At 32.1% G+C, this 59627-nt stretch overlaps 2 protein-coding genes and 1 pseudogene across 2 annotated transcripts; 1 reads left to right on the top strand and 2 right to left on the bottom strand.

Moving 5' to 3' along the window:
• Positions 1–13624: 13624 nt before the first annotated feature.
• Positions 13625–15295, bottom strand: LOC134279921 (uncharacterized). Its single transcript, XM_062762333.1, has one exon. The coding sequence runs from the start codon at positions 15293–15295 to the stop codon at positions 13625–13627; it is 1671 nt and encodes a 556-aa protein (XP_062618317.1).
• Positions 15296–15590: 295 nt separating this feature from the next.
• Positions 15591–17932, bottom strand: LOC134279920 (histone-lysine N-methyltransferase SETD1B-like). Its single transcript, XM_062762332.1, has 2 exons — positions 17143–17932; positions 15591–16202 (listed from the first exon to the last, which is right to left on the bottom strand). The coding sequence occupies exons 1-2, from the start codon at positions 17143–17145 to the stop codon at positions 15591–15593; spliced, it is 615 nt and encodes a 204-aa protein (XP_062618316.1). The 5' UTR covers positions 17146–17932.
• Positions 17933–19969: 2037 nt separating this feature from the next.
• LOC134279919 (ficolin-1-like) lies at positions 19970–24218 on the top strand (annotated as a pseudogene).
• The last annotated feature ends 35409 nt before the right edge of the window (positions 24219–59627 follow it).

Genomic DNA, 59627 nt, shown 5'->3' with positions numbered 1-59627 from the left:
GATGTAGAAGTTGATGACACTTTTCTATTCACCATCTTGTTCACATTTTCATATCGTAGCTATAATCTTTAAAAGATTGGCTACATTTATTTTTACCTGTTTTATTACAAAAACCCTTTTAAATTTTGACTAAAATAGCAATGTTTAATACAATAAAAAGCTTTCCAGAAGAGACGCATAAACAAGGTAGCCTAATCTGAATCGATTTAATAAATCCTTAATTTATTCATACCATCTAATTGGTTTTATACCTTTAGGTTTGGTTTCGTTTTTGGTTTATATATTTTTATATACATCCAGAATTCTTATCAATAGTTTATTGTATTTTCATAGTTTTCAAAAGGATATCATTCGAATATTTGTATATGGAAAATAATCATTCGATTTTACTTTGCAAAATTAATTAGATACAGTTGTGCGAGAAAGAATTTACACAACCTTGCCGATGCCCTGAAAATCTCGGAGGAGAAAGATGTGAATACAAATATGGTACGATTTTAATTTTTAGTCTAGTTTTCAAATATAAAACATTATAAACACACCCACTAAAAAAACACTTTATTTTAAAAAATAATATTATGTCTATTAAAGATTGCAGTGGAAACCTTGTACAACTGACGACATCTTCATATTCATTTTTTAAAACGTTTTCAAATACTATTTTGTGACATGGTAACGGAAGGTGGCAGTTGGATAGTAAGTACATCTTTCTCCTTTTTTTCTGGTGATAAAGTGACGTGAATACTCAGTTGTTATTTTATACGTATATTACTCTTTTCACTACTTATCTAAAATCTATTTTAATTCATATATCTATTCGGATGTATACCATTTGCCAATTTAGCAAATGGTATACATCCAAACAAATATAACATGAATTGAAATGAATTGGAAAAAAGAACCTCATTTAGCATAATATCTATATAATTAACGAAAGGTTTAATTTGCAAACAAGGCCATTGTATTGATCCAAGAATTTTTGAATTATCGACTTCAGTTGACATTTCTGATACTTTTGTAAAATCTATTTCTTTGTCAGTAGACCGTTATGTATCAAGATTAACTGTGTGCAGAACAATCTCTTGTTTATCGCATCAGTTGAGAGATGTTAACACCATGTATGGGTGATGATGTTATATTGTTAAATACATAAAAGAAAATGCAGACTTACCATAAATGTCTAAGCCATCACGTTTATAAAAAAAAAGTTTAGTTGGTACTTTTTATCAATGTCTTGAGTGTATACTATCATGAAAGTACGAGGGTTGTCCCGAAAAGTCGTAGACAGGGAACATAGTTTATTTTCTCTTTACTAAATGATATTTCTTTTCTTGACATAGCAAAAAGTAGCATTTTATGATCATGCGTTTCAAGTTTCATGACAATACCACGTTTAATAAGAAAACTATGAAAAAACAAGCTAATTCAGAGTATTGGTGTCCACCGCTTAGGGAAAAGTAAACTATGCGCAGTTCGGGGGTCGGGGGGGGGGGGGGGGTCGGATCCCTTTAAATGAATTTGTAGAATAATTAAATTTATACGTGTACTGAAACAAATAAAATATGCTAATGGATATAAAGGTTTTATTGATTATTCTTTATTATGTGTGTAGAAGATTTTTTTATATGGAATATTTATCACACTGTAATGATGATTTTATGAGTTTGTACAAGCCAGACCTCATACATTTTTCATTTCACATGCTGAATACTATCATTTAGTTAAAAAAAAAAGTATTTCGAAAAAAAAAATTGGATCATCTGGGATGCGAACCCTGGCCCTCTCACATGTGAAGCGAGAGATATACCACTAGACCACGGATCCGCTTAATCATGGTGAAAATTATATATACAAACATTAAGTCTGATACATGCATATATTCACATTTGATATATTGTCAAAATTTTACACAATGCATGTGTCTACTTTAACCTTTATTAAACAGTTCTAATAGATGTATAAGAATATAAAGTCCGCCGAGAACCTGTTTTATACGTAATAACTCTCCTTCATGCCCCTGTGCTAAAAATAGCGACATATAATACAATAAATAATAACAAAACAAACGGGGCGGAACACTTTGAGAGGGGTGAGAGAGGTCCTAGGGACTTTTGGTATAAAATTACATTGCAAAAGGTCAAAATCCTCTTGAAATATCGCCCGAAAACGATAGTGTTACACACAAACAGAATGTAAACATTTATGACCTTGAACTTTGACCTTTTGACCTCAAAATCAATAAGGATCTTTCTTAAGCCACAAGGAGTTGTTAGGTAAAATTTCATTGGAAAAGTTCAAAGGCTTCTGGAGATATCGCGCGGAAACGAAAGTTTTATAACAGACACTACTGAATTAAATATCCCCTTAGATTCCAAAAAATCCCCTGTTGTCCCCCTGTCAGTCCCTGACATTTTCCTGTCTCTCCCTGACTTTCTCCTATAATCACCTGTCGTTGTCCCTGCTCTCCCTGTCCAGTCCCTGTCGTCCCCTGTCGTTGTCCCTGCCTTCCCTGTCTACTCCCTGTCGTCCCCTGACATTCTCTGATCTCCCTGTCCAGTCCCTGTCGTCCCCTGTCGTTGTCCCTGTCTTCCCTGTCTACTCCTGTCGTCCCCTGACATTTATTTTGGCCAAGAAAAGGAGTTTAAAATATATTTTTGTTGCATTTAAGAGTGAAAAATGATAAAGTCTTGAAAACTTTAAGTATTTTTTTTTAAAATACAGACTTAATTAAAAGTTAACACATTTTTAAATGCCTTAACTAAATACCTATTATTTAGTTTCCACAACTTGTATCAATGTGATTTTTTTAGTTTGGTAGCATTTCGGGGGGAGAATTGCATCGATTCTAAAGAAGAAATAGATTACAAAATTATTGCATCTTGTGATGCTAGACGGCATATACATTGTACTTTATGAACCTTTTATATATATTTATAAACTTTTTTCATTTTTATTTGACCTACTTTGAAACATCTTTGGGCGTAATAACTGTCTTTGTAAAAGAACTAGATTTAAACATTTAGGAATACATTATCAAATCTATGTATGGGATTTTTTTCCAAAAGAATTTAAATGAATAAAAAATAATTGAAAGGAATGATATGTAAATGCATTAATAAAATAAATGTCTAAGAAATAAATAAAAATCATTAAATAAACTATTTATCTTTTTTATTCATTTATTTTCTTGTGTGAATAAATCTACAAATAGACTGAATTAAGATTGAATGGATAAAAAAAATAGATAAATAAATAAATAATGAGAATTATATAAATTTATTCATTTATTTGTTTATTTCTTAATTTATCACTTATTTATATACCCAAAATTTGATTTATTAACTTTATTTTATTTATTTGCTGAAATATGCTACAAAGTATTTTATTAACATATTAAAACGACTTTTTATTTTTTTAAGTCCATGATAGATATCAAAATAATCGTCTCAATATGTACAATATTAATCTGTCAATTAGATTTTTGATACATTGATTTGATTAAAAAAATCGGTTTTCAGAACCCTAACACGGTTCTGAAAGAACATCAAAGCCATTGATGTTTACCAGTAATTAACTCGGGGTACACAGTCATGACACCTATTGTCTTTTTCACTGACCGCTATACCTTGTTTATGTTGTGTTCAGAGCGACCGTGTACAGTTAGCAGCTGTTTGAAATAACATTTTCTCTTTGTATGAGAACTTATTTTTTTTTTCAATCAAAACAAAATAAAAGTATCAAAGAAACTATTGACGGGTAAAGATTGTGCATAATGAGACGATTATTTTGATATCCATCATGGAAGTAAAATAATAAAAAGCAGTTTTAATATGCTTCAAAAATACTTTGACACATATTTTATAGTAAATAGTTTTACATAAAATAAGCCAAACAAATCGCATTTTCGGGTATTTGATTATTTTATTTATTTGTATCGTCAATTTAAAAAAAAAAAAATTATAATAAGTAAATAAATGCAGTCAGTAAGTTTTTTTAAGGTCTTCCGTTTCCAACGGAAGACCTTCTACTGATTCTGATGGTAAAGATTATTATTCTTTTTTTTTTCTTCTACTTCCTAGACCGCAACTTTGAGGCCTCATATCTCACTCATTTCTCAACAGATTTCGCTCAAATTTTCAGAGATTATAGACGCTAAAAAACTCTACCAGAATGCTAACTAAAATTTGAAAAAGTCACTTCCGGTTTTGAGTTATTTCCCTTTAAACGAAAATTTATAGGCTTTCGTTTCCGGATAAAGGCTCAGAGACCACAAAAGCTGAAGCAGAATTTTTACTGATTTTAGGTAACAGAAGGATTGGAGTTGTGCACATCGGTTTTTGTTTTTCGATTTCTGTATTCACAATGGCGCTATATAGGGGTCAAAAATTAGAACGCCTACAAGAGCGAAAATTTGCACATATTTTCTGTTTTATCTTGAAAATTAAAAATATTTTGTTAAGACATAATGAACAAAAGTTGTGCATAATTGCAAGGGCTTTCATATAATAATATTCAAAAGGGGCTGGCCCCTATAATTAGGGATCAAGGGACCTTGAAAGTTTTTGCTTTATAACTCAAAAACGGTAAATATTTCGAAATGACTATCGATTATAAAGTTGTGCTTTAACATCTTACTGATCTCATGAAATTGTAATTGTGTTCGAGTCTTGTTTTAAATGAGCTGGTGCATGACCTATATATGCACAGGTAATTATTTTCACTCAGCACGTAAACGAGAGCTCCTCATGCGGGTAACCAAAGCAAGCTTACTATGAATAATAAACATGGCTACATTGGAAGCTAATATTCTTCAGAATAAAGTTCTCGAAGTGTTTGTGCTTTTTTCTTACAAATTATCATGTTTATTCACTGACAACTTTCCCTTTTATTTCATATTTTTAAAAAACGTATAAACCAAGTCTACTAAAAAGGGAAGAAAATATCATCTTTTCTTCTTATCACATAAAAGCAAACAATATAGTGAGAAAATAAAACATAACTAAAAAGCACATATACTATTCACAGCCATTAAGTGCACGACTTTAACATTCACCATGTTTGTTTACAATTATATAACGCGCCTCCCTCGATAGCGGCGGGGCAAAGTCGGTCACCGGGAATCAATCGGCGTATGATCCAGCGACCACCAGTCATACACAAAAAAAACCACCACAGAATGGTTAAATTAATTCTTGATAAAATTGTTCCTTCTTATACTATCTCTGTCCCATGCATGAAAATATTATTTTGTTCGAGTCGTACGTATGGTAGGAAAGAAAGCTAGATCCGTATTCACCGTAAACAAGGCTCCGTTCTCATTTTGATATTGAAGAACTCTTTATGCGTATAATTGAAATAAACTTGCCGTAAGTAATAAATATTTTACCACGCTGTATCATATCTCTTTTTAAAATTAGGTTTTAAACGTGTTCTTTGTTCCCGTTCAGAGTATTCGATGGTATCTTTTTCCTTTTATTAATTAAGATCTTTCCAAGAGAAAGAGTTATAGAAAAAAAGTACGAGTATCTTTTATTCGTTTAAATATGAACATAAACAATATGAACGGAAACAATATACGCCCGGATTTCATAAAAAAAACTTTTAAGAGTCAAATAATACACAATTATTTACTGCGCGATTCTCATATTCACCTGAAACCAAGATTTCTTTTTAAAGTCTGTTTACCATTACGTAATCTATCTTTCGAGTACACGCTGCCGAGAAATTCTAAAGCGAAACACCGCGGTGAACCATTGACCCCGCAGTCATAGGCAAATAATTGGTATATACAAACCATTCTACAACATTAAGAAAATATTATTTTCTCGAAGTAAATTAAATCTTTCAAAAATATCTTAAAATGTTTTAGGTTTGACTTTAGTACAAAACGCTGGGGCATTTATTTTACATGTACATTAATCAGTCTTCAGTTCTTAAATATTCGATAGATTCATGTGTAATTTGACGATTCATAGCGCAAGGACTGGCGATCTGCAGTTACTTTACTTCAACCAATATTTATTAAAATGCACAAGCTTTGCTCTTTTCACACACAAATAAATCCGTTTTCAACACAAGTTTTCCGAAACACAATTTTTTATCACAGATATGAACCATGGCCATGCCAATTTTAAACTTTTAAAGAGAATCTTCCGAATCGTAAGGAGAGAATTATACTCTATGAAATGGACTAAACATCGATAAGTAACACCGGCACGTGTAAACTTCATAAGTGACTTCTGTGCTGCACACTGTCTATTAATTTATATTACAGGTTTTATAGTAAAGTTCAAGAAATAATGATTTTAAAACAATGAACTTAATTTGATTTATAATTGATTCAAAACCCGTATAAAAGTATAGTGTGCTAACATTGTAATTTTGTTCCCTGATTAAATATCAGTAGCAGGTTATACAATGTACATTCAAGTAGTAATAAAAACGCATATGTCCAGAATCGAAAATTTAAGCACTTAATTACCGGGGTAACAATGTTATCTGAATATTACAGACTTATCATGTAATTAAACGCTTTTACAACCTAAATTAAACTGTTAAAATCATAAGCGGCACCAAAGTCAAACCATTTGTATCGTTTACCGTATATAACTCGGTATTTTCTTTAAAATGATGAACTTATATCTAGCGCAAATTACTTTCCTTGGTTTAAAAAATACGCGTACGAAAGAAAACGAGTGAGAGGCAATTTTATTCAAGTACATTCAAGTTTTTACCAGCGAGTCCCTGTATCAAGTATTGTCTAATTTTTATTCTATTAAACATAATCTCCCTTTCCTATTTAAATTTAATTTATTTGATGATTTTATTCAAGCACAATATCATTATGTAGTACTAGAATGAAGTCCATGCACGGATGCTATTGTACATCGGGAATTTTCTTTAATCCTTTATCCATGCATTCCTCCTTCAAGGAAAATAATTATGAATGAATTGATTGAATAACGTGTATAAAACCATGTGGTTTCGGTTTGTCAACGTGTTTTAGACCATGATCAGCAAATCACAACTCCTCGGGTCTTCCTGTCTAACAGAACAATAACCTCGAATGTATTACGTATACATCATGACATCCCCATGCTCCTCACCCCCTTTACCCAAACTTTGAATAAATGAGGAAAGATATCTTATTTGTGGACTTTTGAGTTTAATTTTATTGAAAATAAAGCTATTACCCTAAAATACGTATTATGGAAAGGACTTTCAACCCCGTCTATCTTTCATAAATAGAAACTCCATGTTGTTTGAATATTAATATCCGGTGATGTTTTAAAATACCTCAATGTTGTTTTTCTGACCTGTGACAAAATGGTGCGAGATAATGCAAATTTCAAACATCTTCATCGGCCAATGACAGAAAAGTTGTAAAACTCCTGTCAGGGTTATGAACTTCTAATCACTAAAAGGTGTTTGTCTTGACACAGAGCCAAGGTTATTCTGTTAAGATCAAGGTCACTGACAGAAGAAATAATTTCTTTACTATGCTATGCATTAGTAAATGAAAATCATTGGAGGTTCTTACTTGAAACATACATTACTTATGATTGGAGGTTTTGTCATGACCCTGATCAAATGTCTTTCTGGCAAATCAAGATCACTGACAAAGAAAAAAATGTGTAAGCGCATAACTTTATAATTAAAATTTACTGGAGGCTCATGCTGGGAAGAAAGGTTGTTAACATAAGAAAGTGCAGTGACCTTGACCCAAGGTCTGTACTTCCTGTCCACGGCTCAACGGAAGACCTACTCGTTGCTTTGCAACGAGCTCGGCTCTATTTTATTATTATTATTATTTACTAACTTTTTAAAATCACTTATTGTATTGATTTTAAAAACTTAATTATTCCGAAATGCACCAGTACCCCCTGCCGTCTCTCTCTCTCTTTTTCTTTCTTTTCTTTTCTTTTGTTTTTTTTTTTACAAATGGTAAAAAGTCAAACAATTATTTGATGAATAAAACAGATTACAGCGACATAAATGAAAAAAAAAATAAATGAATTATATAATAATCATTAATAAAATATCAATCTATTTATTTACTTTTGAAATTGAAAATACAAAAAATTAATCAATCATTTATATCTGCTAGAAATTGTGTTTCTTTAGTTTTATTTTACATAAACAATGTCATCCTTAGATATGCTACAAAGTATTTTATTAGCATATTAAAACGACTTTTTATTATTGTATGTCCGTGATAGATATCAAAATAATCGTCTCATTATGCACAATCTTTACTCGTCAATAACTTCCTGGATACTTTTATTTTGTTTTGATTGAAGAAAAATCAGTTCTCATACAAAGGAAAAATGTTATTTCAAACAGCTGTAAACTACACACGGTCGCTCTGAACACAACATAAACAAGGTATAGCGGTCAGTGAAAAAGACAATAGGTGTCATGACTGTGTACCCTTAGTTAATTACAGGAAAACATCAATGGCTCTGATGTTCTTTCAAATCCGTGATAGGGTTTTGAAAACCGATTGTTTCAATCAAAACAAAGTATCACAATTGTATTGAAGGATTAATATTGTGCAAAATGAGACGATTATTTTGATATCCATCATGGACTTTAAATAATAAAAAGTCGCTTTAATTTGCTAATAAAATACTTTGTAGCACATCTAAGGATGCAACGGTTTATGTAATATATAAGAAAAAAAAAACAACAAAAAACAAAAAACAAAACAAAAACAAAAAAAGAAAACAAACAAAATAAAAACCAATAAAAAATCCAATTTTTCTTGCGCAAATCATAAATGATTGACCAATTTGTTGTATTTTCAGTAAACAAATAAGAAAAGAGATTTATACTTTTATAAAAATTATTTATTGTTTTATTTTATTTTATTTATTTACTATGTAATTATGTCGATGTAATCTGTTTTATTCATTGAATAATCGAGTGACTTTGTACCCTTTGTAAAGAAAAAAAAGAAGAAAAGACAGCAGGGGTACTGGCACATTTTGGAATATTTTAGTTTTTAAAATCAATACAATAATTGATTTTAAATAGTTAGTAAATAAAAAATAATCTAGTTTACTGCATGTATTAAATCAAAATAAAAAAAAAATCTTTTTAATTTTAAATTGACGATACCAACAAATTATATAATCATATACCCGAAAATGGGGATTTGTTTGGATTCTTTTATGCAAACTGATTTACGATAAATATGTATCAAAGTATTTTTGAAGCATATTTTAACTACTTTTAATTATTTTACTTCCATGATGAGTATCAAAATAATCGTCTCATTATGCACAATCTTTACCCATCAATAGTTTCTTTGATACTTTTAGTTTGTTTTAATTGAAGAAATCAGTTCTCATACAAAGAGAAATTGTTATTTCAAACAGCTGCAATCTACACACGGTCGTCCTGCCACAACAAAAACAGGGAATAGCGGTCAGTGAAAAAGATAATAGGTGTCATGACCGTATACCCCGAGTTAATTACTGATAAACATCAATGGCTTTGATGTTCTTTCAGAACCATGCTAGGGTTTTGAAAACCGATTTTTAAAATCAAATCAAGGTATCTAAAATCAAATTGACAGATTAATATTGTGCATAATGAGACGGTTATTTTGATATCCATCATGGACTTAAAGTAATAAAAAGTCGTTTTAATATGCTAATAAAATACTTTGTAGCAAATTTCAGCAAATAAATAAAATAAAACTAATAAATCAAATTTTTGGGATATAAATGAGTGATAAATTAAAAAATAATTTGAAAAAATATATTATTCTCATTATTTATTTATTTATTTTTCTATCTATTTATTCATTCATTTTTAATTCAGTCTATTTGTAGACTTATTCACACAAGAAAATTAATGTATAAAATGAATTTATTGTTAATTTAATAATTTTTATTTATTACTAAGACGTTTATTTTATTACTGCATTTATATATCATTCCTTTTAATTGATTTCTTATTCATTGAATTCTTTGGGAAAGAAATATCCCATGAATAGATTTGATAATGTATTCCCAAATGTTTAAATCTAGTTCTTTTACAAAGACAGTTATTACGCTCAAAGATGTTTCAAAGTTTATCAAGTTAAAAATGAAAAAGTTTATAAATATATATAAAAGGCTCATAAAGTACAATGTATATGCCGTCTAGCATCACAAGATGCAATAATTTTGTAATCTATTTCTTCTTTAGAATCGATGCAATTCTCCCCCCGAATTCGAAATGCTACCAAACTAAAAAAATCATATTGATACAAGTAATAGAAACTAAATTACAGAGGATTTAGTTAAGGCATTTAAAAATGTGTTAACTTTTTACTAAGTCGATATTTAAAATAAATAAATAAATAAATGAATAAATAAAATAAATAAAGAAAGTTTTAAAGACTCTACCATTTTCCACTCTGAAATGCAACAAGAATATATTTTAAACTCCTTTTTTGGCCAAAATAAATGTCAGGGGACGACAGGGAGTAGACAAGGAAGGCAGGGACAACGACAGGGGACGACAGGGACTGGACAGGGAGATCAGAAAATGTCAGGGGACGACAGGGAATAGACAGGGAAGGCAGGGACAACGACAGGGGACGACAGGGACTGGGCAGGGAGAGCAGGGACAACGACAGGGGATCATAGGAGAAAGTCAAGGAGAGACAGGAAAATGTCAGGACTAATAGGAGGACAACAGGGGATTTTTTGGAATCTAAGGGGATATTTAATTCAGTAGTGAGAGAGAATTTGTTAATTTATACCATCGTTCTTGTTTTTCTGACTGTAAACCAAAATCTCAATACATGAGTCTACTCTGCTCTGTTTTTGCCAAATATAACATAAACCTTTCAGTTGTTGTTAAAGAGTATTTATTTGTATGCCAAACAAAAATTGCCAAATAAGGACAAAAATTAGAAATGACCATATTTAAACATATTCTTAATTAAGATTAAACAAATATAATAACAACCTAAAAATAGGACTAGAAAAAATTTTGGCAAAAAAGATGGGACAATCCTTTAAAAAACGCAAACAACACTTTAACAACACACAAGACTAGAATAAACACACCTTGGGAACATGATATAACACATTATGCTGAGTATTCCAAACATGCTAAGAATAAATTTTCCACTTATTATGTCTAGCTACAGTTAAATAAAAAACTGAGTCATATGACAAAAAATTTATGCGCCTCGGTGTACATCATAATCCATTCACAAATGTAGAGGTAGCAGGGGAGGGGGTGGGTGAAACATCTTCATGACAGTGCACATGCAGACTTGAGACAATGATTACGTGACAAGATCGAATTATAATTACTGGTACAGGTTGCGTGTGGCACTACAATATCCGGAAAAATCTTAACAATATGTAATTTATTGATAGATAGTATAAATTACTTTATGTTGCACATAAATACAATTATACCATCGTTCTTGTTTTTCTGACTGTAAACCAAAATCTCAATACATGAGTCTACTCTGCTCTGTTTTTTGCCAAATATAACATGAACCTTTCAGTTGTTGTAAAAGAGTATTCATTTGTATGCCAAACAAAAATTGCCAAATACGGACAAAAATTAGAAATGACCATATTTAAACATATTCTTAATTAAGATTAAACAAATATAATAACAACCTAAATATAGGACTAGAAAAAATTTTGGCAAAAAAGATGGGACAATCCTTTAAAAAACGCCACAAACTTGTCAGTAACTAATAAGTTATAGACAAGTGCCCCATCCAGAGGAGACGAATGTAAAGCAGATACACAGCGGAAATGTCAACAACGTAATACTTATCAGGTTGACATTTATAAGAAAATTGTCATACATAATCTATAGTAAAGGGAGGAAACTACTGCACAATTTGTTCTACTGTACAAAGTATCCTATAAAAAACATTTTCTACATTTCCAACAAACTTGAAACTGTTCACAATTAAACCTAGCTACCACAGGAGTCATATGAATTGTAAAAAAATACCGGTATGTCACAAAGTCCTGAGTTGAAACATAAGTAGCAAACTATATGTACAAGCAAATCGTTTCAATAACACAATTTTTAAGACAAACCTGTGTAAAATTTTTATATACTATACAATATTGAGAAACTTTGCATAATGAACAAGCAAAATGTCCCCAAATATTAATTACAAACAAAATTACATGCATCATCAAACTGCCTTATACGGGCATTGTGATCTAACTAAAAGTTACATTTACCAACAAAAGTAATGCTGCCTCAGACAGTCATTTAAGTTACAGATAAAATTCAATGTCCACAACAACGCTGCCTCAGACAGTCATTGTATTGATAAGAAAAAGTTTTACATGTACATGTACCAAAATGCTGCCTCAGACAGTCATTTTAACTACCAGTCACTAATTCCCAGCAACGCCGCCTCAGACAGTCATTGCAGTTATTCAGAACTTCAGAAGAGTTACATATTTTTATAAATGTCACATTATGCCTTCTACTTCACTCACAGGTTCAACAATCCTATTACAGTTCCACCGTTTGTGAACATTATAATAAAGCAATGTTAAAAATCCAACAACACTATGGGTACTGAGCTTGAACCCCCCTAAAATACAGCTGCATCAGACAGTCTGACCTGATTGGGAAACATCAATACAATCAAATACTGGGATTCGAAAGTAACGTTTTACTGCATTTGAATTCCAACGCCCCATTAGACGGATTTTATCCTCAGGTATTTTACACTGAAAAGCATGTGATGCTGCACCTATCCGAAAGCTATGCGATTTATAGTGCTTTGAGCTAAGCCCAATAAAAGCCAAACTGTTTTTCAATGCTGATGTATAAAATGACTGTGTTATTGGAGCAGATCCATCAAAAGAGAATAAAGGCCCTTGTTTTGTCCCTCTTACTTTCAGATACTTTGCCATTGATTGTACTGGACAAATAGATTTGGATTTTTGAGCTGCTATTTGCAGACATACTGGTCTGTCTGTGTGATTGTGCTTGAAATGTTGAAGTGTCAAAGTCATAAATTCCTTTTGTTTTTTATCTTTAGACAAATTGCTTAATTGAATTAAATTCTTGTGCCCACACCTTGTTGACTTTGCTGTTATTTCTCCCACTCGCAAAAAAGCAAAAAAGCTAAGTGTAAACATTGCAGCCAGAAGACGCTTGTTATACTTTCCACAAACCGTAAACTTTAATGCTCGAATTAACTGAAATAAGATTTTTGGTGTTATCGGTAATCGAATATCAGGTGTACTTGACAAGTGTTGAGCACCCTTAAGGAGCTTTTTCACAACAAAAAATTGTGTTGGATCTGCTAGCCCTTGAATTCTATGATAGTAAGAGATCCCAGCTAAATATGTATTGATTGTGTTATAAGATCTGCCCTTGCGGTGTAACCATGCTATAAAATATACTACATCTATAACTTGGGATGGGAATTTAGCGCTTGTTGAGAACGTTTGCCTATGGTATTTGTCATATACAGCAAGTGCGGTCTTGTAAGATGAATGAGTATTTTGAGAAACTGCTGCTTGCAATAATTCAGATGCAGTTTCTTCTAAACCTGAAGGTACTTGACTGGTATGCTTTCTGGGTATTGATCCATATGTGGTGCCAAAGCCCTGAATTTTTCGACCTATAAACGCGAAAGTAAATCTGGTAAGATATTCAGTTTCCCAGGTATATGTTCTGCTTTGAAAAGAATATTAAAGCGTAAGCAAGCTAAAACCAAACGTCTTACTAAATGCATAACTGGAACATCTTTTGATGATATTTTGTTAATAATATTAACAACTGCCATGTTATCTGAATAAAAAAGGATAGAGCTGTTAGCTAAACTCTCCCCCCAGGTTTCAACCGCTACGACAATAGGAAGTAATTCCTTAAATGTAATATCATATTCCTGCAAATGTATCTCTTCCCAGCCACCATAAAACCATTTCTTGCCTAAAACTGCCCCATATCCTAAACTTCCAGCTGCATCAGTGTACATGTTAAATTTATCTGAGTTTTGCAATACCTCATCTATGAATATAGATTTCCCATTAAAATTGTTTATGAATTCACTCCATGCTTCTAAATCTAGCCTAGCCTGCTTATTGAGACGAATTCTGAAATGGGGTTTACTTACTCCTTTTGTTAGATTTATAAGACGTCGCAGGAAAGCTCTTCCTGGCACGACTACACAACATGCAAAATTTAATAAACCAATTAAAGATTGAAGCTTCCGCAGTGTGATCTTTTTGCATTTTTTGGCTGAATCAAGTGCAAGTTTAATTTTTTGTATTTTTTCTTGTGGAAGTCTAGCCTCCATTTTTATAGTATCTAATTCTATCCCTAAGAATACCATAGTTGTTGAAGGTCCCTCTGTTTTTTCGGACTTGATTGGGATTCCAAGAACATCACACATAGATAAGAATTGTTTTAATGATGAATGACAAATGGCAGAATTAGGAGGACCTATAAAAAGAAAATCATCCAATATGTGCAACATATTGGGAACCCCAAATTTGCTGCAAGCAATCCATTGTAATGCTGTGCTAAATGTCTCAAAAATAGAGCACGATATAGAACATCCCATGGGAAGGCACTTGTCATAATAAAAAGAACCCTTAAACTGAATTCCTAATAGCTCATGATCGTTTGGATGAACCGGTAAAATTCGAAATGCTGATGCGATGTCTGTTTTCGCTAGCAAACAATTTTTTCCAATTTTTTTGATAAGTTTAATTGCATCATCAATTGTTGTATAAGATACTGAGCATAGATCATCAGGGATAAAATCATTCACAGAACCCCCTTCAGGATAAGATAAGTGGTGAATAAGGCGAAATTCATTTATTTCTTTCTTTGGGACAAGACCAATAGGGGAACATTGAAGATTTTCAAAAGGGGGTACCTCAAATGGACCTTCAATCCTACCAAGAGAAATTTCTTTCTGCAGTTTTAGTGTTACAATATCTTCATGTTCTTTTACCGAAAGTAAATTAGATGAACGCCTTGACTGTCTCGGCCCATTATATTGAAGATGAAAACCTTCCCCAAAACCCTTACATAAAAATGTTTTTAAATCTTCATCATACCCATTAAGAAAGTGTTCAAGGGTTAATACTCTTACGGGAGTGACAATTAATCTATTTGCTTGTACTAGTGGGTTCTTTTTGTCTGGTTTGGGACCCTGGGACAGTGGTTTGCGATTGATCTCCCCATGTGCAGAAAAGCACTGAGTGTGGCTTCCTGCACTGAGGGCAAAGGTGCTTGTATTGACAGTTCTGGGATGCGCAACGTCCCGTTTTGTGGAAAGCATAACAATATCCCTGGGGTATTCTCTTGCCTTTATAGCCCCCCCCCCCACACCTTTGTTTTGGAATTGGTATCGGCCACGAAAATTATGTGTCTGATTGCCATAATTAGATTGTCGCGATGTGGTGGCCATAACCCAGTACTCATAGTGCAGTTGCCCCCATGGAATTGACATTGATTCTATGTCCTTGCGGACTTGCCTATCATATGATAACCATGCCAAACCTGTGCGTCTGCTAGCTAGCTGGCGCACTATTTCGCCATGTTTGATGACCGCTGGTACCAAGTTGGGGAATTTCTCAGAGTAAATGGCCAAAAATTTTAATAGATTTAATGGCTGTTTTTGATTTTGAGGTCACAAACTTAAATTCTGATTTACCCATACTTTGCAAGTGTACTGACTTATCCCTACTAAAATCATCTTTTGGTATTAATTTTGCAAAGTCAATGTACTTGTTTTGCCATATTTTGTTTTTGAGTTTAGTATCGACTTGAGAAGAAATTGGAGTTGATAAGAGCTGTTGCTCATCATCTGAATCACTCTCCTCACTGGATGAGCTGTCCTCTGAGTCATTATCTGACTTATCTCGATCTGAACTAGAGTCTAACATGCTACCTGAAGAGGACCGTCTTCTACATTTCCTTCCTCTCGAGCTTCTTTGGCGTTCACGTCCTCTTTCCTCCCCAGATTGACCACCAGCCGACTGTTCGCGGATTGCCTTTAGGACTTGCTCCGTTACAGCAGCTACTAGCTGCGGCTGTAAGGTATCTGAAGCGTCCTGCTGAGCCGCCTGTTCAGCTTCTAAAGCGTCCTGCTGAGCTGCCTGATCGGCTGAACCTGCCGCGGCTGGTACTTGTCGTCTTAGCCTTCTGGCTCTGGCTGGTCGCCTCGCTCCAGCTGGTTCATTCATCTACAATATTTCTTAAGAAGATATGAACCTCATCAATAAAAATATTTCAGAGCTCATAACCTGACCATTTAAAGCAACAATTTAAACTTTGATTCTTTAGTTAAAAATACACTCTTGAAAATATAAATAATTGGATAAACCTAATGAGGAATCTTTAGAAACATCAACAATATAAGAATGTATGTATCTTATTCATTTTGTGCAATACATTCAGAAAGTAGACCTCAACCATATTTGGTGAAAATTCTAACAAAACAAATAACCCCAACCATATAGGGGTGCAGCAACTTACCAACCATAAACCCCCCACCATAGGGGTGTAAAATATGTTAATTCAACCCCGACCATATAGGGATGCAAAATCCTGCTTAAATAATACCCCGAGCATATAGGGGTACAGGATATTGCTTAAGTAACTTCAATCATATCAATCATATATAGATGCAAAATCCTGCTAAGATCAAACCCCGACCATATAAGGGAGCAGGATATTGCTTAATAAATCCCGACCATATAGGGGTACAGGATCCTGCATGAATACAACCCCGACCATATAGGGGTGCAGGATATTGCATGAATAAACCCCGACCATATAGGGGTGCAAAAAACCTGCTGTATTCCAAGTAACCCCGACCATATAGGGGTGCAAGATCCTGCTAAAAGTCAACCCCGACCATATAGGGGTGTAAAATCCTGGAAATTAAATCATGTTTAGTTTATGTAAGTTGCTTATCAATAATACACCATATTGGCAAATTCGAATAAAACAACCCCAATCCACAGGGTTGCCATATATTAAGATTGAAATGAGTTTATTTTTATATAGCATAATAATATACTAAAGACTGCATCAATCGCCAATGAGCAATTAAATCAAATGAACGTAGTAGAATGTATTATAATTAGACTAAATATAAATGTTGTACAGATAAATACCCACCATTATTGATAGACTTTATCATTGAAACAATTACAGCCCTCACATTATTATAATATTTCTTATTTCCTTGATAATTCAAATGGATCCCATCAGCCAAAAATACTGCCCGTTGATTATTAGGACACCAGAAACCAGACAGGCGAAAGAATGTTGCTGAGTCTACATTCTTCAAGTAACTGGACACTCGTCTATTTAGTTCATCCACCCTCGTGTTAAACCATGCTGTGTCCACGTGAAACCGGATACGCCTTGTCGGGGGAATTCTATGCAATGTCTGTAGCACCACCACTTTCTTCACATTTTCCTCATAACGGAGATAAATTATAAAGTCTACAAGCTCACGGTAAATATCATTCACTGATGTGTTTCTCCTACACAAGTCGTTTGATACCGCTTGTAGCAAAACCACATCTGGACGCAAGTCTCTAACGTAATATGTACCTTGCGCGCGAATCTGAGCCAGTGACGCTCCTCCGTATCCTGAATAAAAAATCTGTACCTCCTCCGAATTAAGATTTAAATTCGGTGTCACCCGATGGTCAGAATTATCTGATACAAAGTTCTCAAGTCTGCGAATAAAGGAATGCCCCAAAATAAGGACTTTTATTGTCATTTTATCCACACCATGTCCATCACAGTGTGGGATAGACACCGATTCCAGGACCACGTGCAACGATCAGCCTAAATTTAGGCCTTTATAAACAGTAGCGTAAAGTAATTCTTCACATCAAATACTTACAATGTAGTATAAACGGTAGATCCTTATATAATATAGCGAATAATGCAATCAAGGTGGATATTGACTTCAATGAATGAAAACATCTTCATGACAGTGCACATGCAGACTTGAGACAATGATTACGTGACAAGATCAAATTATAATTACTGGTACAGGTTGCGTGTGGCACTACAATATCCGGAAAAATCTTAACAATATGTAATTTATTGATAGATGGTATAAATTACTTTATGTTGCACATAAATACAATTATGACTTTTACCTTTGACCTTTTGACCTCAAAATCAATAGGGGTCTTCTGTAGTACATAGGGAGTTGCTATGCAAAATTTCATTGCAAAAGTTCAAAGGGTTCTCGAGATATCGTGTGGAAACGAAAGCGTTACAGACAGACTGAAAGACGGACGGACGGACAGACCCAAATTAATATCCCCCACTTTTCAAGCGGGGGACAATAAAGAAACCATGTAAGTGTACATCGGCGCACGAAAGCAAGCGTAATTTACGTTTCTTATGACGTCATGATTTCTTTTTCTGCTTCACATGTGGATATTAACATCCAAATGAATATTTTTTATAGTGAAAACACCATTTTTGACTAAAGGACTCATTTAAATTTCATTACTGTCCGTTTTCTTAAGCAGATTCAAATTTTAATCAATATTTAGTTGAAAGATCACCTTACATTTTAGGTAGCAGATAATACACCTTGTTTGACGACGTTCATGGCCCAGAACGTTCCTAAATGTCTGCGTTTAACAAACAGTACTCTACTTCTTACGTGCAATAACTATTGTTTTCGATATAAAGGTAAAACTATCTTTGAATCTTATGCTATTTAAAAAACAACTTCTCCCTTGAAATCTAGTGTGTAATGTACTCTTTTCCCCCGTCTCTGATGTATATAAAACATACCAAAAACAATCTATTACATTACATCAAATCAGCATCAAGTTAGAATTAAAACTTGCTACTTTTCAATACTGTATGCATGTATTCCAACCACGAATGACAGATAAGGCTTTTTAACATTATAAATGACTGCTAAATTAACACTGTTCATCTGCAAATTTCTTAAAACAATTTGATTATTAACACAAGTACATGTATATCAAGTTGATATCAAAAAGATTTTGCTTGAGTTCCTAATTATTAGCTAGTATGTACTTTCTGAGGACCGTGTTGGTAATGCTTTGCGTCCAATTGTGTCCTTTTAGTAGTAGGACTTTTTCATATTCTTTTGAAGTAGAAAGAATTAATATTCACAAACTTCGACAAGAAATAAAGACGTGTCATGCTGTGGTCTTCAATCTGACATTAAGTTTTATCAGGGACCTTCATATCACAACTATTTTTCATCAAATACCTTGATATTATGAATCCCATTGAAATCGAAATATAAGACCAAAACGAGTCTGGCATATCTACTTCATACTTGGATATTTTACTATAAAATGACATAAAGACTATAAAAAGACAAAAGAAGGTTTCTGTTTGATTATTCGATTGTTTAACATCCCTCTCCAAAATATCTCACTCATACGGAGTCGCCTCCACTTGCCGGTGAAGGACTGAAAAATTATAGCTATACTCGGCACTCATGGCTATTGAGCAGTGAGGGATCATTTTCATGCTAACACGTACTACGACACTGGACCTCGGTTTATACGGTCTCATCTGAAAGACTGGTATTCATGTCCCGCAGTTACGATGGCCGAAATGAGCCGTCAAATTACAAGAAAGAGTAGCTCTATTATGTACGCAGACTTATTTGACTTTAATAGTATTACCAGTATCATTTTGTACATGTATAGCTTTGTCAAAGGCAAAACGCATTAAGTTGTAATATGAATTTGTACATGTACAAATCTTGAGACAAAATACACTTGATACTACTTAACATTCCTTAGATTTATTGGGAAGATTATCTGTAAACTTAAGAGGGACAAAATCAGGAACATGTGTATCTGATTTTTCTTCTATTTTCTCCCTCCTGTTCCCCTCATTTTCGGTTGTTAAATAATTGCTGTGTACCTTACTTCAAATGATCACTAAATGCACCAAGACGCATTGGTTTCATAACTTAAAAATGAGGGTAATAGGAGAAAATAGAAGACAAAATCAGATACATATGTTTTTATTTTTGTCCCTTCTAAGTTTATCACGTGCATTTTGAAAATTGGCAAAGTTGTACATGTACAAAATGATGATGGCAATACTATTAAAGTCAAATAATTCTGCGTAGCCTAAATAATAGAGCTACTCTTTCTTGTAATTTGACGGCTTATAATGGCCATCGTACGCAGTAGATTCGGACAAACGACGTCAGGAAAATCTCCTTACTTCGTGACTCTAGAGTAAAGGCTCTAATTACTGCGTCACGTGAGTGATGTTAAATTTCATCTTACCTTAATGATATTTGTAATGATTTCAACTTTTCCATTTCCCTTATTTATGCAGCAATTTATAATAGTCACCTACCTATGAAGTTTAATCTATCTACAAAGAAAAGTAAACGACTACTAGTATTAACAATTAATTTGATGATAAAAATTATTACAATCATATATGTCTTTAATTTAACCTTTCTTTAGTAAAGACCATAGAAAATGAATTTGATTATGCAATGATATCACTTAAATATTGCTTAAATTCCACCTTTCATAAGTTCTTTGTGTGATATCATAACCAGTATGCAAATACAATATGTCTTGAATGACAAAGGTTACTGACATGTCATTAATACAAATGGTAAGGTCATTATTTCACTCTGATTCTATTTGGCTTTTTCCGCTAACCCATTCGTGACAAAGAGTACACGACGGTAGTGACCAGTGAGCAGGGGATGGTAAATCCACCGTGACACCTGATCCCATGTTGATTTTAGATGTTCGAGTTGGTTCTGCTCACATTAATTTTGTTTTAGTAGATTTAAGAGCATTATCATCGTTCTTTTACTTCACATTTCATGAACAATGATAGATAAGAAATCGAATATTCCTTTTATCGATAATATATATATATACAGCTATATGTATATAAATTACAGGTAAGACGTTGTATTTCTTGATAAATTGTATGAAATATTTAGGTACCGTATATTGAACAAATAAGATTTCATGCTCAAACATTATTTTCATTGATTTCTTTAAGGTCTTTCAAAAACGAATGGACGGAAGTGTTGATTTCTACAGGAATTGGAAGGACTATACCGATGGGTTTGGGAACTTGAATGAATATTATAAAGGTATATTTAAGAGGACCGACTGCGGTTTTATTGCATGAAAACTACAATAGCGAAAGTCTTTGCTTTTATACTATATATAACTTACATTGACTAAAGTGTACGTGCTAAGTTTGGGGAAAATCTACTATCCAGGTATTTACTATAGGATTCTATATTTTTGGCACTTTTCATCAAATTATACAAATACCACAATAGATTTTTTGCTCAAACTATAATATATGTAAGAAACACAAACTTCTAGGTACCGTCTTGTTTCAAGAGGTGAAATCTTGAAATACCAAAAATTAACGAAATTGCCCGTTTAAAGTGTACTACAAAATGTGAAGGATACAGAGCATTTAAACAAAAAAATAGTAAAAATGTAGGGAAGATTTAAATTTCAGGAGCATGTATTTATTACTATTTTATAATATTTTATTACCTCTTCTTTAAGAGCTTCACCTTGTCATAACGTCGAAAAACAAAATTTAACGATGCCAATCTACCAATCAGTTGGAAAATTGTTTTAAAATTCAGATGTATGAAATTGTATTTAATTTTTTCAACCTTTAATTTCTTAATTTCATCTTTTTTTTAATTAAGTGAAAAAATTCCTTGTAAACAGTAAATAAGCTTTATTTTACGATGATGCACGAAATATTGCGCAATGGAAACTACAGTCGGCCCCTTCAGAAATAAACTAAAGGTACTATGAGCAATGAGCTCACTAAATGATAACCCACCCCACCCCGCCTCCCATATGGTTATATTGGAAAAGTCCATGATTTTCTGTGGCCGGGAAACCCAAAATATGTGTCGTATCAAAAAAGAAAAATAGGAGGTGCACAGTGACAATTTGTAATAAAGATTCTAAGAAAGTTTCATTAAATTTCACTCAGTGGTATAAGAGGAGTTGTGGATAAGAGATGGTTATCCCAAAGCATAACAGACATACGGACATACCGATTACAGTATACCCTCCCACTTTTCAAGCGGGGGGTATAGCAACAATGTTAAAAAGTTTTCTGGGAAATGAACTTATAGTTGGTCAAGTGATCAAATCTTGTAAAGCCCAAAAATATTCACTTTATATATTTATTTTACAATATTCATATTGACGCACAATTTCAGGAAATCAGGCATTGTATGAAATTGTAAAAGATGGAAATTTTGAGCTCAGAATCGACATGGAAGACAAAACAGGAGAATGGCGATATGCAAAGTATTTTCATTTCTCCATAGGTGGTCCTGATACAAACTACACGTTGAGTGTCTCTGGATATACGGGGAATGCTGGTGAGTTTACAAGTATAAAGTACACCAGAATAGTATAATTCGTTTAAAATGGTGTTATTATAATATAATATTTATGTTTATTTCTGCTTGATAACCTAATTTAAATTCTAAAACTAGAGGTACTGTGAGCAATTAGCTCACTTAAAAGGATACCCCCCTCCCATATGAATATAATGGCGGAGTCCATGTTTTGCTATGGTAAACCCAAAATACGGATCAAAAAGTAACTTAGAAGGTGCCCAATAGCAATACGTAATAAAGATTTTGTGAAAGTTTCATCAAATTTCATTCAGTGGTATGAGAGGAGTTAAGGATAAAAGATGGGTACCCCAAAGCATAACAGACGGACGGACATACAAATGGACGGACATACCGATTACTATATACCCTCCCGCTTTTCAAGCTGGGAGATGTTGAATGCACCCTTGGAAGTGTATAGTTAGGAATATGTACAGAGAACCTTCCTTTTAAATAGCATCTCACAATATCTTTCTATTATAAGCTTATTTGTCAAAGCTTGTCATGCCATGGAAATTGTTCGTAGGTAGAGCATGCGTTTGTGTTAAGTATCTTTTTAGTTGAGAAAAATGAACTATTAAGGTCAGACGAGACGTTCCTCAAAATCTGTTTTGTATATCTTTGTAATGTATGAAAAATATTCAAAATTTTAATAACATTCTGTATTCTAAGCCAGTTTCTAAATGTTTTTTAAAAATTCAAACACTTAAACATTTGAAACTGGAAAATTTTTTTTCTTCCCCAAAGGATTATATAAGAAAAATTACCCCTGGTATCTTGCAGAAGTGCCTGGTAAGGTACCTCCATTTTTTTGTGAGTAAAAATGATTAAGTAGCAATACTTCAATGACAAACTCTTAGAAAAATTTATCTATTATTAAGGAACGTCTCGTCTGTCCTTACCTCCATATCCTTTTGATAATGTTATATTTCTACCAAAATTAGAAAAGCTGAGCGTAGAAACGGCTTTGTTGCCATTTATGCTTTTTTTCTGTAAAAAAATTTGTAGCAAATTTGTGAGATTTTTGGTGGGTGTCTTTCATCGCCAGTTCAATAGTATATATTATATCCTAATGTTTGATATTTTACTAACTATAGACGACATTAGGGGGTCAATTAACAACCATTCTTTATGACAAAAAAGTGACTAAATTCCATCGGCATTGTGAATTTTTCTTATCCAAGCTGAAACATTCCAAAATCACCTGCATATGGTGTTTATGTCTTCCAGCATTTCCTTAATACTATGGCTGTTACAATGACCTTTTTACGTAATTTATCGGTTCGTATTTTGACTTATACAAAATTGTCTGGTTAATACTTAATAATAAATATGACAATGTATTCCATCTTTATGATCAATACATGAGGTTCACGGCGAGTGTAAACATTCGACAAGAGATGTTTGCTCTTTCTAGGGATATTCACTCTTCTATGGCACCTGATCCCACCTCTGATGTTTCGGGGGTCTGTGTTTGCTCTGCTCTTATTTTTTATTGTTTTATGGACTTTGAGATTGAATACTGTTCTTTATCTTCATATCCTTCTTGTAACTTTTATGACATCATGAATCATAGTTATCTTTACCTTTGAACTTCTGCCATGAATTGCAGGCGACAGCTTAATTCTTCACAGTGGCAGACAGTTCACTACATACGACAGGGATAACGACCTACATACCATGGTTAATTGTGCCGAATTGTCATGGTGCTTGGTGGTATACAGCATGCTCTCACAGTAATCTAAATGGCGACTACGGAAATGATGTGTATGCAAAAGGTTTAAACTGGTATGGTTAACATGATCTCGACTATTCACTTAAATCATTACAGATGATGGTAAGGATAAAAAGATGACTATAATGCAGTGTTAAAAAAGGAAACAGATATTACATGTGGAACATTGGTACATGTAGACAAATTACTGATTTACCTATATGAATACGCTATATATTTCATTTGTATTGTTTTTAAAAGTATTACCATGTATTAATGTATTTTAAAAACAATTTTGTTTCAAGGTGAATTAAAATTTGTATACGTAAGGGATAAACATTTTACTCGGACATCTTCTCGAATCGTCAGTTGCTTTAGCCGAACGATCGATAGTCAGGTACCCTTATTAAATAATTTATTTTTGTGTGTAAATATCTGGTTTTGTCATTTAATGACTGATACAACATTTAGTCCAAAATACCTTCACACTCTTAGCAATTTGATTCGACATTTAAGTTAAAAATTGTATGTTGTTTTAGAGAATTCGAGAACAATTCACGCACATAGAGACGTTACATATACCATATAAAAGGGAAGGCTTCAAACGTAGATCTTAACTCGGCTTTCAAGTCCTTTGAGCAGTTAGTGATCTTCATCGCGAAACCCCCTGAAGGGACAGGGCCTCGTTCTGTAAGGTCTCATCCGAAGGACTAACAACTTTAACTTCAAGGACAGATGATAGAAACGATTTTTTTTCTTTGGAGGAGACTTACTACCATGTAAAAAGTTAAGAAAAGTAAACAATTGGTAGAATATTTTCTCCTAAGAACTGGAAAAATGAAATAGACTTTGAAAATATTAGTAATATTTCAATAAAATAACAAATATGGACAAAATCACACTCAATAAAGGTATACAGATGAAAACAAATTAATTTCAGAATATATTAGCTTAGTGCGTAAAGTGTAAAATAAATAAACAAATCCAGGTTAAAAACAAAATGACAAAAAATCAGCAATATCACAGGCTAAATTTTACCATTTTGCTTTTCCTAACAAAATTCACCTGCCTTGGTATATTTCTCTAAAGTTTACATTATACGATTAGCACCAATCTAACATATTCGGATTTTTTTTCATCTGTAAACCTTTACTGATTGAGTTTTGTCAATATTTGTGATTTTATTGAAATATAAGTAATATTTTCCAAGTATATTTCATTTTTCAGTTCTTAGGAGAAAAAAATTCTAAGAATTATCGACTTTTCTGAACCTGTGACATAATATTAAGTCTCCTCCAAAGAAAAAAATGTTTATTTCATCAGACCTTAATGTGCCTAGCACACATCGAACAAACATTTTTTATCTATTTTAGTCACGGTCGTGAATCGAACCATGGACTTCTCGATCACGGAGTGATACCAGTTTAAGAACACCATTTTTGAGTCATTTAATGAGGGAAAAATTCTCGAATGGAACGTAAAACACTGAAAAATTTAATCAACAAGTATTGTATTAATATTGGAGTTCATGTGTCTGATGCCTAGTTTAAAAGTTTTTTTTAGAAACAAGAGCACTAAAGTGTCAATTCTATCTACGTGTACAAAATAACAAGAACTACAACACCTTTGACATCTCTTTGAAAATCAATAAAATTATTTGCAATATCAAAATTAATTCAATTAACTCTCATTCTGCAAAACACAATTTTTAACATGTAGATAACTATATATTCAAAATTACTGCAGTAATTAGGTTAACTGTCATTCTACAAAACACAATTATTTAAACACTTATATATGTGTACGATGTAGATAAACAGAACTAGGATCAGTAACAGATACACATACATGTACTGTTAAACATATCACAGATGTTCCGGGAAGGGGGGGGGGTAATTTTCTTTGTTTTTGAAGTATGGAGAGACCCACGAATTTATGAAAATTTATGACAATCACAAAATGTAAAATTTCTTACTCTTTACTACTGCCCATCTTCCAACCACAAAATCAAATCCCAACAAACCAAAGTTTTTCCTCAAACCTCGAAAATTTTACCTCACAAAAATATTTGATTTTTCAGTATTTAGGGACGGTGTTGAAGGATCAAAAGCTCATTTTCACAAAAAGCAAATCTGAGTATGGAGATAAAGTTGGTAGCCGACCTCAATGGAGAAAAGGTAAAGAAAGTGATCAGTTAGGGGAAGACTCCGAAAAACAATGAAAACCGGTTTGCTGCATACTCAACACCAGTAGATTCCTACATTATGGACTTTTACAAGATGTGTTGACTTTTACAGTTGACGGCTTACTTTCACACTATGAAAATGTACGGAAGCTCTTTTACGATATAAATATTTAGTTCAAAATTCAAGAAAATAACGGTTTTTTTTTCAAAGCACAAATAAATTATTTAAAAATCTATATTTTGTTTACCTTTGTAACAATAAATTCTTTTCACCGCCCATCTCTGGAGAATTCCAAAAGGGAGATCGTTCTTAATGGCTGTTTTATACACCTTGCATTTTAAAACCTTTTTCTCCGGAAATCCTGTCTTGATAATGACCTTCAATGTAGCAAGAAGAATACCAGACCAAAATCATGAACAGGCACGTGCACTGTTGGGTTTTACATAGGATTGTATTTGATTGATTTTTTCCGGAATTCGCAAGTTTACGCATTTTTTGTGATTTTTCAAAGTCGTGATTTCCGGTGTAGAACCTTCTTAACCTTATAGTCTTTTTCAAAAATTTGTGTAGCAGTGATCCAACTGTGTACTGTCTGAAAACGAAATAAATACTCATTTTAATGAATAAATACTCTTATAAATGTTACATAGTTATAATGAAATATTAGGAAAATTTAAATCCCAGCAATAAAATTACCCCCCCCCCCAAAAAAAAGCATTGTACTAAAGCAGGAACTGTAAAATGCACTGAGGATAAACAAATTTCCATCCTTCAAATCTGTATGAAATTCCTGTTCTGTTAACTCATAAACATCATCGTCCTTCTCACAACCATCCAGCCAATACTGCACCTGTTGTAATATATTTGTGTAAGTCAGTTATGTTTATAATGAGGCAAAATATTTTAAAATCTACTTCACTTAAAGACACAGACATGTAACACAAAGTCATACATTGCAAATACAAGACATACATATAGAGTTATATAGTTTACCTGAAGATAAAATGCTTTAATTTCTTATATATTTAAAGAATACTACTTTGCTCAAATTTGAACCACCTCACCCCACTGGATATTATACTTCATTGTAATGAACTGTGATGAGTTTTGAAAGGAATAGTTTGAAATAGGAAGAATTTTTTTTTTATCTGGAGTTTGAAACAATACAAGAATAAAAATGTGTTGCTTATTTTCAACTTCAAATTGTATACACAAAATGATTTTTAAATTTACTTCTCAAATAAAGTGTACCAAATGTTCCAGTACTGTTTATCACTCCATAGTCCATACATTCACCTCTGTCGTTGGCTCGCGTATATCACGTAAAATAGTGCGTTGGTTTTAATTCATTATAATTCAATTTCAATGCTTATGTCTGAGTTTTGAGTTGGATATTTTCTAAATCAATACAGAACTATTAATTTAATTTGAAATAATCCTGCATATATCACGTTTTATACGTTATGTCAAAAATGTTGACGTGAGCCCATTGCAGAGGTGTCTGAGAGAGGAACGAACGACAACTCTGCATGGGAGATTGCTCTTATATAGGTTTGGGGATGTGGAATTGTTACAGTGCAGTGTTTTCTCTAGGAAACGGCTGACGGCCAAATTGACCGCTTTGAATAATAAAGATGCCGTTGTAAATCAAATCGATCTTTAACCCTTTACTTTAAAATAAAGGGAAAACACTGTGAGTGATTTTCAAAATTTTAATTATGTGATTTACTCACATGCAAACACTATACCACTTTGAAATAAGTTAAGTGTAAACTTCATATTAAAATGCTTAATACTTAAGTAATCATAAATAACTTTGAATATTCCATCCTCCAACCAAGGATTCCTCCATTCAATTCAATGTTTTCATATCTATTGTTCGTCCAAACATGTATTATATGTTTTCCAACTAGACTAGATGGAATCACTAAGCCTTCCTGTTGGGTACTTTCCCTTTTCAGCCTTATAATACACTTCAAGTTTTGAATTAATTTTTCAAGAGTGAAAACTTTTCCTTTCTCTGAGAATTTTGTTAAACTTTTGTGTTCTTTTTTAAGTGGAAATATTGTTTTATATAAATTTAATTGCATTTTTACTTCTGTGATTTTCTCAGTCTTCTTGTTTATCTGTTCTAAGCTGCTGTCAACCTTAGTTTCAGAGTCCCACAATCCATCATCAGAAATCGAGTCCACGGCTTCATTCACTTTTTTCTCGTTTCTCTCTTTCACGGCTTTGACATTTTCTTGACGCTCTCTAATAATTTCAAGGTGATTTTGAAATTTACAAAATTTCTTTTCTAATCTATTCTTTGAAAAAACTTCCCTTCCTTCCTTTCTAACATTATATAGAAGTTCTTTCTTTTCTGACGTTGTCATTCCCTTCAACCATTCACTTGTTTTATTGTCACAGAATGAAATGTGATTCTCAATACTATATACACTAGCTGTTGGCGTGTCTATCATTTTTTTTTATCTAATCTTCCCATCAGCCTTTCTACGGAAATATTGTTTGTGGCACAATTATCACACTTATTAACAATATCCTCAGATGGAATTTTCCTGTTTCTTGTATAAAAGGACTAAACAGTGCCAATGACTTGGTTTTTAAAGATACACAAAACTTTTTTTTAAAATTGAACATGTTACATTATTGTAAAAATCATCATATAAAACATCCTCAGATTCATCAGTTGATAAAAAAAGAGCATAAAACAGAGTATAAAAGTAAAAATAAAAGTAAAAAAGGTTTCTGTTTACAAAGATCTAAAAACTCAGGAACTCTTCTACACACTACTCATAGACAAAGCAGTGGGTAACTCTTCTGCCTTGGACCAATAAGGTTCAGTAAAGGAATTGCATAAAATACCAAGTGCTCTTAAAATACATAAAATATGATTGTTTTGTAAGCCACACACGATTAAATCAGTACAAGAATTCAAAGAACAATTTGAGGATAACAAATGCTGTAAAATATGCTTTCTCATACAAAAAATTCCAACGGCATTATAAAATAAAACATTAAATCTATTCCCTTTCACATTCACCGGAGGAACTGTGTCAAAACTTTGTTCCTTTACATGAGTAGCTGTTAAAAAAGGATCACCTGTTCTATCTTTAAAAAAAGTTTTGATACACGTGAAATGAGAAAAAAGGTGTAAGATTCCTTACTTCCACAAGATACACTGTTAAAAGAAACATTTACATCTTTTTTCAAAATTCAAAATTCCTTGTCACAATTAAAATCATCCCTGCATTTGCTCTTCCGTAACACTACGGTCTGTCATAAAACTGGAAATCTTATTTAAAATATCACAAGACTGACCATCAGTTATTTTATTTAAAATATTTAAAGTAGCTTGAACGTAAGTAACTTACTTCTTTTAAACCAGCTGTATAAATATTTTCATTTGTTGCTATTCTACTACCGTAAAAATGTCTTCCTTTTTGTAGTAGCATCTCTATGCGTAGTTAAATTTTCTGTATTTACAATTTTTTCTTTTAACTGTTTTTTACCATAAAATACCCATTTCATTGCTGAAAATTGCATTTGTACTCTTAAATGGCAGTTCTTTCACTTTAAAATTCACTATAGATAAAACAGCATTCACTATTGGCTAAATATGTTCGATTCCAATGTTATGAGACCTAAAAAAAATATATAAGTTCCTCATATGGTCTGCCTCTGGTATTTTCCTTAAAATCTAAAATTTTAACTGTGTCGCCTTCTTCCTTGTCTTCTTCTCTCTCACAACGTAGAATATCAATTTTTTTTGTTAATCATTTCAAATACCACTTAACGAGTTGCACTGAACACTTTTTTCTTGCATTATCTTATCAAAACATTCTTTTTTGTCTTATTTCTATCTTTTCTTCTTTTTCTTTTTTCATTTTCCTTGATACATGTAATTTTGATAGCAGATTTTTAATAATTCTATCTTCCCTTTGTATGGCTTGTTCAAATCTCCTAGTTTTAATTTTCTTCAGTTTATCTTTCAAAAGCAACACTTTTTTGTAATTGAATAATCTGAATACTCTTGTCTATTGGTGGAGGTGGTGGTGGCAGTGAGGGTTGTTCAGCTTTAGATGTTATTTTCACTGGCACATTAAATGCACTTCTCAAAAAGTATTCGTATTCACCATTTTTCCCTCTAAGCTGTTGAATCTTTGCTTTTTCCTTTAATTTTAACATAAAGTGATTTCATATCAATTTCTTCCCAACTTTTACCAACAACACTGCATATATCAATCTGAATTGAGATGATGTTTCCTTTGCATTTTCCATATATTTCGACCACTAATTTATTAGTTAGGGACATTTTGGTTAGGTAATCAGTGAAATCTGTAAAAAAAGGCTTAATGACAATTGTTTCAAATAATCATTATTGTATGTAAGCAATGACATTTAATGCAATTCTATTATTATTATTATTATTATTATTATTATTATGTTTATTTAGGCAAAGAGTCAATTCATTACAAATCATGATACAAATATTACATTAATAAAATCAAATTTGGATCGCTTAAAAAATCTACCGAATACATGTAGCTATCCCATTAAAGTTAAACAATAACATCACTCCAGCTATTTACCTTGATTATCCAGCAAAGACTTTTTACACCTCATACTCAAAAAGCATCCCAATATAACTGGTGAAATATATCTGCAAAAAGGAAAAGATATATATATTTCTATAAAACAATTTCTTAGTATATTGAAAAAGACTATGCAGGAAGGGAGGTAACCCAATTATAAGAACAGTTGAAATTATTGGGAGGCATAAAATGGATTAACTTGACTTCTCGTAAATATATATTTTTACATCTTAACTTTACATACATCAATTGATTCTTGAAGGAAACTATATGTGTGCCCACATGTTACCATTGTAATCTCTATTATCTATGTCACATTCATGAGGATTTATTCTTTTAAAAATCAGCAAGAGAAATCCATAGCTACCAAAATTTCAGTAATTGTACACATTGAAGCTCCTCTGAATTTCATCATTTTTGATTGTCATCAACACCACAAGCATTAGATTCAAATTGAAAATGATTTGAAGTATGAATCGTTGCTTACTTTTTTCAGAAATGAATATTATGTCTAATTATGATATGAAGAAAATTTATTGTGATAAAAAGAAAGATCAATATATTTTTTTTATTTCACAATAAAATTAAAGTTATGAGGTATATTTGAAAATAATATTTACTCTCATACCTTTCAAATTTTGAATAGGAAACATAATGAAGCGTTGCTTTTTAAATCAGAATATTAAATTGTTTTCTGTACTTGAAAAATGATATGCATCCATCAACAAGAGTTATCTTTTCATTATCGCCCTTGAAAATATTTTTGTGAAACAAAATATTAATTATTATAAATGTTTATAAACAATTCTGCATCTGAAATTTGTGTAAAAATTAGAAGACTATTATTTTAATATTTCAATTTTCACAGTTTAATGGAATGGAGTACATGTATAAAATTTATGTAAACTATCATAAGCAAACCATGAAAATATTGGCAACAGAAACTAAAAATCAACATCTATACGATATATAAGATTTGATTGAGATGATTATAAAAATGGTCATCAACAATGAATTTTGTAAGGTTTGACCAGACAATTCATTTAAAAAAAATTAAGAAAAAATGAACAGGAAAGGGAATGAGTAACTATATAGGTTTCCTCCAAACTGAAACCACTTTTCTAAATTTTAACATTTTTTTCTTTAATAGGCTTAGAATAGTCTTATGATATTTCGTAAACGCTGTTTTTTGTGCAGTAAGTGTGTTTGAAATCAACTAATTCGTTGTGGTAATTGCAAATAGATTATAACGTTTATTTTATAATGACGACTTTGAGAAAACCCTTTACTACTTTTCATGGAAAATAAAATCATTAGGTTAAGAAAAATATAATAACTCAAGAATATAAAAATGGTGGCTGAAAACGATTGAAAATATTAATGTATTTTCTATGAGCATAATAATCAACTTGATAATCAACATGGATCAGAGGTTATTTACTAAACTTCTTGAATCAGAATTAGGTTTAAAAATTGAAACTGTATGGGTAAACGGTTTACATTTTAATGCTCATAGCTTATAGTAGTGATAAATTAGGTAACAAATTTTGGAAAGAAGTTTTATTTAATTGGGAAAATTTCATTGGTTCTGGTAGTTAGAATAATAGACCTAGACAAGTAATATATGTGGTTTAATCCAAGAATTAGAATTTATTTTGATTGGGGCCTTGTTTTGTTAGTCATCTGTTTGATTTTGAAAGGAAATTTGCAAGCTTTGAATACCTCACAAATCTTAAATTTGAGTATCTCAGAAATCTAAATGTAGATCAAATTGTGTAGAAATTGCAGGTTTAAAAGTAGCGGTTTAAAAAATATTGAAAAGTATTTATATCAAAAAAGAGAAGGAAGTGGACCATTTATTCTCAATTCACTTTATATTTTTCTTTTATTTAAAAAAAGAACACAATAGCTATAGACTGAAAAGATATGTACAATATATTTCTTACATTTAAGAAGAAAAATGAAGCAATCAACATGATTAACGCGCTAGAAAAATGGGAAAATAATCATTTTTATTATTAAGGTATGCATTCATAACTTTTATTTGCACTTTCACAAATTAATTTTATTCTTAATCCTTAGGAAAAGTGGCAATCTCGTTGTGTATAAATGAAAAATATTAATACTATAATCCAGAAAATTCAGAGTAGACATGTTCGAAAGCAAAACAAACACACGATATATTGTCAGTCCGTGCAGTTGTGGTAAGCAGACTGTGACGATTGAACGCACCCGATGAATTCTAAATATAAACAATAACAATAACAGAACTCGAGCCCTGTTTACAAAAACTGTGTACATAATACGAGTGTGCTCGATTTGCTAAACTCTGTAAGCAACCCTTAGTTAGGAATGACGATACTTGTGAGGGAGTTTTGCTTTCTAACATTTGTACTCGGAATAAAACTATTTTTATGGATAGAAGTTTTAACATTTCTCATTAATACACCACAAGATTGCCACTTTTCCTAAGGATTAAGAATAAGCTTAAAATTTGTGAAAGTGCAAGGATGTGTCAATCAAACCCGCAAAAAAAAATTTCAAGTTTTAATAACTTTCAAATGAAATAAGATTTTTGATTAATTTTTGTTTGAAATGCTATTAAAATATATTATATGTCGTAATATCATAGAAGAAAAAATATTGACTTCAAATCTGTGTCCAAGTACCTTTTAACATAATGTTATATTGCACGAAAAAGCACGTGTATGCCCCTCTCACTTGTCCAATGAACGCATGATTAAAGATCAACATATCAATGAGAATTTTCATAGGATGACAATGGGTACTACAAAATTGTCCTCAGGTGAATTAAGTGATTATTCATCTCAGTGTAGGGAACTTTTGTTAAAATCCGAGAGTACATGAGTAGATTTCGACAACGAATCCATAAATGATGAGGATTATATGAATTTGACTGGCATTAATAAACAAGATTTTGAAACACTGTGTTCATAGATTCATGGATTAAGACAGGAAAAATATTCAAAGAAAACGGTTATAGGGATTCTTTTAACGAAACTTAAAACAGGTCTCTCAAGCAGAGTGCTTGAAAAGATATTTAACATTAGAAAAAAACAAGTGATTTTGTCAAATTGTTAAACGTCCAAGAACAGTTTTGATGGCCCAGTTTGTTCCGAGATACTGTAGACGTATTTTTTTCCACGGGGTCTTAATTCCGCGGAATCTCAATTTCTGTTTAATCCACGGGTAGAAAATTATGCGGATTTTCTAGATTGTCACTATATGCCTTACATTTATATTAAGTACGCTTGGACAAATTTCCGCGGAAAATTTGTGACCGCGTACATAGCGTAAATTAATACCACGCGGAAAAAAAGTACTTCTACAGTATATGGGCTTAAATCACATTACAAGGGATGAAATCATAGCAAAACATACAATATTTGCGCGCGAACTTCTTGCATCTGGTGACGACGACACTGCCATATTATTAGTTGATGGTACATAAATATACATTGAGAAAAGCGCAAAATATAGTTTTCAGAGAAGATCCTTTAGTATGTACAAAGGTCGACCCCTTGTAAAACCAATGATATTTGTTGCGTCTGATGGCTACATTGTTGATATCCTGGGTCCATATCTAGCGGATGGCAAAAACATGATGCTAATATTTTGAATAAAACTTAACTAAAAGATGACGCTTTACTAAATTTGTTAAAAGAAGATGACATTTTTGTATTATACAGGGGTTTTAGAGATTCGTTAGATGTAATCAAGTCTGTAGGTTTGAGGTCCGAGTCACCATATTTTCTGGGGAAGGGGGAAAAGCAACATTCACTATTTGAGGCAAATACGTCGAGATTAGCAACCAAAACTACAGCAAAGCTCGTTGCAAAGCAACGAGTAGGTCTTCCGTCCTGTTCGACCGGAAGTAGCTTTCATTTTTAACAAAAATGAGAAATAACCCCCAAAATTGCTTTGAATCCTCTAAAGCTATGTTAATTAATGCAAAAATAAGCCATTTTTTGCTACTTCTGGTTTGACTGGAAGTGACGACAACGCGCGAAAAATTAATTTTTAAGCTCCCAGAGACATATGTTGCCCCAAAACTTGTCAAAAACGGCAAAAATACGCGTTTTCCGACTACTTCCGGTTTGGCAGGAAGTGACGACGTTGGACGTATTTTGACGACTCCATTAGATAAAGCTTGACATTTTCAACAACTTTGCTTCTTTGATTTATAACAAATTCTCAATTCTTTTTAAGATATCTGGAAAAAACTTTTGGCCCCACTAGATCCCTTAATTTAGGGGTCAGCCCTTTTTCCGACATATCGTTTGAAAGATCTTCTAATTCTGCACAAATTATGTTCTATATATTTTAACAAATTATTTTTAGTTTAGAAGATAAAAAGCAAAATATTCTTTCAAACGTTCTAATTTTTGACCCCTATATAGTGCCATTTTGAATAGAGAAATCGAAAACAAAAAGTAGAAGTCCTTTCGCCTGAGCGGAAGAGCGGAAGACCTTAATAAGATGAGCTGTAGAATCTGCAAATGGGAGGTTAAAAAGGTGGAAGTTTTTGGCAAACGTCGTGACAAATACTCAAATTCCATTTATTGGTATTGAAAAACGTATCTTATCAAATAAAATGTCAAAAATTGATGCCGCTGATGCTGTTCATGACTTTCCCAAATTGTCAGAAAACTACTTAAGATCATTAACATTCGGAATATATCAAATTAAGCAAGCGTCTTCATATTCTCGCGAACATTTGGATGAAGAGGGGGGATACGAAATATTCGTTATTAAAACTATGACAAATTTTCTTCAAGCAAAAATACAATCACGTCATGTCTCGTCAAAATCGTACTATTTATGGATACAATTTGATGCATCAGACGAGGAAGATCCCATCAAATACTGATACTGCCAGTGTAAGTCTGGAGCACGGTTAGTGGGCTGCTGTGCACATGTTGCGTCGGTACTGTGGTACACAGGAGTGCAGAGACACGCAGACACAAAACTTCAGAGTCAGATTATGCCCTACAGTGTTCTGGACTTTGCAAAAGACACAGACACCGATATTTCATCATCCAGCAGTGATGATTCAGAGATTTAATTCTTACATGATTATTCTGGCTTTCTATCAAAATTCAACCGCATACGTATATTTGTTGGAACACTCAGATTTTTTGCAAAATTATATGTTATTGATAATCAATTCTACATGTTAAAAAAAACTTAAATGAAATTATTATCGCTTAAGAATTAAAAATATTTATCCCTTGAGAAATAAGCTAGGTTATCTCAAAAATTATATGCTATTGATAATCAATTCTACATTTAAAAAAACTTTAATGAAATTATTATCTCTTTAGATTTAAAATAATTATCCCTTGAGAAATAGGCTAGGTTATCTTAAAAATACTTACCTAGTCCTAAAAATACCATCTTTCGTAAGACATTATGTAAACAGAAACCATTTCATTGTTTTTACATTTTATTTCAACGAATATCAAAAGTCATTATTTCATTGATAAACTCGTTTAAAAGCTAAGCAGTAAAAACAAAACCTAAACCTGCCAAAATTATTGTCGGTCCCAAGCCCGAAAAAAGAGGTGTGCGGGTTTTAAGATTGTTTAGTTATTTAATAAGATATCACTTAAAAAACTATACACGTCGAACACTCGATAATATATTCACACTATTCACACGCTTGATTGACTCCTTATTCAGCTGTTATTCAAATAATACAATGACCTACATAGCCGCAATGACGAAGATGAGATTTGGCACTGATGTATGAAATTTAATTTCATTGATATTATGTATATATTGAGAGTCTCTCTATCAAAAAAGATTTTGAAGTGTTTGTATTCATACCATACTTGTACATTTTAGCTAAAATACTATGTATGTCAATGTTCTGATTTGAAAAGGCATAAATCCGTGTTTTAAAAGGGGTCAGATCACAATGTTATGAAGAGTTATTCTTTAAACACGATTCTAGATACGGCCTTAAGTTTAAAAATGTACTCGAGTCCTACTTTGGTATGATCTTTGACTAAAATACCCTTATATTACGACCCCAAAATTGCAAATATGTGGGTATTCATAAAACAAGAAAAGAAATATGATCAAGTAATCAGATCAGAAATACCAATCCTCAAACAACGTTCTAAAAGATTCAGTTATGCATTAATTGTTCTGGATAATACTGAAATTAATATAACAAAGAAAGATATTATCAAATACATATACCTTGCATGAAAAGGTTCGAAATAATATTTAAAGTTTCAAATGATTTGTCTGATTTTGAATAATGCTCTATTGAAACGAATACCTTGACACTTGCATGCACGAACAAAATTAATGATTAACGAAAATGAATAGACCAACACTGCAGGTGGGAATGGTAAGTTTGTGAAAAACCAAATCTAGGCCTCAGTGCTTTTAAAACTTCTTACATAATTATAGAAAACGCCCTCCACTAAAATTCATTTCTGGTAATGAAATAAATTTGACTATGACGATGCATGATTATATACATAACATTATCCTTATAACTGTTTAATGTTGTTAACAGCAATAATACATGTAAATGTAGTTGAAACTTGATTCCATGAAAGATCTGGAGAAATAAACGCAATTCTTGCGGGAAAAAAAAAACATGATAATTCGTACCTGGAGTGCTTATCGTATACCCAGAATATCTTAAAAAGATAAACGTTTTGTATCAGACACGACTATACCTGCAAACGAACATCATCATAAGAGTTGAGAAAAAAAAACTGCTGATTGTTTTGGTCAGTGAGCAATAGAATCGCATGTTCCTTTCAGAAATTAATGACACCTTTCACACTGGGCAGTATTTCCAAACAAAGGAATTTGTTCAAATTTTTAAAACAAATTGAAAAAAATTGTAAAAAAAAAATATCAGTATAAGATTTAGATTCATAGGATATGTTTCAGATAAACTTTTGGCTGACATTTTTTAAACATGTATCTTGAAATAGTGATTGTTGAAAATACAGATACATACAAACAACTGAAATAACAAATCTAGAGGAATAATATTGTTTTATTTACAGAAAAACAAACCAAACAATAATGAATGAGGATTGCAAATAAAATGAGAAAGATACGGGGTAGTTTTAAATATATGAATACAATTTTCGCAAAATTTTGTGTCTTGATTCTAGAAAAATTATCCATTCTCCGTTTATTAAATTGTACAATCCAATCTGCTATATTTTTAGAAAAGATTTCTATCAAACAATGAGTTTTAATGACAGTTTCCTTTTTAAAACATACAGTGCATAAAAAACATAGGGCATTTGTTTTGAAGGCCTGGATTTAAAGTTAGGATGGTCGTCGTTTTCTACAAGGACAGCTAATCTATGTTTTGAAATAGCCCGTTATTTTGGTTGCATTATTTGTTGAGCTAAATTATTACATCGTAAATGGTCTTCCGTACACTTTCCTATGCGAGAGTTAATCGTCAACTCGTAAAAGTCCAGTTCTAGTACTACCATGATTGAAACGAAATAAGGTTAGCCGAAATGTGCTCTTTACAAAACACCATTATCCGCAGATCCCTCTTTAAGCATGTGGACACATGCATGCTTACATGGGAGTCTCCAAATGGAAGAGATAGATTGACCATGTAACGGTGAATGGCAAATACAGGAAATGTGTATTCGATGTTAAGCTAGTGCAGATACCAATTTAGTTCATAATTTAGAACTGGCTTAAGTGAAGATGAAGCTTTGTAGAAAATCAACGTCAAGAACTCAACAGGAAGATGTATGATTTCAAAGGCTTAAAGATCCATATATGAGCAAAGGATCCCAGTCTAAAATACAAAAAGCAAAAATGAACGCTCGTGAAAGGCTATATATATATATATATATATATATATATATATATATATATATATATATATATATATATATATATATATATATATATATATATATATATATATATATATATATATATATATATATATATATATATATATATATATATATATATATATATATATATATATATATGAGGCTTCAATTATTAAACCTTTTATAAGGTATTTGTCCGAACACTAAAATCTAACTTAGGCATTGTCCTTGCTGCATATTTATATGTTTTCTATATTCAGTGGCAAATAAAAGCACATGGAATTAGTAAAAATCAACTAAGCATCTCTTATCTGAGAGTGTTAATAATAACAAATTAAACTCAGATGCCAAGTTTTCAAAACTAGACTACACTTCAATGTTTCACATTTTACAAAATTACTTGTTGTAACCCTGACCTTAACCTATCCTGTTGTTGTGGCGGAATCTAGATCTGGATCTTTCCCGATCTTGGACAGAAATGTTCAGGAAAGTTTGAATGTTTTTTTTATATTGGCTGCTAATAGTGATATTCCTTTACCTGAGAGATGATATTGGTCTTCTGCAAGAAATTCAGGGGTTGGATTGCCATCTGTAAGCATGTTACCAACATTGGAGGTCTCTCTGCTTGAGAATAAGACATGGGAGTTTTCAGCTGTTCCTCCATTCTCTCGAGCGTTTCGGTGACATCCATTTTAAATTTATTAAGAGATAAACAAACATCTTTAATCTCTTCTAATTCTCTTGCTTACTGATGTAATTTCTTTAAACAGGCATCATTGTTTTGATTGATAAGTGGGACCAAGTAGTTCATGTCTTTTCCATGGCTGGCTTCAAGCTTGCCTATTGCATCAGTCATAGAACTTTCAAAACTGCGGAGGTTTACTAGATGCTCGTCACTATGTTTATCTTGACTCTGTGCTTGAGCTGCCTTCTTACTAGTGTTATCTCATCATCAGTTTCGACAACTCTCGACTCATTGTTTGATGACTGGTTTTTCTGTTCCCGTGTTTTCTACCGATGAATGTGGAAGTTCCAAGTGAAGAATATGGCTGAGTACACATTTCAGGATTGGAAAATGTTTCTCAACGAATAACATGTACTTGCTGCCCTGGGCCCTGATGGTTCCGGTTATAATAAAAAATGTAACGTTGTATGCTAGGCTACTATCCTTTTCTATTATTTCAATCACAATAGAATTAGCGCTATCAATTGAATCTTCCCAAATTTCAGGTCCATCGTACCATTTAATAAATAAATGTAGCTATCGCTTTTCCCCAGGTGGTTATAGTAAAAGGAATCAAGTGTCTTGATACAGGGGTAAATTCTTTGTATATTGGTATGAAAAGCGACCATGTTTGCTCCTTTTTCATGCATTTTCAATTCAACTTCTTCAAATAGCGAGTTACTTGCTTTACCCGTTCTCTTGTTGAGTTTTTTTGGTAAGCAGGTCATAGGGTATTCAGTTACAATTCTGGTCTACGAGGAGTCTATAGGCGGTATTTCTACTATGTTGGCCATTTTGGCGCGAACCAGTGCTCTCAGTCAGACGATATTTACTTAAAATTCCACAATATTCAAAAATTTAAACTGCCAATCGAGTAGAACCTGTAGCACACTTACAAATACGAGTCAACATTGCAGAAAATACCTCAGATTATACAAGGATGTGGCTAGGACAATGCTAAAAAGACTTCAGTGCTCACGTTGTTTTTTTTAAGGTCCAACCATCTCGGATCATGCGACTTCCTAAGTGCTAATTGTGACGTCATTAACGTTGAGCTTTTTCCCGTACTTTCTTAAAAAGTTGCAGAAGACATCAATTTTCGATGAAATTTTCTTTCAGAAAACATACTCTTCCACCGTCACCCAGAAAGATTGTGAGATATGTTATTTTCTAAAGCAGTTTACGTAATTAATATATATCCATAATTTGAAGCTGGCGACGGTGGCAGACACTATTTTCTGAAGAAAAAATAAGCACAGAAATGAGACACTCTCTGTCTTTTCTGCATTAAACGTAGGAATTTTTGAAATTAGTGACGTCATATTTCCATAATGGGCCTCCTTCATGCCATATTATTTAATGATTTACTATATTCATCTACTCAATCATTAATAAAGCTAATTTCATAACTTCTTAAGAACATTAAATTTTTAGGACACAATAAAGCCCAATCCATACGTCTTCTTAAAGAATATTGTGTGTGTTAAATTAAAGACTATTGTGTGTGATAAATCAAGTGATATTGTATCTACATGTACCTCGAGCACTTGAGAAATGGAAATATGTTACTCTTTATAACACACTCAGCCGAACTCTTTTTTCTCGAAAATGTGTTTCTCTGAATTTCATACTTATTTGTATTTTACTTGATATGACCAAATATAATAAACAAACCGATTGCCCAGGTACAGATGGTATTTATAAAAATCACATAACGTCCGGTCCAGAAACTAAAGATTCCTTTTACATGTGTTTTATTATATAGTTGGGGGTATGAAAAGATTAATATAATCCATGCACACGTGAGGTGACTGTCACTTTATTTACTGTGTGTAGGTTGATAATGTTAATGATAAATTTGATGTACCGACATTGTAAACTAGGATTCCCTAATTGACAGCCCCCTCGCCCAGGGAATTTGAACTGTAGAAAATAATACTCCTCATACAAAATCACAGCCATAGTATTTGATTGCTGATTGGTTCTGCAAAAGTTAGGATTTTCATGCATTTCTTAAATAGGATAAGAATTTCATACATTTCCTAAAACCTTAGAAATTCCTTATTATACATATTTTCTGTGTCAGTATATAAATGCAATCTACGTACAAAACTGATTAATCTTTTGAAAATACTACGGGAAAATCCCTTATATAAGAAACAGAATGACTCGAAACTTCAAACATTTATTTGTCGAACAAAACAACGTGATACTTGAAACAAATTAATTTAAAAATAGAACTTTCATCTAGTCCTTTGCCCTTTTTTCTTTCTTAATTGCTGAAAAAAGAATTATAATATCTTATAAAATCTTTTTATTAATGAGTGATTTGCGTCTGATTTTGAATAAATTCTGTTTTAAATGCTACTAAAATTACTAAGGAAGAAAACATAGTTTTCAATACTAAAACATAATAAGTTAAACATAATATATTAAATATTAAAATATTACTTAGGAATTATTGTCTTGAAACTATTTTCTTCCGAGGAATGTACGAGGCACCACCCACTACCTTCTTAGATTATTATTCATCATTTGATAGAAAATAAAAGTATAAACGGAACACACTATGCGTCGTCGCCTGCGAAAAGCAGATTTTTAAACCGTTTAACTATAATCGTGGAATACGTAGTGTGATGTTTGCATTGAGGGCACGAATCCCATTGCGGTACGTTGAGACCTGTCATTTGGAATAGACCGCATAATTCAAGGTAATGAATGAATAAGACCCTTTTTTTTCGGAAACGCACTGAGTGCTGAGCATATACCTACATTTATAGCCCTCCAAAGACAATTGGTAGTTTCTCCATGTATGCATACGATTGCAAAAATTTCAAGGGGGACTTCAATCAAAAACAATTAAATACCGTGTTTCTAAAATCTTAATTTCATGATGAGAAAATAACTACATTGAAAAACTAGCTAGTTTCATGCAAAATTGATGAAATCATATAGGCCTTTAAATGCTTAAACATAAATTAGATTGTTTTAAAGAATGCATGTACACGTATTAATATAATTATGGGCTAATACTCACTTAATCATAACAGGCTGTAAAACTATTATTTAAATTTAAAAAAAAAAACACTGAAATCTCGATTATATACTGTAGATAATTTCAGTTCTTCATTTTTCTTGGATTTACCATATATAAATAATTTCTTATATCAATAACAGTTTCCGAAAATTAAACAAATTTATTCTATTTTTAGCTTTGGAAATACCTTTCATCTGCTTTATACCCGAACAAGACACAAACTGATATAGATTATTGATGTCATTCATAATAATCTATGCTTTTAAAATGACACTTAATGTTATTCAAAATCAATAATGTTTTAATGGCATCATCACCCCCAGAATTATTGATGATAAAAATCGAAATGTCCGTCAAGATAAAGCAAAAATACATTGATTCATATATCAGTGAAAACTTACATTGATTCATATATCAGTGAAAACTTAAATTTGATATTTTATTATGTCCAACTCGATATGCCATATAACATGGTTTATATGATATCTAAAATCTCAAAAATATCCACTAAATAAGTTGGTTTCACAAGAACAGCAGGAAACCCAGCTAACACAAAAACATTTCAAAAATGTTTTTAAAACATTTTCAAAATGTTGCGAAAACATTTTTAAAATGTTTTAATCACGTGATATCGATTTTGTTTGGTTTTTTAAACGTTTTTAAGACATTTTATTGAAATATTTCAGGAAATGTTTCCGGAACATTTTCTTAAATGTTACAAAAACATTTTTCAACAATGTTTTAACAGGTCTGGACGATTTCTAAATATGGAAATCAAGAACGATAACCGAGAGTTGCTATAAATGTACATCAGGTACATCTAAATTTTTTTCTGTCCAATCAGATAACAGCATTTTTACACACCCCAAAACATATTTTAAACGAACAAAAAGATAACACGTGCTTTTGTTTTTTTCCTCAAAAAGATTTTTTTAACAAAAAATCTGTAGAATTAAGATGAAAACTTTTGAAGAATAAGGTATTCCCCACATTTTTACCGTGAACAACCTTGACATTTTTATCTCGGTAAAGAAAATAAATAATGCACGATATAATATAATTCTTTACAGAGGTATAGATCGCACCACCAAGTTTTTATCAAGTTCAATTATAACATTTACCAGAATATATTATATGATGGTAAATATAATTTTGCTTAGCCGTCCGATTTCCATCAATAATGCTTAAATTCCATGTGTATTGATCAATTCACACAAGCGTTTATCGTATGGACTATACACATTTAGTTTTAAATTATCACGGGTTTCATGAGCGCCGAATACTTAGCTATGCAGACTTTAAATGGGCATAAGGAAAGGCGTATAACGTGGAGAAAAGAGAATCCTGTAATTTTACATGAATGCGTTTTATCCCAATATCTTACCTCGCATATCAGAAACTGCATGGACTATTCTGTAATTATAAACATTCAAAAATGATAAAGACTGATATCTTTTCGATAAGATTTTTATGTCAGGCTCTAAAAACTGAAAATTTACCGTATTTATATCAATTTTTTAACCTAAGTTAAACTTTTGGGATTACTACCTCCTAGAGACAGATTTTTTATCCTAGTTAAATGTATTCTTAGCTTTCAAGTCGTGTTTGTTCACGGTAGAATTGTCATAAATATTATATTATTCCCATATGCGCATAAAGTTTGCAAAAAGTTTGTTCTAAAAAAATCTTTTGAGCAAAAAACTTAAAAACCACGTGTTTTATTTATTTTCTCAATATGATTTCTTTCGTTTGAGGAACGAATTAGACAGAAATCAATTTCTACTTGGTGTGATAATGAATTACTTTTTCGGAATTACAAGGTTTTCATTCGAATACCTGGTGTATATCACGTGGTTCCTTAGAACCGGTCTCGTTAGCAAGGCTATATAAGAGATGAATAGTGGTTTAAATACCAGTTTAGGACGACACGTAGAGCACGATAAAGTTTAAATCTCAGATGCAGAACGAAGTGGCGTAGGGTGTGGTTCATCGACATGTTTTAGCCATTGTAGATGATATGAAATCACAGAAAATAGAGTTGGAGAGAGATTTGACAGTGTGGAAAACGAGGTCATCAACGAAAAGCCATCTTAGATCTTGTTTTTCATTTGAGAATACAATTGATCAGTTTTTGAATAAGTCATAAATTAGTGATAACAAGGTTTGTAATAGAGAGAATTTGAAAACAAATACATGATTGTATTAAATTATGAGATTCGTTAATTCTCGTCAGTATATCACGGTTTAATTCTTGATTGTTTTATATATTGATAAATATTTTATCTTTGATGTGATAACAGAAGTTATTTCCAGAAATAGATAATTTGTTTTGTAGAAAGATGGATTTGTTAAAGGAAGAAAATTGGTGTTTCTGAAAAGCAAAACAAAAACGTTACGATAATTTATTTTATTTTTCAATTAATACAAGTATAGAATTTATAAGATATTATATTTGCACTTATATCCAATTAAATATATTTGCTTATCATTTTAAAACGTCTAACATGGACATTTCCTGAGTATAGAAAATATCGATAAATTAAAATTGTTTGAATTTATTTTTCAATATCAGTTTCTTGCCAATTTGTCAAATGTGCTACTAAAATGAAAAGTTTTAGATATGTTGAAGAGAAAACAGTATATTCTTATGTTTCAGGTAGTTACATGTTGGGGTTGGTATCACGATGAGTGTAATGAAGAAGGTGATTTTAAGATCTCCAGAGAAGTACGGTAGATTTTTTCTTTGCGTTTTATGCCAATTGAAAGTTAAAGTTAATGCAGAATCCATCACAATGGAAAAGAGAAGCATTTCATATTCTGAACTTTGAGTTTGATAATTCGTTTTTCGATTTATTTTAGTAGATTATTCAATCATGAATCCGTATAGTAGAGTATGGGTCATAGATAATTTTTGTTTGGTATCTTTTAACCAAGTATATGTATTAATGACATATAAACTTTATAGAAGAAAACGAGTTCTACTTGTCTTGTGATTAATGCAGGACAGGTAACGGCTTTGCGTAAGAGAATTAAAGGTTTAGAATATTTGCATTTTGATTTTCATTGTAGTTAAACTAAGGTCTCATTTGAATTATCTACTTAGAATTGAAATTTATCAATTGAGTATTAATTTAAAAAAAAAAAAGTAAATAAGATCAAGATGGTATAAAATATTTAAATGAATGATAATTCTGCAATATTTGCGGTGTTGTTAATTGGCTTGATTGAGTTATCTAGAAAAATAGATTTAAGTATTTAGTTTCAATACTAAAAACAGATTAATTGCATTGTATTTACTGCAAGGGAGATTAAAATACGTATTCATAGGCGTAGTCACTAAAAAGTTTTGATAACAGAAACTGAATTTTTGTCGGTTTTGATTTTCGAGTAAAAAGGAAATTTTGTCAATGAATTCTAATTTTAAAAATGATTCATCAAAATTGAATTCAACTTTTCCTGAATATTAATTTCATGAGCTGTTTTGCATAATTTTCGTGTTTGGAAGATTTGAATTTTGATAAGGTTGATATATTTCATTTTATAATGAAATGATTTCATGAATGTTTATTAATTGGCAACAATTTTTGGAGTATTTAGTTTTCAGTGGAAAGTGATTTTTATAATACTGTAGCTATTTAAAAGCTGTTATTTTTGAATTTAAAATAAAAAAAAAGAATTTGAGCGGAATTCCAACTCTAACCCAGCTTAACATAAAATATTTTATGGATGTTTATCATAACGCATCTGTGGTGTTTGGTTTTTGGCGGGATTGATTTCAGTAGACAATGAGAAGTATAGAAATAGTCAAATGAAAATTAATTTTTCTGTTTGAAATAATATTGAATTGGTTTTGAATTTGAATACCTTTGGCACAATTTAGCATATCATGCTTTTATGAATGTTTTCCAACCAATTTTATAGTATTGTCATTTGGCAATTTATTAAAGATTGTTTTCAATATATTGCTGATGATGTGAAATAGAAATTGATTGGATTCGAATGCTTTGCACATTTTATCATAAAATGATGTTATAGATGGTGTTGCCATTTGGCGAGTTGTTTAAAGTAGAAAGTGGGTTCTTTATCATACGAGTTTGAATTTATGGATGTTTTTCCAACCACATTTGTGATGAAGCCATTTAGTAAGATTGGTTTCTGTAGAAAGTGTTTCTTGGCATATATTAAAGTAAAGTTTATAATTTTCATGAAAGCAAAGAAAAATTTGATTGGAACTTGAAGTATTTTGATAAATTTATCACATAGTATGAATTTATGGATGTTTTTTGAACCGTATTGTGGTGATGCCATTTGGCGAGTTGGTTAAAGTAGAAAGTATTTCTACATATAAAGTACAGTAAAAGTTGATTAATCTGATGAAAATAAAGTAAAATTTGATTGAAATTTGAACTTTTTGATAAATTATATCATAATATGAATGTATGGATTTGTATCCAACCACATTTGTGGTGATGCCATTTGGCGAGATTTGTTTGTGTAGAAAGTATTTCTACATAAGTAGTAAAGTAAAGGTTGATAATTCTGATGAAAATAAAGTAAAATTTGATTGGAATTTGAACTTTTTGATAAATTATATCATAAAATGAATGTATGGATTTGTATCCAACCACATTTGTGGTGATGCCATTTGGCGAGATTTGTTTGTGTAGAAAGTATTTCTACATAAGTAGTAAAGTAAAGGTTGATATTTCTGATGAAAATAAAGTAAAATTTGATTGGAATTTGAACTTTTTGATAAATCGTATATCATAAAATGAATGTATGGATTTGTATCCAACCACATTTGTGGTGATGCCACTTGGCGAGATTTGTTTGTGTAGAAAGTATTTCTACATAAGTAGTGAAGTAAATGTTGATAATTCTGATGAAAATAAAGTAAAATTTGATTGGAATTTGTACTTTTTGATAAATTGTATCATAAAATGAATGTATGGATTTGTATCCAACCACATTTGTGGTGATGCCATTTGGCGAGATTTGTTTGTGTAGAAAGTATTTCTACATAAGTAGTAAAAGTAAAGGTTGATATTCTGATGAAGATAAAGTAAAATTTAGATTGGAATTTGAACTTTTTGATAAATTATATCATAAAATGATTTTATGGATGTTTATCCAACCACATTTGTTTTGATGTCATTTGGTGAGATTGTTTTCAGTAGGAAGTATTTCTACACATAGTAAGGTATATGTTGATTATTCTGATGAAAATAAGTTTATCATAATTTGATTATCAAATGGATGTTTAAACAAACACATTTATATTTTTCTGAATTAAAAAAAAAATGATTAGTGCAATTCATAAATTTTGAGCTTAATGGTGGAATTTTGATTCATTTTATCCTTTAATGATAGTATGCATGTTTTGCTAACCACAATGATGATGATTTTGATTTTTTTTATAGATTAAGAGAGAGAGAAAAAGAGATCCTATACATATTTACTAAAATATCAGAGTTACAAGATATATCTATCAGTTTTCTAACATCAAATTTGTTCTTCCAGGTATTATTGGTTATATTCTTCTTACGTTTAATTCAAGCACCAGGAGGTATTAATCTGTGTACCAATAATGACAGAGTTTCAAAGAGGCACATATCCAAGGAATTGAGATGGGATTCAAGATATTTCACAGGAATGTGTATTTTGTGCTTTTTTGATATTGGATGATGAATATACTTCTATGTATAACTGTGTTGAATTCATTTGATCTATTTGAGGTCTTCTTCCTTGGGACTTCACGATAAATCGTATGGTATGCGTTGAATTTGACTTGAAACTATACTAAATACTCAAGTGCAGTAAACAATTATCGATGTATGGATAGGATGTGTGCATAACATCAAGACTTTTACAATCAGACTCACATGGTGAATTGCGTTATGGATTTTCAAAAGACGGCGGTGTATTGAATTTGTTTAGGATGGATATACATGTATATGTATTTTTTTTTTTTTGGTGATTATTTGATTGTTTTCAAAACATTTTATTGGAAAATTTCTGTAAAATTTTATGTATTTATTGTTTGAAATATTGAATGACTTATGATTTAAGTGAATTTTGTTGGATTGAATTTAAAATCAATGATTTTATACTTTCATTTTCCCGTTCTTTGTATTTAGAGCTACTGCGTGTCGTTGCTACATGTATGTCCAAATGGTGTGTTTGTTGTTTATTGTACTTTCATTTGAAAGTAATGAATGGATTTAAAGTAGAAATATGATTTCTTTCGTTGGAGGAACGAATTAGACAGAAATCAATTTCTACTTGGTGTGATAATGAATTACTTTTTCGGAATTACAAGGTTTTCATTTGTATATCACGTGGTTCCTTAGAACCGGTCTCGTTAGCAAGGCTATATAAGGGGTGAATAGTGGTTTAAATACCAGTTTAGGACGACACGTAGAGCACGATAAAGTTTAAATTTTATCATGATTTATTCAATCCAACATAAACTTGTCTATACAAATTGATTTTCATATTTTGCATATGTTATGTACACTGCACAAATAAAGCTACTGCGTGTCGTTGCTATTTCCAAATGGTGTGTTTGTTGTTTATTGTACTTTCATTTGAAAGTAATGAATGGATTTAAAGTAGAACGGGTTTGTCTAAATGCTGTTCCCTGATTGGTCAGAAGGATTAGTGCCTTGTTTATTCCGTGTATTAATAGCACTTCACAGTTATCGTTCTTGACTTCCTTATTTAGAAATCGTCCAGACCTGTTTAATCACGTGATTTTGTATGGTTTTTTAAATGTTTTTAAAACATTTTACAAAATATTTCAACAAATGTTATCATAACATTTTAAAATGTAATAAAAACATTTTAAAAAATAATTAATTCACGTTTAATTTGTTTGGCTTTTAAAACGTTTTCAAAACATTCAAGTCGAGGTTACAAAAGTATTTTCCTAAAATTTTACTTTTTTCATTTAATAATGATATATTTTAAAATAAACACAAATTATATTTAATTTTTTGAACCTGTAATACAAACCCATATTCAATATGTTAATCACATTTAAATTCCATTCTCGGTACATGTTTTAATTTATTTTCTTTTAAATCACCGGGTTTTTAAAGGGTGAAAAGGCCGTCTAATCCATTCACTAAAACTTAAAAGAACAGAATCACAGAAATCCTATGTTCACTGTATATGTAGAATAGAGCGGCGGATCTATAAGACTTAGTTAGATCACATACACTGAAAAGGCTGATAAGGAATCTGCCCCTCGGAAATAATAGCACAACCTGTAAAGATAAGGAAAATTGTGTTACATCTAATGTATCTTAAGATGATCAATGAAGAAGGATATGGAAATAACGAACAGTATTCAATCTCAACGTCCATTAAACAATATACAAAATAAGAGCAGAGCAAACACAGACCTCTGAAACATCAGAGGTGGGATCAGGTGCCATGGAGGAGTGAGCATCCCCTGCCGACCGGTCACACCCGCCGTGTGCTCGTTGTCATAATCAGGAAATAACGGGAAAAAAAATCCGTCGTCAATTCAGTGTATAAATAATGGACTAACAAAATGCAATTGGTATGAAAAACGTCAGTCAGCATTTAATTCAATGATAAATTGTATTTGCTAACAAGGTCATTGTATCGACCATAGAATTTACGAAATGATGACTTTAAACGAGACTGTTGATATTCTTGTTTCATCAACTTGCTTGTCAATAATTTACCTCGTTTAAGAAATTGTTCATACGTAGAGCATGCTCTTGCGTATCGAATCAACTGAGATATATATACTCCGTATACAGGTAATGAAGTTATAGTGCTGCATAAGTAAGGGAAGTTGACGATAGAGAAGTCAAAGTCATCACGAGCTTGGTTTTTAGATTACCATTAATGTCTTTTTACGTAAAATATCCAAATATGAAACAGATGTGCCAGACTCTGTGTTATCTTTTATCTCAAGCTCACCAGGATATATCGTGTCGACGTAGGAATGGAAATTATCATTATTAATTGACAATACGTCATCGATATATCTAAATGTCGAGTTGGAGGCCACAGCAAGTGTTTTCTTCTTTTCACGCATAAGATTTTGCATAAATTCTGCTTCATATGAATATAAAAATAAGTCTGCTAATAACGGAGCGCAATTTGTACCCATGGGAATACTTGGTCTCCAAAAACCACATAGATATTGTCAATCAAAAACACAAGCATCTTCTTGATGTCAACTTCAGAGTACTTATGTGTGCAATCAGAATCTGTTTTAACAAAATAATTTTTCAAATGACCAATGACGAGGTAAGTAAATTTACGAGTTCCATTTTTGTTGAAGAAGCAGCTGTCAATGATATCAAAAAGCCTGGATTTTAATTTGTCGTGGGGAATTGTTGTGTATAAAGTTGAAAAGTCGTAAGTTTTTAAGCTGTTGATTTTTGTAAAGTCTTGTGATTTCAAATTGTCCAAAAATTCTTTAGAATTTTTAAGTATCCATATTTGATTTACACCACTTCTTGAATATATTGTTGTACAGTACTCTTGAAGTTTTTCCTTCACTACTGTCAATATTTTAGTGAGAAGTAACGAAAGAGGCTTGGTTGAACATTTACTGGAACCTGCAATGTATCTTTGTTTGTAAGGATTCTTATGAAGTTTCGGAATCCAATATATATAAGGTAGTTCAAATTCATTTTGGCTCTGTGGAATATTAAAAGTATTCAAAACTGACAGGTGATTTTGAAGAATTTCTTCCTTAGAAAGAGAAGTATGAGTATAAGTAGGATTTCCACTTGTAGAATTAAATCCAAGTTCTTCTAGAATGCAATTTATATAATGAGCCTTACAAACGAAGACAATGTTGTTACCTGCTTTGTCGGCAGGAACCAGTAGGTACTGATCGTGTAATCTATCTAATTCTTTTTTCACTTCTGGTTTATTGAACACAGAAGGATAGATGGTTTTCATTTTGCCCCTCAATCTTTTAATACGTGACTTTAACATGGATCTGATACATGTAATCCATTCTGACAAGGCGTCAATGTCTTCTTTTCATATCTGGCCCATCGTCTGGCGTAATTTTCAACAGAATCCATAATATTTATGAAATTCCGACGCCAGTTGAAGGATCGGGGTTCCCTATATTTAGGACCTTTTAAAATAAGTGATCTAAGGAATACACGTATATACATAAAAAATATTTTGAATAATTATATCAAATTTAAGTTCCTTTCTCATTTGCATTGAATAAAGCAGAAAAATAATTACTATGACAATATTATTGAAGAGTAATAGTATTTACGTACACCTTTGCCTTCACCAAAGGCGGGTCTTTTGAATGTGGGAATTTGAAAATACGGATGATGCAACCAACACCATGCTGTAAAGAAATTTCATTTTTAAATCAACATACTAGTATTGTTTGATGATTAACATTTCACAAAGACAACGAATACTTGAATCAAGGATATAATTGTGTTGCCTTAAGAATGAAATATTCAAATGAAATGCATGTATATAACCTTAACGCTTTGTCATTGCTACATACATTTGTACAAAGTTATTGATCATGCACTGGTAATATAAAAGTCATTTTATATGATTTTTTAAAGTCTATGATAAAGGAATAATTCTTACCATTCAAAGTTAATAAATCCCGAGGTTATTATTGTGGTTAATATGGTGCAAAGTCTTCTCATTCAAATCGGCACGGAGTAAGCGCGCGCATCTTGTTTACCAGAATTCAAAATTTGGCCTAGATAAGCAGCAAACCACTATACTCTGTAACGCGCTGCCCAGCAGGAAAATTGCATAATAGGTTATCATGACACTGAAACTGACCATTGTGCCAATCCCTATCTAATGCCTCAGAGTAAAATTCTGGGAGTGGATCACAGATTTGATGAAGAACATTAAAAAAAAAGACATTAAGAGTTTTATTAAATGCTTATGATTTGATACATTTATTTATATTTTAAATTTTTTTGTTTGCCTATCCTTTCATTTATTGATTTTTGCTTTGTTTTAATCAAAGGACTTTATATATGTCTGTTTAATCAATAAGCCAAAACTAGAAATCATTATTAAATACCGGAAAAAATCTTTCAATTGTATTTCTGCCCTAGAGATTTTTTTTCATTCAAGTACATGACAGTTATCATAAAAAGTCACCAAACAGAGATATTTCAAAAAAGTTCACCATCTAGGTTGGTCTAGAAATTAATTACTGTGTTTATTTTTTCAAAGCCAAATACCTCTAAAATTGCCATATTACGGAAAAATACATATCGGTGCAGATGAATTATCGGCGCAAATGATTTTTCGGTAAATAAAATAAGCAATATTCAGAATTGCTTGTATGTTTCTTAGGATGTTCTGTCATCAGTTTTTAGTATAATATCCATGGACGTCTTGAACATACAAGTTAGTCATGTGTCATTCTTCAGCATTTTGCATTGCTTACAAAATTCGAAAATGGTGACGTCGTTAGAGCCATTTCAGCGTTTTTCCCTAATTATTGTCGTAAAAAAACACATTTTCAAATCAGTAGGGGTTACAGATAATTTTTTTTTTATCAAAATCAAAATATACTACTAACGCCCCAGACGATAATTTAAAAGAATTACCTTTAAACGCAATTATGTTGAATAAACCTTTATGTAAGATGAAGGAAAAATAAATAAACAAATAAATTTAATTTTATTCCATCAAAATTAATTGCTATGCTTGATGAAAATTAAGTTCCGGTATAGGTACCTTGCGATTCAAAATTCTAATCATTCAGTACCGAGTATGTCCCCTATTTGCACAAATGACGGCATCATTCCTCTATTGGCTCTGATGTAAGGAATTGCTTCCGGCTGAAGGATGTCGTTTTGATACCGAGCAGCATTCAGGTTTCCTTCGATTGGAAGTATCCTGGTTTTAGTGTGTAACAACACACCCGCCCATACCATTATCGATCCACCACCATACTGCCCTCTTTCCCCCACACAGGCGTCAGTCTACCGCTCACCCGTTCTTCGATACACCCGGCTTCGTCCGTCAGATCGTCGCAAGTTGAACCTGGACTGAAGAGTACACGGCCCCAGTCTGCCCTTGTAAATCTGAGGTGGCGCCTTGCCCAAGGCAAACGGAACTACCTGTGCCTGTTCGACAAAACTAAGCCTACATGTACATATGGTCTCCTGGCAGGCAGTCCACCCTCCCTTAGTCTGTTGCGCATAGTTTGGTCACTCATAGGTTTGCCATGCGTTCGCATTGTTTGTCGCGCCGTTGTGCGTGCTGTACGGTGTCTGTTCCTAAGATGCGCAACCCTAATGTAGTTGTCCTGTTGGTGTGTAGTCAATCGACGTTTCGGTCTTCGGGATAGATCATCTGTACTTCCGGTTTGATTGAATTTCCAGACGAGCCTTAGTATGGTTTCATGGTCTCGGTTGAAAGTTCTAGCAACCTGAAAAAGTTTTAATCAATTTACGAGGGTTGATCTAAAAGTAATGACACAACTTCGATAATATTCCTACTAGTCGACGTTAATCAACGAATGTATACACGAGCAAAGCTATATTTATTACAAATCAGTCCTGAAAAATTCAAATTAAAATGATTTATACTTTTCAAAATATCGAATTATATACAAAGTGCAATTATGGTAGTCGCCGCACCTAAATAACGTCATATGATGGATACGCAACGTCATACATGTACACTTGAACCCTTCCCCTTCTTTTCATGAAAAATATTTGAGATTCACGAATACATTCACATATATTTTTCTTTTTAAAAGAGTTATTGGCACCCATTGTACCCTCACTCTATACATAATTTAGTCCTCTGTCAAAATTCTTTGAACAGAACCATAAGACAAACTTAAAGTTCGCTCTAACTGCATGTCTAACCATCTCTCTTTTTTGACGTCAGACACCATTGAAGGTTCCGCCTGACCTCCATTTTTCGGTCTTTCTGTCTGTCATCTGCTGATCATTCAGTGACCCATGACCAGCTAAAAATCGCTTAAACCATCTATAAACAAGCCTATCTCTTTAACATTCTCTCTTATGGTGTCAGATTGGTCATCTTAACTGTTTCTACGGGCGATTTCTATATTTTGAAGCAAAAACGCACAGCAGCTCGTTTCAACGGTTTTTCCCAATTTCGACATTTCCTTTGTTCAATACAGCAGATTAAAACAACTATGTTTATTGTCAAAAAAGTAATGACGTCATTTTATTTTCAACTTAAGACTAGAAAATGGCGTAAATTTTTTTCTTTTAAATTATTGAGCGATTACAGGCTTTTTAGACGCTTTTTTTAAAATGTGTTTGTCTTTTTCATTCTAACAATTTACATTTTAACATGACGTTTAGTTTTGACGAGGCGACAACCCTTATGTTTAATATGTTAAACGTCTATAAAATAATTTTATCAAACATAAATAAATGAAATTTTCAATTTTGATTGGATTTATTTTTATGCATCTTTTGGTATATCATATTTGATAATATGACGCCAAATATTCAAGATGTTGACACAGTGACATTTCTTTTGGATCAACCCTCGTATTTAGCTTTTTTATTAGTTTTTAAATGTGTGAAGAAAAAAAATTGTACAAAGCGAAAAGAAATACACCTCCCGTGAATTGCGCCCGGCTTGTACCATGCCAACTGCTCTTGCGCGTTCTTGTGCAGACATGCGTCGCATTTTCTCCCAAACTTTAACTGTTTTTTAAGATGATCTTGAGACAGAGAACACGTTGAAAAACTGTTTTGAAAAAACACACCCGAAAACCATTTCGAACTCGTACTTCACGCTTTTCAACAAAAGCGGTCACGGCTGAATAATTTCTAATTGAATTTGATTTTTTTCAATCGCAGACATGAAAGGGCACATACAGCAGACGATTTTTTTAAGGACTTTAATATTAACATAACGGCTTCGTCAAAAATAAAAGTGGGGCGTTAGAAATTTTGACAAGTATATTTAGCAAAGGTTTATTATCGTACAAATGATAACACTGTAATGTTATTTTTTTTATCTGTTGTTCTGTTAGCTTTTTATTATGGAAAATTTCTCTATTAATAGAAGTCACGTGATGTCATGGTGCCGGTGCACGTCTTTGCGATAGACACTCTTTTATCTTAATGCAATAGATAATAATAATTTACGTTTTTCAGCGGTTATGGTAAATAATTAAACCCACTGACAATAATTTAATTCTGTTTGATATGAAGAAACAAAAATAAGATTATGTGAGTTGAAAAATGCTATTTATTTACATTATAAATGACTGTATGAAAAACACAAAATATCATGCATATAAATATACAATGCAGAGTCAGAAAAAAAAAATAAACAATTGAAAATATAATCAATTTTGTTTCAATAGATATGAAAGGTGGGGTATAAAAGTTAGCAAACTCCACTATCCTACATTTTTTAGCAAAATAAAAGCATGAACATGAAAAATTATTCTAAAAGAGAATGTACATTGTATCATACAAACCATTCAAAGATAACTATGCTGACACGACAGTAATTATGTTCCCGAAACAAAGTTGGGTAACATATTGTTTTAACTCTGATTCTTCTTCTTCTTATTTTTCTTCTTCATGGGAAAGCCCAATGGGGATCTGGGTTAGAATAGGTCCTCAGTACCCCTTGCTTGTCGTAAAAGGCGACTAAATGGGGTGGTCCTTACCGAATAAACCGAGGCCCCGTGTCACAGCAGGTGTGGCACGATAAGGATCCCTCCCTGCTCAAAGACCATAAGTGCCGAGCATAGGCCTAAATTTGCAGCCCTTCACCGGCAATGGTGACTTCTCCATATCAGTGAAATATTGCAAATGCACGTGTGTTTGCAAGAGCGCGCACATGCAACACGATACATGTCCAAAATAAGTGACATAGATATAACTTTTAAATATTTTTATGAAATGATTTGAAATTCATAATATAAGGGTATATTAGAAGCATAGACAAGAAGAAAAGTCAAAATAGCATGATATTACGCGCATGCACGTGCACTTCTCTCTGATTGGCTGAAACTGAAGTCTGAATATACATGTATTTCTTGTTTTTGACAGAATCCTTTGAAATTTTTAAAATGCTTATACATTATAAAGATCTACAGCATGATATATATGAATTATTATGAAGGCATGTGCATGGATGTGTGCTGCAATCTGATTGGCTGAAACTTTAAATGCCTATAACTTTCTTAGTTTTCAACAAAATGGGATGAAATTTAGAATATGATTAGGTATAATGGATTCCTACATTATGCTACTATAAAAATTGAATGCACAACATGTATGAATGCATGCACGTGCGCGCGCGAAATATGCAAAATGGCCAATATATTTGAATAACAGTAGCATATTTATTTTAAAGATTTTTTTTAATTGATCTCACAAAATATAAATATGTTAATGGTATAGACAACATGCCATGATCATTATGCATGTGCTTGCGTGTACAATGCGTTGAATGATATATAGTTGATATCATTGTAGCTTTTTTGATGAAATCCTTCGATACTGATCATATTTTAAAATAAATGTCTTGTAGGAATAACACACAAGAAGGGATTTGGGGAGGGTTTGAGGAACATCTGTAAAGGTAACACTAGTTACAGATGGAGTTATGTCGGGACAGCGGGCAATTAGAATTACAACAGAATATTTGTTTGCGCGTTCACTGACAAGGCAGGTGAGGGAATGGTAAAAGGCGTGAGAAACCGCGCACATATCTTAGCAATCGACGGCACAGTCTATAAATCATATCAATTTACAGAGAAATCTTCGAGAATAGCTTTAATCTCACGGATAAGACATTTTGGAATTTTGACACTTAATTGTAAGCATGGGCCTGCAGTGTCAGATGTTTTGAATAAATTAATTTAAGGATGAAAATTAAATATTTTCTTTAGAAATTCAAAATTTCACGAGAAATTACTTTTTTGCTTCCTTTATCATACCCGCGTGCTGATTGTTTTGGTCAGTGAATAATAGGAGCGCATGTTCCTTTCAGAAATCAATGACACCTTTCACGCTTGACAGTAGTTCCATACAAAGGACATCTGTTCTTTAAACAAAAATATGAAAATATTGAAAATTTCATTATAAGGTTTAGAGTACTATCATTTGTTTTCGATAAATTATTATCTGCCATTTTTTTCAAGAAATATCTGGAAATAGTGATTGTTTTGTATACAGATACGTATAAACAAATGAAATAAGAGTGGAATAATATTCATCTGTTTTATTTACAGAAATACAAACCAAACAATAAAGAATGACAAATGCTAGTATACTATGAAATCACTTATTTTCCTCCGGGTTTAATTTTCGTTGCTTTCAAGGTATGAAGAGACCCACGAATTTATGTCCACCATGAAATGTAAAATGGCATATACATACATTGTTACAACGCAAGAATTCTTCATCCACGAAATTAAAACCCCACGAAACCGTATTATTTCTTCAAACCACAAAAATTTGGTCCCAAAAAAAATATGTGATTTTACAGTAACATGAGATATAAAGTTTTAAAAATGAATACAATTCTTAGCTCACCTCAACGAAGTTGGGGGAGCTTATGTAATACCCTCGGCGTCGGCGTCCCGATTTAAGGTTAAGTTTTTGGAACAGTTTTCTTTTTAAGTACTTCTGTGTCCTATATTGATTAGACATGCATGGAAGATGCTTCTAATGTGTTTCATTGTACCAGTCAAAGTTTCAGATGCTGCAATATCAGCAAAGAAATGACCATGTTAATGTTTTTGGAGCAGGTTAACATTTTTGGTGCAGTTTTTGATGTAGGTATCATTTCCAAGGAACTACAAGCCCTATGTTGACCAAACTTGCATGGGTGGTACATCTAAGGATGTACACTATATGTGTACCAGACTTGCTTCAGATGCTGAATCTGATCTACATTTTCCGGTTGAGTGAACAGGCTAAAGTTTTTGTTGCAGGGTACATTTCCAAGATACAATGAGCCCTATAATGACCAAACTTACATGGATGGAACATTTTGGGATGCATACTACCAGACATGCTTCAGATTCTGAATCTGACCTACTTTTTATGGATGAGTGAATAGGTTAAAGTTTTTGGGGCAGGTTTCATTTCCAAGTTACAAAGAGCCATATAATGACTAAACTTGCATGGATGACACATCTTAGGATGCATACTTCCAGACTTGCTTCAGATGCTGAATCTGACCTACATTTTTTGGATGAGTGAACAGGTTAAAGTTTTTGATGCAGGATTCATTTCCTATAACTATGAGCTCTTTAATGACCAAACTTTCATGGATGATACTTCTAAGGTTGCATTCTACCAGGCTGGCTTCAGCTGCTGGATCTGACCTACATTTTTTCAGGATGAGTGAAGATGTTAAATTTTAATGCAGGTTTCATTTCTAAGTAACTATAAGACCTATGTTTTGCAAACTCGCATGGATGATACATCTTAGGATGCATACTAATGGACTTGCTCCGGATGCTGAATTCGACATACATTTTTCAGATAATGGACCAAGTAAAAGACATGGGTGCAGGTCTGTCATCAAGAAACTATCAGGCTTAAATAAACCTAACTTGCCCAAATGATCCAATTGATGAAAACTCTTAAACTTGCTTCAGATGCAGGATTTTGATCACATTTTCGTGATGAAGTACTAGTTTGAAGTTTTTATATAGGTCTATTCCAAAGTATCAGATCAAAATTGCATACATTTGGCATTTTTGAAGTACACTTTTTGTTGGGTAATTGTGTTACTTTGTCCTACTTAAAGACAACATTCGTTGAGGTGAGCTCTGTAATCTCTGATTAACTATGTTTGAAAAAGATGTTGTCTTACTTCAAAATTGGAAACTTTAATTATAGAAAAATGAGCCATATCCCATTTTCTATAATGTGCAACCACATCTGCTTTATTCTTAGGAAAGTTTGCTAACCCTAAAGTTAATTCTATTTCATACAATGAGTTTAATAAAAAGTTTCCTTTTAAAAACATGCAGTACATAAAATACAATCATGTAGATTAACCTTTAATACGAGTTTTACATGGTCTTTAAAATAGCAAAACAGTTTTATTT

The sequence above is a fragment of the Saccostrea cucullata genome, unplaced genomic scaffold (genome assembly GCF_032062105.1).
Source record: "Saccostrea cucullata isolate Sc308-1 unplaced genomic scaffold, CSIRO_AGI_Scuc_v1 ctg882, whole genome shotgun sequence".
NCBI lineage: Eukaryota > Metazoa > Mollusca > Bivalvia > Ostreida > Ostreidae > Saccostrea > Saccostrea cuccullata.
This window is presented reverse-complemented; position numbering and strand designations above follow the sequence as displayed.

Bases quoted from the DNA above. Each gene is read 5' to 3' on its own strand.
- LOC134279921 (XM_062762333.1), bottom strand. From the start codon at position 15,295: ATGCTTTCCACAAAACGGGACGTTGCGCATCCCAGAACTGTCAATACA.